At 39.9% G+C, this 72,089-nt stretch overlaps 1 protein-coding gene across 1 annotated transcript; it reads left to right on the plus strand.

The window, feature by feature from the left end:
* Nucleotides 1-30,786: 30,786 nt before the first annotated feature.
* Nucleotides 30,787-58,119, plus strand: wnt4 (wingless-type MMTV integration site family, member 4). The gene is given in 7 exon segments (XM_042494997.1): nt 30,787-31,218; nt 31,220-31,371; nt 53,127-53,208; nt 54,574-54,727; nt 55,228-55,359; nt 55,701-55,843; nt 57,202-58,119. Coding segments are annotated over 7 exon segments (1,194 nt in total). The 5' UTR covers nt 30,787-31,158; the 3' UTR covers nt 57,673-58,119.
* Nucleotides 58,120-72,089: the final 13,970 nt, after the last annotated feature.

A 72,089-nucleotide genomic window follows, 5' to 3' on the forward strand; every position in this document is an offset into this window, starting at 1 on the left:
ATTTCAAGTCAGTCCCGCACACCCTTAGGGAGGATCACTTGTGTATTAATCCACAGCTTCAAATAGTCCCCAACAAATGAATTTGTAACTTCAGTTTGACAAACATTTGTTAAACTCTACAGTGCCCAGCTGTTTTAGAGTTGTGTTGAATACACAGACAGACATACAGTGTCTTTATGTTAAATATGTGCATTCGCAGCTCATTCCAAACATCCTCCAACCTTCATTGTCTTGACTGTGCAGAAATGAAAGTTAGGAGACGAAAAGAGAGGAATTCTGTATGTGTAAATACATTTTTGTTCACACACACATTTCGCTCAGCAATTCCAGCCAAGACGTTTTTGTGCAGATGGGAAAAGCGGATGCATGAATTGGTGTAATGATTTTCCGAACGGCCAGAGATATAACTCGTTATGTGACACACAGGGGAAGGCTTAAGGTGGGTTTGCTGTTGAGCTGCATCCAAGCACACTTCCCTCTCTTATTGGACCCGCTAGAGTGTAGTATGTGCATGCTTGTGTGTGTGTGTGTGTGTGTGTGTGTGTGTGTGTGTGTGTGTGTGTGTGTGTGTGTGTCTGTGTGTCTGTGTGTGCGTGTGCGAAATGTCCAGTGGGGCTATTGTAGTTAATATGACCAGGGTCAGGGATATGGTGGGTGATGAAACTTAACTCTCCTCGTAAACCGACTCATTTCCACCATAGCATGTAAAGCACACAAGGAGAATGGTGGGAGCGAGTGAAAAGCGAGGGAGGAAATAAGGATGGATGGAAGGGAGGAAACAAGGTAGTTTAACCCTTTGAAAACTGAGCAAACTGGCTTGATTTCTTTCAAAAACAATGAGGAAGTTAACAAGAAATGACCCCAAAATTTGCGAGAAATTAGTACAAAGTTACAAGAAAATGAGCTGAAATAAGCAAAAGAAAAAAAGAAGAGTGAAAGAATAAAAAGCAAGAAATGACACAAAAAAGTGCTAAAATGAAATATTAAATATAAATATTTCCTTTTCACCTTTTATCATATTAATTGCATTTTGTGGGACATTTCATACCAAGTTGCTGACTGCCTTTTCCCTCATGTTTTCGTAAGAAATTCAACCAGATTTGTGCATGTTTCAAAAGTTTGCTTGTGAAAGACATCTGAATGAAGCACAAAAAATCTGACATTGATCCTGGTTTTAAAGGGTTAAGGGAGAATAGGAAAAGAAGGAGGGGGTTTTAGGCAAGAAGTAAAATAATAGAAATATTTAGCAGATGCTCAAGCAAGAAAGTGAGGAATAATAATAATAATAAGTAATAATAATAATAAGTAACTGGATGAAAAGAGGGAGCGTTGTGGATGTATTTGATGATTTTGGAATGAGAACGGGCTGGATAATGGCAGGAAAGGAATGGGAGCAAAGGAGGGAGGAAGGAGGAAAGGGCAGAGGGATTGCGAAGGGAATTAGGATGGGAAGGAAAGCAAATTAAGGAAATGAAGAAGTGATAACTGAATAAACGTCTTAAAACAATAAACAATAAACAATAAACAATTTATGGAACAAAATGACGAAATAAAGAGATAATAAAGGAGAGGGGAGAAATATAAGGAGGGAGGCAGTAAGGAAAGGACACAGAAAACAACAATGAATGAAGGAAGAGAAGACGAAGAAATGGGGAAACAACAAAAAAAAGACAAACGGTGGAAATTTGGACAGAAAAAAGAAAGGAGGAAAGGTAGGAAATGGGGTGAAAGAGGAGGAAGGAATCATATGTGAGGGATGGAGGGATGGATGGAGGAATGCCAGTGTTAATCCGTGTGTGAGAGCAGCGGCTCAGTGTCAGGTGTCTGCCTGTGAATGGGCCTGTGTCACTGCGGTATCGCAGCGACCTGGCCGGGACGCAAGGAGGTGGGGGAGAAAGAGCTGCAGCAAACCTGACAACAGGAATGTATTTATGAGTATGACGGAGCAGCGGCAGGCAAACACAAGTGAGAAACAGTGAAAACCGAGGACAGGAAGGCGTGGAGAAAGCAGCATCAAATGTCGGCCTCTCTACCTGTTGGCCCGTGAGGCTGAATGTCTGTCATCAGCGGGCTTCTGTGTCCTGAACGGGAGCCAATTTGTAGAGAATTTGTAACCCTCCATCCTCCTCTTTTTCCCGCTCTGATTCAGTCTGTCTGACATTTTTATGCCTGCAGATTGTTGTCACAATACCACAGTCCCACACACTAAAGCCCCCCCCCCCCCCCCCCCACACACACACAGAGCAGTAGTGGAAGGAGTCGTCTTACATAGAGTTCTTAAAACTTTACAAATCAACATTTTGCACCAACAATGGGTCAAATGATTATGTTGTGTGAGGGGGTTGATGATCCTATGCACAATAGTCAGTGCCACAGTCCTACTGAGACTTTTAGTGTCTTTCAGCTTATTGTTATAGTTTTCCGGCCTATAACTTTAATGTTTTGGTTCAGTCTCTCTGTTCTCATTCACCTTTTTTTTCCTGCACTTACTATTTGTCCAGGTCCTCATGGTCAACAAAGTAAGTGACTTGCTGGTGAACGTATTGGAACATTTAGCAGCTAATGAGCTAGATATTTCCCTCAGAAGTTAGAGAAGAGATCAAAAATAGAGCTATAAGCTATATATTGACGCAAATATTTTCTTACACATTAAAAATACCTCATAAGTAGATAATAAAATTGTGTTTACAACCTGTTTTTCTTTAAGGATGAAGTTCTTATAGATGGCGATGTCGTGAGTTTCTGCTTCAGTCTTGGCTAAAATATCTCAACAACTGATGAGTGGATTTCCTTGAAATTTCATGTGTGTCATCATGGAAAAATGTGGTCCTGGTGAAACCAAATGTAGCCATTTTGGGGGTTTTTTGCCAGATGTTTTCTATATTTGTCTGTGGACATTTTAATTCAGCATGGTAAGGTCACAACTGTGCAAGATAAAGTCAAAAAAATGTCACAGGTGTGTAGCTGCGATTGAAAAGTCTAGTTCAAAGATGTGTGTGATCTGAGCACTAGAGGTGGGGATGGGGTCATTTGCCCCCCACTTTACGCTCCTGGCTGACAATTGTTTTAAGCTTTAGCTGGAATTATCCTATCGCAAGACAGGGTTTAGTTTGAACAAGTTTTCGTACTGTCAGGTAGTTTAATCGACAACAGTATTATATTAAATAGAGGCTGGTCATGTATTTTATATTCAAAATCTTAATCTTCAAACTAACTAGCCTATCTATTGTTCAGTAAAAAGAAGATATTTTGCTCTGAAATGTGGAGCAGAAATGTAACGTAGCATGAAATGGTAATACTCTAAACCTGTACTCAAGAACATGACTTACATAACTGTACTAACATGCTGTCCCCAACTGCAAACTAAAGCATGAAAAACTTGGCAGCTTCATTGATTAGCACTCAAACTCATGAACACGCCAAACTGCCAAACATATGCACAACCCTCTCAGAACGTGTCCGTGTATGTCTGTGTGTGCGTGTGGTACTAATTACGCTCGCTCTGTCTACAAAACAGCTTCCTCATTTTTCACCTGCTCAACACACACATTCCGACTTGACACGCATATCCAACCCCTTCTCTCCCTCTTTCTCTCCCTTCTCTCGTTGTCTTGTCTCATCTGTTGCTTCCTGTTCTTCTCCCTGATAGGTGTTTGTGTGTGCACGTGTGTGAGTGTTTGTGTGAGACTTACTGACACTTTACTGATGGAGTGATGTCCATCTGATCCGCCTGCTGTCTCAGGTGTCCCTCAGCAACGCTCACAACACATCAGTCATCCTAAAGCTGCCCTGCAGCCCCAAAACACACACGCACGCGCACACACACACACACACACACACACACACACACACACCACACACACACACACACACCACCAGTCATACGCAACTGCACAGATAAAATCGCACATCTTAACACAGACACCGAAGACACATCACAACACTGACCCACCCGCACACACACCTGCACCAGTGCAATTTCACATCTGGATAGTGGAGGATCGGGGGGGTGAGGGGGGGTTAACAAAGAGATAGGGTGCTGTGACCAGGACCCTAAACATACAGAACGCACACACACACACACACACACACACACACACACACACACACACACACACATAGGCACAGTTGGCCTTAGGCAGATTCTTTAGACTAAAGTCTCCATCCTGGGTGGCAAGATTCACACACACACACACGCACACGCACGCACACACACACACACACACACACACACACACACACACACACACACACATACACACACACACACACACACACACACAGTATCGGGCCAGTGATGGGAGGTGAAGTGTCAGAATCGAGTGATAGATTGAACTCATACCAGAAGCAATGGAGTGGTAATCACACTGAACTGGAACCAGTAAAAATCCAGTCTCTGTGTGTTTATTCTTGTACCTGTATGTTTTGTGTGTGTGTGTGTGTGTGCGTGTGTGTGTGTGTGTGTGTGTGTGTGTGTGTGTGTGCGCCCGTTGCAGAGGGGTGGTAATTCCATCCGAGACCCTCAGAGTGACCCCAAAACACATACTGCCCCCCCACGCCTGAGGCCGCACACAAGCCAAAACACACACTCAGCCAAGCCACACACAGTCACAGACAGCAGCTCACCTCCCCAGCAGTAACAGCAGGTTACCTGTTACCATTAGCAACCACATCTCATTTTCAAAGAGATAAATGTGTATTTGAAACCCAGGAAGTAGTGAATAGCATATAATTCCTTGCATTTCCTTACTCTTTCCAGTGTCATTAGGCTAATTGTTAAGGACTCATAAAGACTTGCTGCTTACAGAACAAATTTAACGCATGTACACACACCTGCAGATTTGTCTGATATTTACTTAACAATGATGCCAACAGACACATTTCTGTCAAGTTGTGCCTAACAGTGAAGATGTCTAGGTCACAGGATTGTGTTTGCTTCCATTAGCTGAGTTTGACAAAGTTGCTCACACATCAGCCCAAAAAATATTGATGCAAAGACTAGACAGATTTTACACACTATGCTATGAAAGAGTAAGTATTGCTCTTATCCTAAATAACTGACCCCCCCCCCCCCAGTTCAGGACAACCTTAGGTTTCCTTTCTGCTATTGCCTTGCTCATTGGGGTTTGACGTTGGGGTTCTATACATTTAAGAGCCTGCAAACCTGCTCTATATGAAATGTGTCATATGACAACTTCTGCTGTGAATTGCCGCTGTATAAAAAAAATTAACTGACTTGATTTGACTAGACTTTTATTGGCTGCACATTTTATATGTATCAAACTCACAATACCACACATCTTTTTTTACACTGTGATGCTGTAATGGAAATTCAAGGCTGGTAAATGATGAGTGGATTATGCTAAATAAAACTTCCTAGTGTTAACTTGTTGACTCTTTTCTCCACCACCACTTCAGGACATTTGCCTACTGCTGCTGCTTAAGATAAATGTCATTACTTTTCAAGTATGAGGATGAGGAGGAGATGTCTCCTTAGTGATGCATCAGTTTTGTCAAGTATTACTCATCTGAAGGTATTATACCCTTAAAATAAGACGCAGGATCCAAAAATGGAGTGGGAAAGACCATTTCCTCTCTCTGTCTGAATTATGGAAAATGCTACTCAATTATAAAGTCAGTAGGTAGCCAGTTAGTAGAGATAGAGAGACCTTGGTTGAGAGCTCACTTTGGGGAGTGTCTGTGGTTATAGTGTTAAACCTCTGAGCTGGGCTGTTCCCCTCACACTGAGATTTTAATCACTCCTTGTTGATTCAAGCTATTGTATTTTTAATCCCTAACACTTAGGATGATACCTTTGGTAAACTGTGGTGCAGTGTCTGAGTGTGTGTGTTTAGACTGTTTATTTTGGCAGTGGGGTTGACTTAGTAAAGGAGAGGCAGAGTAAGTAGCAATTGTTGGCCACTGTTCTTAAACAGTATCGTTAGCGAGAGTGAAAACCAATGCCAGATTCACTCTTTGTTTGCTTGGCATTTTATCTTATTATATTTGCATTTTTTTTCTGCCCTGTGGCCTCAATTTTTGTATTTTCCTCTTGGATATGCACTGCATAAACATCGCTATGTTTCTATAATGTCCCAACCAACAGCCTGCTGCAGAAATGTTCTGAACTGTTGCAAAATAATAAGAAAACTAGAACTGCTACTTTGTAGTTGTATGCCACCGTGCGGCAGTCAAGTTGCAGATACAGTTTACAAAAACATGAATGCTTCACATCTTCTCCCGGCACCACAGAAGGTCTATACAATCAGCACAGTTTTGAGATTAGTGTCACCAACTCAGTATCTAACCTAATATCTCCTCTTTTGTTAGCAAGTTATGACGTTGCCTAAAAGCCAGAAAAGTGTTTTTGCAGAGCATAATGATGCCACAGTGAAGTTGTCATTTGTCCTTTGCAATATACAATAATATCATAACATCATTTTATCCTGTTTGACATTTTTGTGAAATTTTATTTCAATGAGAGAATGAATTCCTGAATTATGGCTAAAAACAGTGACAGTGACCTTAACCTTTGTGCTTCGACCACCAAATTCTAATCAGTTCATTCTTGACTGATGTGGATATTTGTGCCAAATTTAAAGAAATTACCTCAAAGTGTTCTGGAGATATTATGTTTACAAGAATAGGATGGATGCACAACCCGAAAACATAATGCTGGCAATAGCTATCACTGGCACAGAAGCAAAATAAGAAAATACATGCATACATACAGTAAATAAAAACACTTCTAATGGGTTATCAGTGACAACTGAGAGGGATTGCTTTTGTATGAGTCTACACGTTTTTGCGACAAACCTGCATAGTATGCATTTAACACAAGCTGGACTCCTGTGCATGGTACGATTTTAATGCTAGATTACATGTGTATGTCTTTCTGAAGGCTAATCTACAGCATGTTGCTAATTACAGTGCATGTTTCTTACACGGGCTGTGTTTGTGTGTATAAAATATGAAAAACACCAGTTACAAAACAAATCAGACAGATTCATTGCAAGTGGAAAGAAAGGTCCGGAGTCAGCTGCCATCAGATCTAATCCTCTGTGTATCATCAGATAGCATGCGGAGCCACCCAGAGATTCCTCACAAACCACATCTGCTCAGCACATGACCCTGCAGCCATGCCATACAGTATCATACTGCAGCCAGGCCAGCTCTCTAGAGACAGCGGGGCTCTACTCTGATGCGTTTTTACGGAGAAAAATGAGTCAGGATAAGGGGGAAACACAAGACATGAGGGATGAGACTGAGGCGATGGTATATGGAGGAGAAGACGAGAACTGACAGCACTGACGCGGTTATCGGTTATTGATTTGTGGTGAATTTGTCTTGTGAGTGCATTGTTTAAGCATGAACGTGTGCTCTATGATCTCTTCCAGATGACGATTTACATGACGATATCACACTGCCTGCCGATCATGTGACTTACAGGACGCTTCGTGGTGTTCTAACCAGAACTATAAAGCCACCCTGCACCCTCCGCGCTATCGTTCTTATGTCCTGGCTGCGTTTTCTCATATATCCTCTTACATCTAATCTCTGCTTACCCCAAGACCTCCAGGAACCCATCATTTTGACAGTGGAGGATGTTGGGGGTTTACCCTGTGCCTACATATGTGCACTAATGAAATCATGCATTAACAGCTCGAAGTGTGCATGAGCTGAACGCAACATGTTTTTCTGAATCTCTGTTAGAGCGGAAACAAGTCCCGCTCGCTGCCAGTAAAGTCCCATTAATCACCCTTGCAGCCACAAGGCAGGCCAGGCCAGCGGATGGGACCGTATGTCTGTAACTTTAAACCACAATGCCTCGCCGCTTATGAACATTGTCTGTCCTCCATCGATCACGCATCTGGATCCCATTGTCTCATGCCCCGACATCAGACAGTCATCTGGAGCCCATGGAAGAAGAGGGAGGGGAAAAGAGGGGAAGAAGGGCACTCCGATTACTGGTAGAGTGATTAATCATAACCATATTGGAAGTAGGACGAAGCAATGACAGAGTTGGACCACAGGGCAGAATGATAATGGCTGCTCCTCTGGGTTCAGGGTGTCGATAATGCTGTGAGATCGAGGGGCCGCGGCCAAAAGGCGAATGTGAATTCTGGATTAAAGGTTAAAGGGTAAGACATGAACTGTAACCTGATAAGTTAAGGAGAACTAGTGCTTTGCGTAAGCAGTAATAGCTCTGTTTGATGTTAGCATAAGAAAGCCATTGCTCTTTTAGAGCGATGGAGATCACCTGATCCCAAAGTCTCATGTCTGATTGTTGGTCTGTTTCAGAATTTTTCACTTTTAAACTTTTATGTCTAACTTTTCTTGATACGCAGTAGTTCTCTCCTCTGTCTTTGTGTCTGTTTTAGGTGAATAAGGTGAGATGGAACACACAAGTGGGTTGTTAGCCGTCAAATGAAGTCTAAAGTCAATTTTAGAGATATGTGGATGGTCAGCAAGCTTAACTGATGAAGGATGACCACAACTGTACAAGTCAAAGTGAAGCAGATTATCCAAAAAAGTCAAAGACAGAGTAAATGTATTTGCATAGCCAGAGGGTCAGCACAGCAAGACCTGTTTTAGTGTAGTTTTCCCACATGGTTGTTTTTTAGCAATTCACTGTGTATTCACCAGGGATATTGCCCTGAAAAGCAATTGTTTTTCACCAAAATATTGCTTCATGTCCTGCCATGATAGTGCCATGAAAAGTGGTTGTGTTTTTTGGAGACATTGCTGTGTTTCCAGCAGGGATTTTGCCACGAAGACTGGGTACTGCAAGCCAAAAACATGATGTCCGAACCATAACCAAGTGGTTTTTGTGCCTAAACTTAACCACATGTTAAACATAGCATTCTTAAAATGTAAAGTTTCAATGTGTCCACTATGTAATCATGTACAAATGTGATATATCCGTGGTTTGCAGGAACATACAATACAATCATTTTTTTCTGGTAAAAATTTTTGGTCTGTATGACAAACATTATTGTCATCCATGCATCATCTATGTACACACTGTCTGCACAAATTTCTGCAGTGCCAGAATGGAACTAACAGTACAAGATGTTTTGGTTAACCAATGACCAGTCAAAGTGGAATTTTGACCAAGAAACATAGTACCAAGTGAATAATAGCTTTGTGGAATGAAATTTTAACGATCCATTAAAAAGAGAAGGACTTTACATTCTGAGCATCATATGCAGGTTCACAAGTAAGGTGCCAGTAAAGGTACCTTGTCTATTTCATCTGACAAACTGTATTTGTCTTTACCCCAACATTCAGAAATTACATGATTTAGATAGACAATGTTATAATTAGTTTTACTGGTTCTCTTTTCCAAGATATATAACTGGCGCCCTGTGCAATTGCAACTGTGGAGCATTTCTCTTTACATTAAGTAAAGAAGAAGAAGACATACAGTAGGAATCAGGACTGCTGGTGTGACCAAACATAAAGATAAACCTATGGGAGATGAAAATTTGCAGGAGAAAGGTAGAGGGGGTGTGTAAAGCAGATGGGTTTTAGTTTTTTGACAGGTCGTGTGGAGGAAGTTAAGACTATAATGTATCAAGTGATGACTGGCTTGTTGTGGAGAAATGAAGGTAGCCAAGCACATAGTATTCCTCGTATACTGTATTGTGAAGCTATATTGGGCAGTCCACATGCCAAAGATTACATGGAATATTTCATACTCCCTAAAATAAACCTTCATAAACTGATGCAGGGGCCACAGGAATGAAAACAACTTTTTTTTTACCTGAGTTCACCTACATTCACATTAGAAACACCTGTACCTGCAGCGTGCTCTCTGTTCCTCCACTGAGTCCTTCATGATGAACTAAATGTGCAACTCCAATCATAGACAACTATATAACTCCAGCCAAATAACTCATATCACCCTCACCAAAATGTCCTTTGAGCTTTAATCTCTAAATTCCTCTTGAGTTCACTCCGTGACAATCCTCTCATAACGTGGCAGAGATGGAGAGGAGCTGTTGAAAGGCAAAATGTTTAAAAAAGAAAATCAATAAAAGTCTCTTGTGATTTGAGTAAGACTCTCCAGATGCTGGACACCAGACAAAACTCTATCTTCTTCTTCTTCTTTGCCTAAAGCCTCCACCTCTGCTCACAACAATACCGGCCCACGTTCAAAGGAATTCACTAAATGGATGGAGTGTGAGTTGCAACCGCTCTTCCAGAACCTCTCACCCTCTATCCCTGCTGTACCTTTAATAACAATCCACAGCAAGTATTTGTTTTCACTTTATTTCATTTAAAGAGGACTAAACTTTCCATGGACACAAAGACAATAACAGAGAATATACCGTACCTACATTTAAAAAAAAAAATCTGACAAGCACATTTTGTTTTTCTAGCTTGTCACCAGCTGCTAATATCTAAATACCTTTCATTCTGTCAGAATTTAAGAATTTAAGGTGTATTTAAGTAAAGTAAGATGTGAAAGGGCTCAATCACTAACAGCACACAGTTGGGAATTTGGGAGGCCTAGAAATACCTAGATATTTTAGTCACAAGTTTCTGATGTCCTTAAATGTCAAGTCCTAAAATGTGGTGGTTTTTTTGGGGGGGGGTTTGCTCTGTTTTTTGAGCTATCACTCAATTTTTTTTCACTTTTAAAATCAGATAAAGTAAAGATTAAGTAGAAGTAAGTAACTAAGTAGTAAGTAAAGAAAAGCTGCAGATCTTTACAAGATCTTTTTACCAATTTTCCAGAGAATTAGCTAATTAAAACATAAATTAACATGTGTTTCCATTCCAATACTGCAAATATTATCAGTTGGTTCATTGAGATAAACAGTTGATGGCACTAATTCTAAAGCACCAGTAAAAATACTCCAAAGCAAAAATGACACCATATATGCTACACATATTACTGGAATATTATTAGTGATGCATGTATTATGTCAAGGAAAATATTTTTTTAAATATTTTTTGTATACTGGTCATATATTTTGTAAAATCTTGGACCTATGAGATAGCTAGTAACTAAAGCAGCCAGATAAATGTTGTGGGGTTAAAGGTACAATATCTGCATCTGAAGTTATATAGGGGAAAATATAAATGCAGAAAATTTGAGTAAATGTATATTCTAGTTATATTCCACCAATCCACTCCTTAACTTCTTCTCACCAACTTTTAAACTTTATCCAAGGTTTTTTTTTTTGTTTTCGCTTGCTTGCTTGTTTGTTTAAATGCACTTCCATAATTTCACTTTTTGATTTATTGTATTCAAGGTTTGTGAAGTCACTCGTTGGTGTGGACTCCCATTTTGAAGCCTCGAGTTTGGCATTTTGGCCATCACTATCTTGTTTCGTTGGAGCCAGAAATGACCATATTTGGACAAGAGGGTGCAGCTGACTGAGAAATGGAGGACACAGCAGACACCCAGGTGAGTTACAGTTTATACTAATGCACCACCTGTACAGTTGTCGTGAATGTCAAGTTACTACAGACACCAAATCCGTTTTTGTACAAGGCTGTAAACATGTTTATTGCTGCTGTAAAGTTGGGCATTTTAACATGGGCGTCTATGGGACGACTTGCTTTGGAGCCAGCTTCAAGTGGCCATTCAAGGAACTGCAGAATTTGACACTTGCTTCCTGTCCCAATGTGATGTTTTTTTGCTACAGTTTTCCATGTGCCTTGTGTGCCTAATCCTATCCGTCCAAGCTAGTGTGTGCATTGGTTGCCATGTGCTTTTGTTGCCTAATACATGCAGCGTAATCCCACCATGTGCTTGTTTTGACATCATAGTAGCAGCATCCCGGAACACCAACAGCAAACGCAGAAGGATAATATATAGACGCCAAAGTCTGCTGCAAAGCAGCAATATATGGTTTGTTGGATCCTTGGCGCTCCTTATATTACATTACATTTCAACCCGACGTTGTCCAATGGCGTGTCATGCTGACACGATAGGTTCTGTCCAGCCACATTCTCAGCTGAGGGTGTCCAGTGTCGTATCATGTGGACACAAAAAGTGGCTTGAGAATGGGCTGAAATGACAGTAGACATCGCAACAGGGAGGCAAGCAGACTTTTGAACAAGTGAGAACATGTAATGTTTAGTTAGGGTATGTAAGACTACCTTGATTTTTGACATTACATACAAATGTTAATTTAATGAAATATTTATTATATAAGCATATGCCAGCCTCTTCTGTGAATCACTATGTGACAACAAATTCACTTAAGGCTGGTTGGCTAGGTCACTTAACTGTGTTGACTTTTGGACTTGCAGAGGTCAGAGAAACATTTTTAGGGGTCAATTAATGTCTTGCTGATAAAAATCTACTGTCACGCCGATTTGACTTACTTACTAATATCAAAGCGGAGATGTGAGCAGGTTCCAGAGAATATCAACAGTTGAACAGAACAGATGAACATCAAACATTTTGTGCTGTCTTTGATCTGCGGATTAAAGTAATTGATGCTGAGTTTTATGGGATGGAGTGTGCTCAGTGTATGGAATATGTTCTCCGGCTGTGTGAGGCTTTGCCTGTAAGAATCTGGATGACTCATTACATCCCCCACCCCCCATTAAACTCCAGCTCCGGTCAGACGCCCCCAATCCTGCTCTGGCACCTCTCCTTCTGCTCCGTTCAGGGCGATAAGCCCCAATTATGACTGCCCTCGTCCGGAGTTCACACACATACACACACACACACATGCAGACACTCAAACACACATGCTAAACTGTAAGTAAGCAAGCATATACACAAACACACACACACACACTCAGTGAGGGTTTTGATGGTCAGGTGCCCCAGACAGCATTCCCCTGTGTGATTAGGCTTAGTGAGCCATCTCCTCTCTCCAACCTGTCGCCAGTAGCTCTGCTTGGCCTTAACACCCAGCCAGCCGGCTACACAACACCACTGTCTGTGTGTCTGTGTGTGTGTGTGAGAGAGTCAGTGTGTGTAAGTATGTATCCGCAAATCCAGGCAGTGTGTGTGTCAAATTTCTCTTTCACACTGATCTACACTGTGTGTGTGTGTGTGTGTGTGTGTGTGTGTGTGTGTGTGTGTCTGCTGTCTGCAACCCCTAAAGCTGTGTGGATTAGTGACAGGACCCCACCAGAGCATGACAAGGCTTTTGTCTCTGGAGCCCAGTGGTTTTATGGCTGAGCACGCTCTTGTGTGTGTTATGCATGTATGTTTGTAAGTGTGTGTGTGTGTGTTTGTGTATGTGTATCCGTGCAGCTATGTGTGAGTGTATTTGAAGGCATGTACCCAAGAAGTTACTGTATTTGTTGTCTTTATTTCCTGGCCGTTATTTGTTAACCCTTTGAGACCTCGATCAATGTCACTTTCCTTATGTTACATTCAGACGCCTTTTGCTAGTTTGAACTCTGAGCAAATTGGTGCAATTTAATTTAAAAACATGGGAATAAAGGGAAACTGTTTTTGAAAAGATAAAGGAAAATGCTATAGGGACAAAGCCAGGGAAATCTGTATGTATAATTATCATACTATCATCAGTTTAAAATTATGTTACAAAATAATTTTAACTTATCAAGCACCATTTTCTGGTCTTTTTTTAATTTCATTTGATTTCTTTTTTTTTTTTTTTACTAATTTTCAAGAATTTTTACTTGTACATTTTATTAATTCCTTGCAAATTTGGGGGTCATTTCTTTTTTTGTTATTCATTGCATTCTTCCTAGGCTTTTGAAAGAAATTAAGCCAGTTTACTCAGGTTCCAAAAGGTTAATCATAGTGTGGAGATGGTTAATGGAGGGGGGAAAGGGGCTTGAGGTTTGAAGTCAGGCTTATAACTGTGTGTACGTGTGTATGCACTGCTCCACTGAGACTTGTAGCTCCACAGGCTGGAGGAAGCTGCTGTGTCATCAGCTGTCACTCACACATCCTCAGGCTGCTGTGTGTATTTAAAACTCATAACTGAATGAAAGTGATGGATTCTGCTTGGGGCATGATAAGTAATCAATTACAGTTCATCATGAAATTTATTAGGCTGGCTGCAATCCCTGAGGCAAAGCAGTTCCTTACATTTATCAACCTGTTGATCTTTACTCCCAGGTTTTTAGGTCATCAATAACATATTTATAAGGAAAAACATGCTTGTTGTAGACCCCTTTTATCACCAGCCTTTTTTTTTTCAAATCAAATAAGTAAATTTAACATATTATAAGAAATCTCTAGCTTTGGCAACCTCACTGAGCAATGCTCTGACATACCTAAATGACAGAGTAAGTTAGTTTCCACTGACTTCCAAACTAACATAAAGTATATGGCTATCCCCCAAATTACATATTAAACCTCCTAACAGTCGCAGTTTTTAGACACATTGTGAAAAAGTTGCAGTCAAGCTATTTGAGTTGAGGTTCAAACAACAAAACTCCCCTCTAAAACCCATGCACTCAATCCCCTTACACTCTATACTCAGAGATATACCTCTGAATTTATCCACTACAGGTCTACAGAGTGTGCATACCAGATCTAACTGAGCATTAACCCCGCTGTCCCTTTGTGACAGCACTTCATGTGGGTGTCTTTGTGTTCATGTGTCTTTGCGTGTGTCCTGGTAATTGGGGATCGTGGGGTTGACGCTGCGGTTTTTCCGTGGAACTGTGATTCCGACTGGAAATGCCAGAGCTTTGACCTCACACAGCAAAGATCCCGACCCTAAATCCCTGTCTGCCATCTGATAGTCCAACACAGACACACACTGAGGTGTGCAGAGGAAAACCACAGAGACCAGCTGTAAGTTGGGGATGAAGGGGCACAGCTGACCGGGGGGTGATGATTTGAGGAAGACAGTAAAATGTTCACAACATATTGTTTAAAATAGCAATACAAAAATAGTAATTTTTGTCTAAGTATGTTCTGCTGAAATTTCCTACATACTCTAGATTTTTACATTTGAATGTTATTTTTAGTCATTGTTTACTTTTTTTTTATACATAAAGTTTTATTGCCCTGTGTTTTGCCTCTCATGGCTGTGATTGCTGAAACTTGTTTGGCTTTGCAGACAACATAGAGCTGAAAAATTGACTTACTCTCCTCTGCATGTTAGAAAAAAAAGACCATTACATTTACGTTTGTATTTGGTTATTTTTATTTCTTTAATAAAAACACACTGCTAACTGAGCAATCAAAGCAAAGGCAGCAAAAGAATGTGTTTCTGAGACAAGTATTGATTTTTCTTGACTAAAATTAGTCATTCTAATGGCTCCATTTTTTTCTGTTATAATTACTTAACAGAATTTTTGAGTCTCACGTCACTGTTAGGGAAACAAAAGACCTTTTTTGGGTTGCTGCACACCTGGCTGTATGCAAAGTTTAAAAGAAAAAAAATACTGAGGTCCAACTGAGCTTGCTAGAACCTTTGGGGGTCCCTCCTGGGACAAAAAAATATGTCCCTTTTCTAAATATGTGCATTTTAAGATGTTTGGAGACCATGAATTGGATAACAATAGCTTCAAAACAGTGAGCAGAAGTACACATGATCTGTTAAGCAGAAGCCTGTTACATGAGAATCAAGTTAAATGTTGTACTGAATGATCCACTATACAACCTGGAAATACAGAAGTGGCTAAACTGATCACAAAACATTTGAAAACATTTTTATGTGTAATGCTTAATTTAAGCATTCAAGTAGAAAGCAGTTGACAGTGCTGCTTTCTCTCACCCTCTCTGTGTACTGCCTGTCTCTGTGCCTCACTTGTCTCTCCTGCCAAAGTGCGGTTAAAATGATTTAGTAAAATGACACACACCTTCTTTCTTTCATCTTTGTTTCTGGATTTGCATAAAATTCAAATTATTGTGTCTCACAGTGTATAAATGTTAGCATAATGTATGTTGTGCTATAATATATGTATACAGTAATGTTATATTGCATTGATAATTATGACGGACTCTTAAATTGGGTCTATAGGTTTCACTGTCATTGCCAAAGAACCTATTCACTATATCTCTGTAGTTATTACATTTTTCAATCGGATCAGGTCAGTTTTTTCTTCTTTTTTTTCTTCTTTTTTTAATGCAATAGCCAAGGCCTGAGGCATTGTGTTTTCCAGTTGTTCAGCCATACATACATCTGTCTGTCCAACACATTCTTGGCTTAAACATTCAAGAGGACTAAAGGATGAACTGAAAAGATTTTGGTGGTCAAAGGTCCAGGTCACGTTCACAGTGCCTTTGCATTGCATTGCATATCTCAATAATACCTTGAGGGAAATTCTTTAAATCTGACAAATTTCACAAATATATACTTGGACTAAATGATACGCTGACTAGAATTTGGTGTTCAGAGGTCATGGTCACTGTGACTTTGCATCTGTTTTTTGAACCCAGTATTTGAAGATGGCCTTGAGGGTGCTTCCTCAAATTTGGCACAAACATCCACTTGGACATAACAATAAACCTATTAGAATCTGGTGGTCAAAGGTCAAGGTCACAGTGACCTCATAAAACATAGTTTTGGTCATAACTCAAGAACCTTGGATGCCTACCTTGAAACAGTGTTGACTGTATAGATCTTCTGTGAGTAAAGCATCTATGCTGTGACAGACATGGATGTAAACTTTAAGAGCAACTTGACTGGTACTCGGGGGCATTCAACCACATGGCGGTAAATCTAGTTTTTGGTGTTTTGAACAGTTCAGTGACATAATGCTTATTCTATCTTGCTAACTCATCCTGTTATGTATCCCCTCCCTTCCCGAAGCTGAGCCTATACTGAAGAAATTGTTTAACTTTCATCTGTCCCAGTGAAGAAAGTAAACACAGGGTCACTTTCATTTAAATGTAACTGTTACCAGCCTCTGCTGGGATTACCTTGCAATTAAAGTAAAGATACTGTATACGGGGGCAAAAGTAAAAGTAAAACTTAGTAGCTAGCATCATAGATTGAGCATGAAGCAGAGCGACTGTGCAGAAGTTATTGGTCAGGTGATGTCTAGGGATGGTTGTATTGAACCACAAGTAGTCCACTATTAAAGTTCTCTAGTTACCTTTATCATGCTTTACATGGATTCAGCTGCCTGTCCAGTTTCCTCAAGTTTTTGACATGATCAGAGACCCACTGTGTTGTGTAAAGACTTTATCGCAATGACAAGATCATCATCCACTTCACTACACAACCACTGAGCCACCCACAGGCAATGGCAATGATTAGATGGGTGTGTCAGTAATCTTGGTGTTGTATAATATCTTTGCCGCACCAAAGTAGAGTTGTTCTTAGGGGAATATTTCACAACTTTTATTAGATACACCTCAGAGAAAATGATGAAATGCAGAACTCTTTGACCTCAGTGGTGGGTATGTTCAGGAGTGCAAGTTGTAGCCTGGGCAGCAAATCAGGACCACATTCGTGGTACTTCTGTGACGGCTGAATTGTTGTTAGATCAAGCGGTGACGTGGTTCAGCACCCTCAGAAAACAGAAGAATAATCCAAATTAAATTCTACTGAGACTGTGAGTGTTTATGTGTGGGCCAAAATGACACAGGGCTGAACGGAGAAGGGAAGCCTGTGGTGAGAGCGAAGCTCGGCAGGCTGGAGCTGTCAGCTGTTGTTGTTTTCACACTAGCACTGTGGTAATGCCTGGAATACTTAAACAAACCTTCACAGCTGAAGGCAACTGTCTAATTTCCTGTCCACTAGAGAAATGGCTCTGATAAGGTAGATGAACACACAGCAAGGACCTAGACCTCTCAACATGTTGAAGCAAACACTTACTCTGCAATATACTGCTTATCAGTTCAATGATGGTAAAGCGCACTCCTGACAACAGACACGTGGGATATTGGAACTTTCAGCGCTGACACACAGGCCTCCAGCACTTACAAAAATACCGTTAGGAAAGTGTTCTCTGCTGAGTGACGCTGAGGAATAAACACACACATAGTTGTGGCTTCTGTCACCAGAAACAGAGGAAGTCACAGCCAGTAAATGTGGGGAAAGAGTGGGCCAACCAATGCTGAAGCCAGCACCTATGCAGTCAACGGCTCGAGGGCCCACCCGCCTCCACCTCGACCTTCTCTCTCCCTCTTTTTCTCATTGTTGAATAACCAGGGTGTGACTCAGGGAGGATAAAAGCGAAGAGTACTCTAAAGCCATTTTGGACAATGTCCAGAGAATCAGATTTGCCCTTTCACACATGTTGCACACATCAGTAAATCGTCCATGTCAGACGCGTTATCGCCCACTGGAAATATTCTAGTTTAAGTGAGAGGTGGCGCCTGAGTGAAGTGTATAGGATGACATGGATTACGCCGTTGTCACGTAGCTGGTTTGTAATTTGGTCATAAACAACCTCTTGCTGTTTTATGAATTTGCCTGAGGATTTAGGTGATGGCCCTTACTGACAGAGGCTCCTGAATCTCTTTGTCTTCCAGGGAGACATTTTTGTTTGCATATTAGTGTTAATGACCCTTCTCTTTCATCCTGTGCTCTTCCGGTTTTGTGCAGGCCGAATGATGGAAACACCATCAACTTGCCCACTCGCTTGTTGTGAATTCTCCGGACAATGGTGCCAGGTAGCTGGCAAAGTCAAGTCTGTGTCATGCCCTGTCAGACTGCTTTGGAAATTTGCATTCTCACATACAGCTCATCCAGGAAATGTCTAGATAATTTTACCTTTGCAGTGCATCTGTGAAAAGGGCTTAAGTGGCCAGGCAAAAAAGTGTAAAGAGGTGTGGTAGGACCCAATTGCAGTACAACAGAGCAGGTGAGTAGTTGGTAATGACCTTTATTTAATCTTTTGGCAGGTTGAATGGAGCAAAGATGAGTATAATCAGGCTGCAGGTAAGCAGGGACAGTTATCAGTTCTGTGGTGGAGCAGAGCTCAAGGGTCAAGCAGAGTTTGTAAAGGGACTGGGGTGAGCTCACATTCGCAGGTGGTAGTTCACAGTTCGGGTGGGGAAATGGTGAACGTGGATCGGACTGGCAGGTGAATGTATCAGGTAAGTTGCAGGAAGACTTACAGCGGGGAGCTTGTGGGAAAAGCGGGGACTCCAGAGAGGGGCAGGTAGGGCTCATGGTTGAGGAGGAAGCAGAGTTGGCGTCAGGCTGGCAGGGAGCGGAGCAGACGAATCCAGTAGAAGCAGGGAGCGAGATTAATGAGGACATCGGGGAATTGATGTACCATCTAAACGAAAAACACCAGAGGCACTCACAGAGAAGAGATGTTTCGCTCAGAGGGAGGCTCTAAAGAAGGCAGGAAGAATGGCGATCTCTCTTGACGTGACATGGCTCCAGGAATGGTCATTTCAATAACTTGGCCAGTTAGTTGTTATGCCACTTTGGTCCAGACTGTGCCAACAACTATTGTATGGATTTCCATGACATTTAGTAGTGACATTCATGGTCCCCAGAGAAAGAATCACACTGACTTTGGTGATTCTCTCATTTTTTAATATATATTTTATTTTTACTTTTAGGGAAATTGCTCAACATCTACTTGATAAATTTGTGGTAAAATTAGGCAATGATATTAATGGTCCCAAGAGGATAATTTCCTTTCACTTTGGTGATCCTTCTCCATTTTCCTCTCGTGCCAACAACAGGGCAACGTTTTCACCTATCCAGTGGATTTTCTCAGCATCAAGTATGGATTAGTACAGAATTTTATATATTAATTTTTTTATATTCATGGCCCCCTCCAACTCCCACTCAATTTGGGGATCCTCTGACTTTTCCTTGAGCTATCAGTGGGTCAAAAGTTTCACCTATCCAATGAATTTCTCAACATCAAGATAGATTAGTACATTTTCATCAGATATTCATGGTCCCAAGGGGATAAATCATAATCACTGTAGTGATCCTTTGACTTTTCTTCTTGAGCCAATGAATGGTCAAAATGTCATGAAATCATGATTGATTATTACAGAAATTTTGTACAAATATGCATAGTGCTAAGATTGTAACTCCTAATCACTTTGGTGATTCTCTGATTTTTTCTTTCACCACCATGAGGTTGACATTTTTGCCTTTTAGTTCAGTATTTTCAGAACTTGTGGATGGATTGCTTGATCATCTGGTTCTTAGTCTTATCAAAGAGATAATAGACTGATACATCAAGAGAGATCTTTTTGATGGAATATTATCAAAATGAAATGGAAAAGATTGGAGTCTTTATTTTGTTAAACTGTAAATACAGGTTAGTGTTGTAGTGTAGGTACTGTTGGAAAGCTAAAAGGGCGTGTTGGAGAGTACTGTTTCATTACTTAGAGCCAGTAAAAAGGCTAAAGTTCTCGTTATATCACATTTTCTGACGAGATTGTCTCCAGACCTCCTTCATGCTTGTTAATCTCATAGAGACAAAGTCATTTTCAAGGTCTAATTATGATTTCATCAGATTCCACCCGACTACGCTGGACTGTGTTTTGATTATTTTTGTATCACATGTCTGAGCAGAGACATCATTCCACTGTGGTGTGGGAGAATTTTGCTCCAAAGTCTATAAAACCTGCAGGGAAACTTGCCTCGCCCTGTCTGCAATCATAACTTCGAAAATTTCACTAGTATGACTTTCAGAGGGGAGTTTAAGTGTCCCTTCATGGTCAAAACCTTGTTCCGGTGGCATTTCCACCCGGACAAGAGGAGCACTCTGTGGCAGCTGATTTTTCCAGCCTTTATGCCAGCTTCAGTGTGTGCACTTCGGTTGAAGTGTGTGGTCAGTGCTGGCTTTTTGCTGAAAGCCAAAGCTCTCCCAAAGCCACAGACAAAGCCACAGCAGGTGGATGGGTAGCAGGGTGGAGGAGAGGGGGGAGGTGGGAAGGGGGTTACAGAGGGCTCAATGCCTCTCCTCATCACGCTCCTTGACTCTGAAGAAAAGGCTGATTAATCTGAGCCTAATAGGATGGAGGGGCCACACTCATCCTTTTACTGCTGCTGGACAGGCCTGCAGGACACTGACTGACAGACAGAACAACAGACGAGAAAGAGAGGAGAAAAACTTCACAGGATTTAATGCTGTACATCAACAGGATGCATAACAAATTCTTCAGTCTTTTTTGTTTTCTTATGCCTTCTAAATATGAGACAGGCAATGATTTACTCCAACAGAACAATGATTATAATAAAATACAGTGGAACAAAATCAGACACAGTTTGGTTGCCTAAAAGGAAGGAAGAGAAACCTGACCTATCCAACAAGTCCTGAAAACTGAAATAGCATAGGTTGCCTGCCTTCTAAATTGACCTCTTATGAGCACTTTATGATTGGACCCCTCTGTGGTTGAAGTTAGACTGAAACTAATTTATTTAAGTAATATTTTATAGACCATTGTGGTTTAGTACAACCAAAAATGACATATTGCTGCCAGATTTGTTGGTGAATGTGTCAGCACATGGGACTCTAAAAACTTGCTTTTGCGCCTTGATGGGTGTGGTTTCGTAGGATGCAGCAATACATGCTTCAGCGAGCTCTGTGACTGTCTCAGCCTGTGTTCTGAGTGCATGTTCATATTTTGAATAACCTGCATGCATCAAGACTGTAGAATAAATCATCCTTAATTATATTTGGTTTGATGAAAATAAGAAGTTGGAAAAAATGTAAATGGCTAAGTATGGGTTAGTTTTATTTCTAAAGCTTGGAAAATTAGGCAAACTAGACAGAGTAATATGTGCAAACAATATGAAATCAGTTTATTCAATGCATGTCAAGTATGAAGGCATAGAGTATATATGGGTCATGTTTTCCTCTAATTTGTATATTTGGTCTCAACCTTCGTACATGGAAATTGATGATCTGCCTTGTAAGCCTACTTGGGCTGGGTATTTACTGATGCACTACTCTCCGAATCACAATACAGACCCCCATCTGAGTATATTTTTGTTGTCTGACATAATAAAGTCCATCTATGTCAATATATTTAAGCACTATGTAGTTGTATATTTTTTCAGTGTATCATTTGCATGACATTCAAAAAAGAATCTCTATGTTTGAAGTTAAAGTTAGGCATGGGCTGTCTTGTATATTAAAGATTGGTGTTACAGTAATGATCGGGTCAATAAACCACTTTTTTGGTTATAGTTTTGCTAGCTTATAAAAACATTTTAAAAAAATAAATAAAGCAACCCAATCCAAGCTGCCAAAATTCACATCAGGCTCATAACACATGATGTAAGGCACTGGGCCCAGGTGAAAAACTAAGTTTTTGCAGAGACCTTTTAGCAAACAGTTGCCTAATTGCACATCCAACAAAAATCTCAACAGAGATCTCAGCAGAGATATGTTTCAACCAACCTGATAAATGTAAGTCAAGTCCATTCACTGTCCTTTTAGCTATTGTCAGCCTTTACCAACTACTAACTTCTTTGGCTGCTAAATGATCTACCATGTTCTCCAGCTAGTCTTTAACTGTCTGTCTGCTGTTTGGTGCTGGACTATAGGTTTATCAGAATTTTTCACAAAAAACAAACAAACAGCTGACTGCTTTTTCTGCAAGAATAATGACAGAGGTTAGACGGAATCCAGACAGTCATGAGCTGCAAAACCAAAACAATGCGGCTAAAGATGTTAAAACACAGAGAATTGCCGCAAGTGATGTAACTTAAGTCAGTGTTGGTGAAAATAATTGAAGATGTAGAGTTAGAAAGAATTGAGCTTACCACACCACTGTAGACTCACAGGCTACAATAGCTACTATGAGCATAGGACACCTGAATTTCTGACTGAATAGTCAATGACAAAGACAACAAAGAGGGTGGAAATTTTGCTGCATTGATTTTAAACCTTTTTATTTTAAACTGTCCATCATGAGTCTGACAGCGTCATAGGAGTGCAATGCTAACTTGTCCGTCAACTCCTAACTAATCAGAAATTACAAACTTGTTGAGTAATTGGCTAAAGTCAATAATGGTCCCACATACACCATGACACTTAATATATCTACACTGCATTATTTGGAAACATTTGTTTTTGGTTAAGATATTTGCTGATGAATCATCACCTTCTGAAGCTGACTAAGGGTGCTAGTGACGGGGCCCATGGGTGACTGCTGTGGTCCTATGACGCCTGCCGGGCTTTGTAATGGACACCTCTGGGGTTCTTTCAACCAAGCTTAGTCTGGTCCCTGGACCCTCACAAGGCCTCTGGGAGCCCGCTGTTGACTCCCCATTGTCTGTGTAAGTGTGCGTGTGTGTGTGTGTGTGTGTGGTGTATGGGTGTATGTGTGTGTGTCCAAAGGGGTCTTTGAGGCCTCCTGGGGGCCGGTGACTCCTCTTTGTCTCCGGTTGGCCTGCTGTCAGAGTGTCTTTGTTATGACAGTTGAGCTGCTTTTATACAGACTAAATCACAGCTCTCAGCTGTTCATTTACTGGCCTAACCCCAGACAGCCCTCGTGACACCTAACACACACACAAACACTCACACACACACATCTCCAACATCATCTTCTTTTACTTCATTGCATCCCTCTCCTTCTTTTACCAGATAATATATCCACATCCACCTTGTGAAAATCTCTACGCTTTCTTCTCAGAAGATTGAGTAAAGAGGATAAAATGAAAAAAAAAAAGGATAAGGAGGAAAGGGAACAAAGCGAGGGAGGGAAGGCCAAAGGGCATTTGACCTCTGACCTTAGTGTTGTGGTGTGGGCACAGGGGGGGTCAGAGGACGCAACAACCCAGGGTAATCAGTAACTAAAGGCTAGATACAACTCATAAATACACAGAGAAGAAGCAAAACCAAATTCAGTCCAATTTAAATCAGATTATCTGTATGATGGGAAATGTTCCTGTATTGTCTCTGCAGTAAAGCAGCAATTATAGATATATTGTAAGCATAGCAATGAAACACACGCTAAACAGAGTCCCTCTGAGGCTGTTTAGTCCCTCCAGTGGTGAAAGTACAGTAATAATATGTTTTTTTAAAGCTGAGGAATTATTTAAAAATATAATAAAGCAGCAAATCACATTAAGAAAATAGAATCAGCACATCATCAGTCACTCAATCCCTGACTCTGCTTAGCTCTGAAACTAATTAAATTTAAACGATAACTTAGTCTGATTGTCAAACTGAGGTTACAAATAACCTAAAATGATCAACCCATTGGTACATTACTGTCACTTGTCTGGAGAAATATTATATTTTAATGTCTATCCTAAATGGCTGACAGAGTCAAAGTGCAGAGGAAAACAGAGCATAAAGTTAGCATCAAGGTCTACAATGACATTAAACAGCATTGATCCAATTTGTCTATAAAGAGGGATATACTATATATAGTATATATATATATATATATATATATATATATATATATAGAATACATATATATATATATATATATATATATAATCAGAATACAGAATTATATATATAAAACTGATAATTATACTATCTCTAAATAGTCTTAAAAAGTTTTTGGTATTTTTCCTTAGTTATTAATCCTTAGTTATCCTTAGTTATTCTTTTTTGGCTAATTTTTAATGTTATTTTCTTGTCACCTTTCCCCCTTTTTTTTTTTTTTTTGCAATTTGCAATTTGCAAGACATTTCATGCAAAGTTGTTTATTACCTTTTCCCCCCTTTTTTTGTAAGAAATCAAACCAATTTGCTCAATGTTTCAGAGGTTTTTATGTTGGGATAGGCACAAGAAAACTGATGACGATCCAGGTTTCAAAGGGTTAACAGTGACTTTCACTTTCTTTTTAGCTTGTCAACCATCATTACATCATTTATCACCATTGTCACGACACCTGCTGACCTTTTTCCTCCTCTTCCTCTTCTTCAAACATCTCTTCCCCTTTCCTACAGCAATATGTAAAAGGCTTATCTTGAGAGAAAGAGAGAGAGCGATATTAAGAAACAGTGGGAAACAGTGGGAGAGAGGAAGAGACTTGTCAGAACTGTCATAACTCATCCAGGGGTCACACGCTGTGTGTGTGTGTGTGTGTGTGTGTGTGTGTGTGTGTGTGCACGTGTGTGTGTGTTTGTGTGACAGTTCATTTCTATACCACCGTGTGTGTCGCCTGAGAGTAAATGTTAGAGGGTCGAGCAGCATTAGTGTTACCGGGGAGATGGCACAGGAGTGTAAAGCCAGGGGCAATATAAAACCTGTGCTTTCCCAGAATGCCTTTTTTGTCGGGCGTGTGTGCCAGCTCCCGTTGCTATGGGAATGAGAAGGGTGGGGGGTTCGTTATGGGGAACCTGTCCTGACTCAGACCTTTTCTCTCATGATCCTCCCCCCCTCCTTTGCTGTGTTTCATGTGTCCAGCAAGAACACACACTGTCCAAGCCTGTCCGTCTTTCTCGCACACAGTCTTGATCTGTCACACACAGTCGTGCGCGGATGTGTGTGTGTGTGTGTGTGTGTGTGTGGGCTGCCTGCATGCATGCTGTGTGTAGTGAGCCCAGATGTCTGGGGCTCCGTGGGGGATAATGGTTTCTTTCACAGGCAACGATCTGTGTGTGTGTGTGTGTGTGTGTGTGTGTGTGTGAGAGAGAGAGAGAGAGAGAGAGAGAGACAGAGAGAGACTTAGGAGTGTGTGAGCTTGTGTCTCCCTCAGCATTGGCACATGTTTGCAGCGATCTCACCTCAACAAAACTGAATGGGAGTTAGTTACAACACACACACACACACAACACACACACACACACACACACACACACACACACACACACTCAGTGTTGAAGGGGAAGCAGTGGGTTGAATCTGCTGAGTGTTGGCGCAAGTGATCGCATGCTTGTGTGTTTTGTGCAAATTAGATTTGAAGGTGATTGTGAGCAGCAGAGGATACTTCAGGACACAGCAGGAGTTCAGTTCACCGCTGAACACTGAGGACTCAGTCAGTAACTCTACATGTCTGCTGACAGCTTTGTGACTGCTCAGAACATTCTCTACATTAGAAAGTTCTTCACTAAAAAGAGAAAAACTCGTATCTTAAGTTTTTTCTTTCTTTTACCAATTGATATATTAATTTCAGCAATAAAATGTTTTATATGAAAATAATAAGAACAAAGAAGCAGCAAGTATCAAGTTGCACCTAAAAATGTCCTTATTTGTAGGACAAGAGCTTATGGCAGAGTACTGTTAAGCGCTCGTCAGAAAGTGGCTGGAAATTTTTGTAAACGTGTTGATAACGTAATTAATCGACAATTAATTGAAATTAAATAATTTAAAATAGTTTATAAGGGTCCTGTTGTTCTGAAAAGTTCAGCCCCCAGTAATTTTCATACAATCTCTCATTAAATGTAATGTTTTGTTGATCATCTGTGTTGGTATTATCATGGTGTACCTGACCAGTCAGTGGAATTCATCTCAGGTACAGACACAAAAAAATAAAATTAAAAATAAATAGAATAAAATAAAAGATACAGCTGGAATTAAAGTGTCACATTACCGGTCTTATCTCATTCAAATGAAAATTAAATGTGTCACTTGTGTCACAAATGTATCAATCCATGTCACGTAGCATATCTGCTCTTCTTTTAATACAAAGACGATTCAAGTTTCTATAAAAACAACTCCCAGTTATGGCTGCCAATAATGTGAATCACTATTCATGAACTAGGGTCAAACTGTCAAACTAGGCAGTGCTGATCAAATATGAATTTTGATTCTGTTGCTGCATTGCCTATTTCTTGCCTCAGATGTTTTCGGAAACATATTTTAGTGTACTGTTTACCTGTAAGATGAGAAAGACCGCCCACTGGCTGCAGCAAACTTTCTCATTTTACAGCTAAACAGTACACTGAAATAAATATTTTCCAGAAAACATTTGAGGTGAAAAAAAGGCAATGCACTAACAGAATCAAAATTCATATTTGATCAGCGCTGCCTAGTTTGACAGTTTGACCCTAGTTTACGAGCAGTTACATAATTGACAGCTACATTAGAGACTCCTCAGCTCTGATTGGTTTTCATTCATGTATAGCAATGCCATTAGAAGCACTATGAAGAAACACGTAGTGACAGTTTCAGCAAATATGTCAAGAAATTGCTTCTAAAAGCTACCAACCACAGCTTGAAATGCAAGAAGTGATCATAATACAATTGCATAATATATTATATAATCATGTAACACGACAACTCATTGCATGCAGGACCTTTGATTGTGTGGTCCAGCTACTTTTACTGGAGTAGAAGCTCTGAATACTTCTTCCACTAATCAAGTGTGAGCTGAACTGCCATACAAGCAACCGTATGATTTGAGAACGTTTTACACAGTGGGCACACTCTCTCTGTTGCACTTCATTTCACTTTGGTTTGGCTGCTGCCGTTTCATGTTGTGCACATGTTGTATCCATTAACAACCCATTTAGTTTGGTTTCGACATTGCAGCTTTCATAAGTGTCTCCGTTGCAACTCAATTTACTGTAGGAGTTTACTTTAATTGAGTTTTTATTCTGTTTTGGGTTTTTTTCTTTGCTAGGGAAGCTTGAATGTAGATGCCTTATGACATTAAATTACCTTTAAAAAAAGTATTTATGTAAGTATTTATATTGATAAAATCTGACGAACTTTTTGGGAATAAACCTTTAACCTATGCTTAATTTTCCTACACTTCCTACTCACAAACAACCTAGACAACCTTAGCTGTGTAAGATGGGGCTGTGATAACAAGGAAAGCTACATTTAGGAGCATTTGTTGATTTCCTGCTGATCATCTACAAGCTCCTTTGCTCACTTCCCCCCTCTGTTGGCCAATCAGCAGCAGAGCTGATGAAGGTGACCTCTGGGGAAACTCTCTGGATGCACTCAGGGATGTTGTCCACTTCACTTGGTTTCACCTCTGGACGCTGAAGCCTTCAGAGCAGCAGACTGGGCGGCGGCAGCTTTCAGGCTCTCTCTGTAATGCGCAGTGAGCTTTACACTCTCCCCTCAGCTCGGTGCAGGTGCCATCTGTCTCATTGTGAAGCTGAAATGGGTTCAGCGGGAGCAGAAGTTTGGAAGAAACTGTCGGCCCAGAATGTAGGTCAGCAGGTTCCCACACCAGCTCCACTCTGCTGTCCAGAAGCTTCGGCTCTGCAGCATTTTCTGAAGAACCTGCAGACTTTCTGCTCAGATGAGGAGAAAACTTTAGAGCCCCTTGTCAGATGCTGTTTTCAGTGTTTAGCTGATACTCTGTTTTTGGGCTCATATTCAACTTTTTTTCCATCGCTGAATTCATTTAGTTTGGCTGCTGCAGTGAAATCTCCCCACAGGGAAAAATACACATTTATCTTATCTTTAAGTATCCAGAATCAGACAGATGACTTGTCTTACTCAATGCTGCAGTGTGTGCATGTGTGTGTGTGTGTGTGTCTGGCAGCCAGGAGCCACACTGCACACAGCTGGTGGCGCGGCTGCAGCGTCTCGTCCCAGCAGGGTGTATTCTTAGCTCCCTAAAACCCAATAAGTGAAATGAGATTAGACGACACACACACACACAACCCCAAACCTCAACCACCACCACCACCACCACCCACACAAGAACACACACACATACACACACACACACACACACACGCACACACACACACACACACACACACACACACACACACACACACAAGCCGTGTGTGAAGAGCGGCTGCTACTGAAGTCTCCTGTCTGTTTTTTCTTCGTCTTTCCACATCTGCACGTTGGGACTGAAACAGCTCTGATGTCGCATGTTAACATACATGTTGTTTGTCTTTAATTACTTTACATCCAACGTTCCTGTTTTATTTTATGCGTTAGTGGCTCTAACATTGGAAATTTAGTCTTGTATGACATCTTCTGTATTATTTTATACATTTTCTCCAAAATTCAGCCCATAGTTGGTATAAGTGGTTAACTTCTCTCATCTAGTATTCACAAGAATTTAATATAAAGTTCTGCAGATTTGAACAAAACATGATTAGATACGACTCATTCACCACCAGCTGAGTAGGATTAACAGCAGTTGACAGGTTGGTTTTGTTTTGTTCTGCTCTGCTTTGCTTTTTTCCTCTTCTTTCATGACATTTAATTGCACCTTATTTATTTATTTGTAAGCTTTATTACACATTTATAATAATGTCTATAACTGGTGGCTGTGGCTCAGGAGGAAGGGTGGGTTGTCTACTAATTGGAAGATCAGTGGGATACGATCCTCAACCCTCCAGTCTGAATTTGCACGATACTGAAACTCAAATTGCTCCTAACCTGTGTGTGTGTGTGTGTGTGTGTGTGTGTGTGTGTGTGTGCGCATTAATGGTTGAGAGTCCAATTACCATTCCATCCATCAGTTATCAAGACAGCTGATTTTTAATGTCATCACACTGATTAGTGAATGCTGTATACATACCTAATATTTTGTTATTCTATTACATTTTGTAATCTATATTATATGATACAGTATTACATGTCATGCTATATAATTACTGTATATTATTGCTATACTAATGCATGATATAATATATAGATTCATAGAGATAAAAGACATGTACTGTATATGTATATGTACACACAATACATATATTTGTCTGCACTTAAAACATATATATGCACACTGGTTTAAGGTAAAATATAGCTGTCTTTTCTTATTTTTTAGTGAATTCTTTTTTTTTTTTTTTAACTGATTGGCATCTTCTTCCTGTTTTCCACTCTGGTCTTTTTGTGTTGTTGCAATACTAAATATTCCTCTTAGGATCAATTCAGTTTGACCTTGTCTTATCTTAAATATAGTTTCTCTATTTTTTTCACTGTGAATGTTGAGCATCTTGGGCACAAAAATTTACTATATCTTAAAATTCTGTCTCGTCTTAAATGAACCTCTCAGATTCTGATTTTTCCCGTCATAAGTCCCCTGATTAAAGTTACAAAACACACAAGTTAAAAGAGTATACTTCATCTCTCATCTTCATCATTCTGTTGCATTTACTGAATGAACATTCAAACTAAAGCCATATTTCACATGGCTGCAACATGTTAAACAGAAGCACATATTTGTGCATCTTTTTATATACCTTAACTCATAATTCAGTCTGACATTTTTGGTATATCTGGAAACTTTGGGATTCTCACTGGTGTTAAAAATAAAGTCCTGTGGCTCTAAAAAAAAAAAAGTCATCAGCAGTGATGAACCGAGGCAGCATTGATTCCTGTGCAACAAGTAAGCTACATATGTTTTTTTCCCGCCTGTATTTTTTGTTATGTAAATAAAATATCAGTTTGCAGTCCTCTACTTGCTCCTCTTCCTCTCCGCCAGGATCAGGTGAGTCATATAGAGAGCTCAGTGGTATTAGACTCCATGAGGCCAGTGGGGCTGCCTTACCTTATTATCCTCCTACAACGTTTTCATCAATCAATAGTGTGGAGCTGACATTTGTCATATTATTGGGGATTTGCTGGTTTCAAATGTAGACATTTTGCAGCCAAGCTTTAAATAGCCCGCTGACCGCAGAATATTTGGTTGAGAGTGTGACAGGGAAAGTGAGGTGCTGCCAAGAAGTGTGTGTGCGGTTTGTAGGAGTGTGTGTGTGTGTGTGTGTGTGTGTGTGTGTGTGTGTGTGTGTGAGTGGAAGACTGTTTATGTGTGTGTTGGAGAGGAGTGGGGGGTGACTGGGGAGGGCATTAGTGAATGGCTTTGCTATTGCATCCTCCCAGGAGACCTCTAAAACACACATTGTCCCCGTACGCACACACACACAGTACCTTAGCAGCGCACTAAACCCGCCTCCTTCATCCCCAAAAAACTCCCATCTCGCTGCCATACCTCTATATCCTCGCACCGCCCCTCAACTAAAGTCAGCACACACTCTCTGCTCTGCCAGACGCACCGAGAGACGGTGGTGTGTGCAGAGGGGCCGTGCGTATTTACGCTCAGAGTGCAGTGTGCATGTGTCGGGGGAGACTTGTAGAGACCGCGGCGCGCTGACAGGAGAGCCCCGCGTGTCCAAGAGCGGGACCCGGCATCGGATGATAAGCTTTAGGAAAGGAGGAAGATCTACCAGAGCTGTTCGTGCATTTTGGCTTTTATTGACTGCTTATCCACACGCTGTCCCGGTTGGCGTTAACGCGCAGCTGAGAGAGAAAGCAAACAAGTCGATTAAGAAGAAGAAGGGTCCGATTCAGCCCGAGCGGCTCCAGAGTTTTGATCGTATTTTTAGCATCCCTCTCTTTCCCCTCTCCCCGTCCCTTCTGAGTGCGGAGTGGCAGAGGGAGGGACGGGAGAACTGCGCGGACGGACCGTGAAGCTGCGCGCCTCCCCGGTGGATGAGCCACTGGATGCGGCGCGATGGATTAACAGATAGCTGCGGACCCTGCACCTTCCTCTGTTTTCACCGCCGACCCCCTGTCCACCTTGGGATTATTTCAGCTCTCACCAACCCTCCTCAACCTGCCTCTCGAGATGACCGAGGAATATGTTTTGCGGTGCGTCCTGATGCTCTGCTGCGCGCTCCTCTCGGCCAACGCGAGTAACTGGCTGTAAGTTGAACTTTTCTACTCTTGATTTAGACAGCATCTCTGACTCGTTTTCTCCTCCGCTGTTATCATTCACCTGACCTCCTCCTGCTCCTCCTCGTCTTCACATGTCCACTCTTCTTCTGCCCTTTTCCCCTGCAGCTCAGCGGCAGCTCAGGTTAATTGTTAACCATCACACACACACACACACGAGCGCACGCTCTCCCTCTCCCTCTCTGGCCTAGACTTAATAACTCACCAACACCGCTACATCCCCCCGCAGAGACCTAAAAAACGTCCCCCACAAGTGAAAAAGCACATGTTCCTTTTGGAAAGGTGCATGTGTCACAATAGATGAAATTTCATTTCTTTATTCATGTGAAAAATAAGTTTTATGTGTGAAACGAATATATTAAATGGCAGGTGGATGTGTTACATTAATTCGCGTAGCCTCTGGTGTCAGATGGGATTTTTAATAAAATATCCTCTGTATTCATACTCTTGCCCTGATAACCCTCAGCCCATAGGCGTACATTTTGATTGGAATGAAGGGGACATCTCTCCCCCTCAATGCTTAGAGCATGTCCTTCCCCTCAATAAATAAATAAATAAATAAATAGCAGTAAATAAATAGCAGAGAACTTTTATTTTGACCATATTAAACATTTCCACCATAAATTGATGCAAAGGGGCACAAATTAGTGCAGAAATATTCACCAGAAGGTAGAAAATGAAGTGTCTGATGCTCAAAATTTCCTGCCCCAAAGCCCCACTTTCATTTTTGTGCCCCCCAATGCTGATTAAAACTTACACTTTTTTAATTTGTTCATATGAACCCAATATCAAAATATTTTGGAAATGATGCTGCCAGGACTGAAGGAGTTAAGTTTGTTTTGTGAGTTCAGCCTGTAAAACTTAATGTGCTAATTTCCTTGTAAATGGCAAGAACAAATTGTGTAACTAAACAAATTTTCACTTTGTAGACCCTTTAAAAGAACCATGCGGAATTAAACCTCTGACCTGTATCTTTAAAAACATTTTTTTTTTTCATAGTCTCAATTTCATATTTTATCATCATCATTAGTAAAAGTCATTATCGGTTGAGACATAGATGGATGCTGATGCTGTTAATATTAGTAAGGTTGGCCTATTCAGCTGCATTTGGGCTTAAGAAACCATTTAAAAATGAGTATTATATAATAACATTAAAATACATAAATATCCCAGCGAACTATTGGTGCCTGAGTACCTCATGAATATAAAGTGATAATAAAAAATACCTAAAATGCCTAGGTAAAGTAGAATGAGACCACTATTAGTTTAACACTGAATTCTGCAATCAGACACCAAGTGTAAATATGAATGTAATAGTAAAAATATAACGACATCCCAGGATGAGGAAAAATTAAAAGTTCAACAAGGTCATAACACTCACAGACGAATGTCAGCCCATGTAGGAATATGTTATTATTTATTTGTTGTGGAAGGTGATAGCAGTCAGAGTGCAGTGGCTCTAACACACAGTGTGACTCTGTAGATGAAGTGTGCAGTGCCACCTCTTCCTGGGGCCGGTTGGTTGGGTCGCATGTGTGTGCCTGCTCTCCCGGCAGCCTGTGGGAGGTGGTTAGGTGGGTTTCTGCATTCCTCCGCAGGCTCCGCTCCATTTTCTGCTGCCATTCATTCCTCGTAGCTTCAGCAAATTTACAAGCAGAACTCATCATTTAGCGACGACCTTCTTGTTCTCTTCGAGAGAACAGAGGCTCGGTGGCAAGAATTATACCTGACATTGAGAGTAAGGAATTGTGTCATATAATAGTATCTATCAAAGTCCTCCAGTAGGGGGTTAAATTGTGGCTTCTGAGCTAAAAGTTACCGTATTTTGACTTTTGTATTTATCTTTTTATTACACTTCATTTCTCTGCATTAATACCTTTGCAAGCTTTATAATAAGATCACTAGAGTCTTGTGTGTTTACATCTGGCTGTTGCTGGAGACGACCTAACTGATATCATTGACCAATCCATCCGAATAAATCAAATTACAGCCTTGCCAAACTGCACTGTCTACCTTGAACTCTGTCACTGAGTGCAGGGTAATTGTGCTGTTTGGGGCTGAAGGCGTGGTGACAGCAGCAGGGAGCAGGCATGTACAGGCAGGCTGCTGAGCTGCCAGTCTGCTCACACTGTTGAAGAAAATGTGTGTGGGGCTGTGTGGACTGTATCTCAGTCCTCAACACCTCAACAAACCCACAAGCTTCAGTTTCACCTCCACACAGCAGCAGGTACACTCAGGGTCAAAGGATGGGGAGCAATTAGGAGAGAGATCAAAGGATCGTAAAACATACAACAAGCCTGCTGTGGATCCACAGCAGTTTACAGGACTGTTTATTGCAATTAGTCAAATGAACATCTATCTGTATCATTGCTAATTGTACTGCTTTATCTCTCTCATGTCAACCATTTAAACTGTGAAGAGACAACCATACACCATGGCTGCACAGCTCAGGGATCAACTGGTTATGTTGGCTAGTATTTTTACAGCAATATGATATAATAAGCAACAGTGTGGCCATTGAAAACGTGTATAGTATTTCTTTATCTAAAGGAGTCTGTGGGTACGCTGACATGCACTCTAATTTTCCACTATTTTTCCGACAGTACTCCAAATTTGATACGGGTCTTGTTAACAGCCGTTTGGATAATCTGAATTGGAACTTATTCCAAATACCACTTTCTGATAAAAGGTCCAGTGTGTAGATTTTAACGGGTATATACTGGCAGAAATGGAATATGATATTCATTACTGTATTTTCATCAGTGTATAATCAGCAGAATATAAGAATAGTTGTGTTTTCATAACCTTAGAATGAGCCGTTTATATCTACAGATGGAGCGGGTTCTCTTCCTTGCCGTTGTGTTTCTACATCAGGCCAGAACGGATAAACTAAATACTGGCTCTAGATCGGGTCATTCACATTTTCACAGTTGCTGTCATAGTTTTCCTACATATTTGGCACATGGGAAAAGTTTCACTTGGTTGCAGTCTACAACCTCACCATTAGATGTCACTAAATCCTACACACTTGAACTTTAAGACATGGGATATGCTGGTATTATTCGGGTTTTAATAGCATTCTTTGGACATGTTTAGGCTACAGCGCATGTGGAATATGTGTTTGAATTTAGTTTTTTAAGCGCAGTTTGCAACACATGGCATCCCACCTGCTACGGTCAGCTCTGTGTGTTGTCATGATTACATAAACCAACTATCCAACAGTTTGCTAGACTTTGGGATCGAGATGCTTGTCCAAAGAAAATGCCAAGTTTCTAGTCAGAAGTGAGGCACTTCAAGCCTACTTTAAAACATTACAAAACACTTGGATTCAACAGGATCACCAGGATTAACAGGATTTTGAATATGCACAAATATCTCAACACTGACCCGGACCAGGACTTTTGACTTGTTGTCTGTGTTTGGAGACAACACATTTCTTAGAAACTGAGCTTCAATTTAAAGAAAAAAAAATGTTTTTCCATTTCAAATAGCAAAAATGATATCGACCATTTTGTTTTCCAAACAGAATGTTCCAAAGTGCATATAACTTAAAAAGAAAAGAAAAAAAACACATAGCATAATATCACAGAATTGAAAATATATGAATGACTCAATTTTGACAAAAAATGTCAGAACCTTATAGTTAAAGGGTGACAATGTTTCACTGTAGCCAGCAATAGCACGTAGAAGCTAAAACAAATCAAAAAATGAAACAAATAAAAAAGGGGTAAGCTATAGATTTAATAATGATTGGTCAAAATGAAATTGAAGTAGCGGAGGCTCAGATAACCTGACTTTTACTGCAGAGTATGAGTGAAGCTTCAAAAACACAAGATCCTACATGTCATATAATGCAACTTGAAAGCATTTTTCATTCATTAATTTCTGCCTGCCTTGTCTTTGAAGTGGCTCACATCCAGTTTGTAATAAACCCTTTCAGTTATAAAACTGTGGTCTCAAAACAAAGTAGAGAGGATGACATCACTATGACATCATCTGGGTTATTTTCTGACCTGATAAAGCTCGTCCACAGACAATGAAGACATCATACAGCTGTTGTCACATGATGAGTAGCAATCCTTATGACTAGAAAACAAATCCTTGTATGTAAAAAATGGTGGAGTGCCCCTTTACTCAAGATTGACCACTTCAACTCAGGATGTTTGTCAGTTATGCATCCTGCAATTTAAGTGGCTTAGATATAACTTACCAGCAAAGTTGATTACATTTTGAACACACAGTTAATAGATTCATGATTGCATATTAAAAGTAGAAAGTGTACTCCGTTTGAGTGCAGTATTGGAATTAATCTGCAGATGCTAAGGTTCGACGAAGGACAAAATATGGCCTGCAACAGACAGTATGGCTTGTTGTTAGCCAATTTCTGAAAAACTTCAATCCCTACCGACTGATTAAGAGGAGTGAAGAGTCACATTCAGTGACAATATAAAACAGTCAAAAATAACTTTCTTTTTTTAACAATTGTAAAATAACAACCCCCAGAGGTCTTTCAGCATATAGTCATAAATGTGTACACAATATTTCGGTTGATTGGTCCAGTAGAGAGATGGATACACGCACTAACACACGTACACATAACCAAACACATGATCCCCTCCAGAGTTACACTTGGCCAAGAAAACAAGCATGGCTGAAGCTGAAAACATACCTTATGCTTTAAAAAAAGATTATGATTGTTTACATTAAACATTGTGGCAGTTGCAGTATTTTGTTATGTTTGCTCAGCGCTGTTACTGACAATTAATCACGCCAATGATCCACTTGCTCTTGCTTCTCAAATATGAATATTTCCTTCTTCTTTAAATGGAACATTTAGAGTTTTTGAACTGTAAGTCAGATATAGCAGGCAAACTGAATATTTCACCTTAGGCTCTGTGAAACTGTGACATTTTCTCTACTTTCTGTTATTTTCTATATCAAATATTTAATTTATTAAACATGAAAATATGCAGAAGATCAGTTGCTAATGAACATATTTGTTAGTTGCATCCCTCTGTTGGAGTAATATGACAGATGGTCACTGTTGCTCACATGAAACATTTCTGAAAATCAGCATTCACTGACTTTGCTTCAGAGCAGCTAACATGTCACTCTCAGCTGTTTGTACGTCACATTAAACCACAGTCTGTTTGTTTACCTCACCTGCAGCTCTGCCTGTGCCTGTCACCTTTAGCCCGTGAGCCAGGATGCGATCACTTTGCCAAATCTCTGTGGTTGCTGAGTCATGTTTAGTGTCCCGCTGCCGAATAGGGATTTGAATGCTACTTTTCATTAATTTGTCCGTCATCACCCTCCTCCTCCTCTTCCTCCCCTTGCCCAGCTCGGACTCGTTTTGCTGCACCTGCACACTGCTCCGGGACTGCTGCTGCTGCTGTGTGTGTGTGTGTGTGTGTGTGTGTGTGTGTGTGTGTGTGTGTGTGTGTGTGTGTGTGTGTGTTTATGATTATTTTTTTTAGCTTGTAAATTGGCATCTTACCCAACGGTGGCACACACTCAGTAATTACCCCACTGACCGCACAAGAATGGCAGTTACTTACAGTGCACCACGCACGATCCAACCCACACACAGACGCACTAACAGCTAAACACAATATTGCAGACAGATTGCGCACACGTGTGTGTTTGTGTGTGTGTATGTGTGTGTGTGTGTGTGTGTGTGTGTGTGTGTGTGTGTGTGTGTGTGTGTGGCTTTTGAAATCAAATCAAATAATCTAGGAATGTACTGGCGACTGAGAAATTAAATGAATGGGAGCTCGCTGAGAGCTTCACTTTAATCAAGAAGAAATTCAGTTGTTTTAACCATTTCAGTCACTTAAAGCATTTAAGGGGTTTTATAGTAGAGGTGTAAATGTAAGAGATTCTATTCTGTAGTGATGGACATAAACCCAGATACTGTAATAACACTATCAAATGTTGACATTAATATTTGTCTGTACTTATAGGTCCAGCAGAGCTTTCGGCAAAATGACAATGTTAGCATGCCAAAAGCTAACTATGACAATGCTAATGCATGTTTACCATTGTCATCATCTTTTTTAAGCATGTTAGCATGCTAACATTTGTGGACGATTCAAATGTCATCGCTTTTGCAAGTATAGGTTCATAAACTATAGTATTGAACAGATTAACATATCGGAAGCACCCCTGTGGCTTTGGAATTAAGAAGCCGACACTGCTTTGGTTAAGGTGGAGTTTTGGCACAAAAAGATAGGCTAGGGTTAAGGGAATACCATGGTTTGCACAGGCCAAATGGGCCTTGCCCTGGGGATTGTTGTGCTGGGAAGGATTGTGGTTTAGGTTAAAATGGTTAGTCTGCTTAATTAAATTAGTCAAACATAAAGGCTAATACTTTGTTATTTATGGTTAGGGAACTCAAAACATTTTTCAAAATTTTCTTGACCCATGCTTCCCGATCTCCTCCCTCTGCAGACTGTGTTTCTCTGTTATAATGTCACTTGACTCCCTCCATTGATCCAGACTGAAATGGCTCAGCAACTATTGAATTTATTGACATGAAATTCTTGTACAGCCATTAATTGCCCCCAGAGGACGAATTATTATTATTTTGGTAATTCCCTGACTTTTCCTGTGTTTTTGTGTTGCACTGGTACAGTAATATTTTTCACGTTTCATTGAATAATATTTGGCTGTTTTACATACAAAAACTATTGCGGACAGTCTGAGAAGTACACAGTTGCTGCTCAATCTTTATATTACAATGCAAACTTGGTAACAATCCACAATCATGTTACTCATCACAGCCACATGTCTACCTCTATTGTAATTAAAATGTGGAACTCTGAGCCAAACTTTGGCCACACACATAAGAAAAGGTGACACGTGCAGTTGTTTCTTCAGTTACCTGTTTTCAAGGAGACACTAATGGATAGCTGGAATGAACAGTCCTGAGGGAGTTATTAGCAAGGAAAAAGTTTTAATTGATCGATGATCTAACATGCCACCTGATTTACAATACAGTAGAAACTGTAGGATGATGAATTATAATGACACATGTAATATGCATATGACCACAGAGTTTTCTGTGGTTACTCTGCAACACTTTGTGCTGGTTGCAGAATATGGAACGAGTGGATCTGCTGTGCATAGTTGTAGACTGCAGATGGAACAGATACCTGCTGCATTCAGATTACTATAAAGAGTCACCAGAGTAAAGACATGGTCTTTAGTATTGGCTGCCTATTAACTGTTGTTTATTACAGAGCTGGTGACATTCATTAAACTTGATTCTGCCCCAATGGCAATAATGCTATGGTTGGAATAAAACAATTTGTGATCACAACAGCTGGTTAGAAATCAAGCATAAGTAGAAGTTCATCAAGGGTCCTTCACCGAATCAAGTGATAGATTATCAACACTCTTTTTGGCACCAACATTTCAGTGCACTACTGGACTGACATATCCACACCGAGGTACCCCAGTGGCGCAATCAAGGAAATAACCTCAGTGCACCATAGTTGACACCAACAGTGAGCTTTTTACCAAATTACTCAATCAAATGTTTCCTTGTCTCTGAAAACGCCGTCCAGACCTGTCGCAGAAGCGTAGCACCCGCCCTCTGGTTTCCCTCCATGTTAACAGTGTTAGCTCTGTCAACACTTTTACCTTTGTTAGCACTGTTTATTAAGTTAGCACTGTTGCTAGCTGCCAGTTCAGCCATCTCCATGTTGAGAGCATTGTGCAGACAATTCTGCCCCAGACTCTGAATTATTATAGATATGCTGTGAATGTTGCTTACAACTCCTACAAAAAGTTAAAAAAAAAAAAAAAAAAAAAACTTAAACACTGATGTAAGAGAAAGTAATCATAGTGGTAGTGAATAATTACTTTCACCACTGCTGTGGCAAAAGAAGAATTACATCTGGCCTCTGGCCTTGCTCACTTTCCATTATTTGTTTAGTTAAACTGTCATGAATCAGCTCTGGATAAAGGATTAGAATCCTCATTTATTTGCTCAGGAGAGGACATCCCCTTTAAAACCTAGAAAGAGTTGAGTGTTTGCTTTTGAAACACTTCATTTTCAGCAGGGAACAGAAGGTTCAAGTTTGGATGCCGTTTGCTACCGTCAACATGAAGCAAAAGATTCAGCAGCAAAGAAACCAGAATATAAAAATGAATGTGGATGGAAGTTCATAGTGTCACTAAATGTTGTGGTTTAGGCAGAATATGATTTTCCCTGTAAATTACCAAATACACTGTACATTTACTCAACATCTCCAGCGGCATCATGGTTTTACCAATATCAATGATAACTTAATAACAGCACGTCACAGATATCTCATAATACACTATAGGATTAGAAGCACTGTGTCTCCTTCTCAGTGTCTCTTTGTCTCTCTGCTTCTTTGTGTGTGTTAAGTATGTGATCATACATGCATATGTGCTGGACATCCATGGTGAGGTGCTAAAGAGATGGCAGCTGATGAGTAACCAGAGAAAGCAGAGACCTTGGCATTGCGGTACAAACTGGCGCCTCACACTTCTTTCAAACACACACACACACACGCATATGTGGTAAAGCTGCGGCATGTTATTTCGAGCCCTCTTGTCACCAGAGTGTGTACAATTATCATGACACACTTGGAGCCACCAAGAATCGCTCACGATGACCAGATTACAGGCAGGACAGCTTGGGTTGATGAGGAAACACCACGGTCGCTGAAAGATAAGAGACAGCTCTGGCAGATCCACTGAGAGATGCAAAGGGCTTTTAGGAGCTATAACATACCCTCTGGCTGCCATGTGCTCCTGGGCAACAATGGCTGTGAACAGCTGATTGCATTTCTGAATGTATACCCCATCTTTTGTTAGATGTATGCAAAAGTTTTCATTGTGAGACCTGGAGAGAGATGTAAGTGAGAGAGACAGTTGCATACAGGTGTTCTTGAAACAACTGGAAGGTATTTGCCTGCTCACCAACACAGCCAGCAGCTTCAGTAGCAGCAGTGACATTGACATACAGCTCATTGAGGTAATTTAAGGTCCAGAGTGTGGGATTATGGAGTAAGCAGTAAGCAGTTTTATTTTTTGGGAGGGGGGGGGGGGGGTGTTTACATGAAAAATGCATCCCCCTTGTTAACTGCCTGTTTTGTGCTCCAAATCTTAAGCGAAATATGTCACTTGACTGTGACAGAGCCCAGATTTTGAAAAAATGTGAAAGAGTGAAAACTCCACAGGAAAGCTGGGGGTCACTTTTACTTTTTGCCAACAAGGTAACTAAAACAAGCATACCCAGCAACATGGCAAAGAAAAATAAGAAAATATTCAACTGCTGTCTCTTTGACGAACAAAGTGATGCTCGTTTTGACACCGTTTTGATTCTTTTGATTGGTGGACCATTAAGGACTAAAGGAATATAAGGAATGAACTAGCCCATTCTCATTCTGAAGTCGTCAAGCACTGCTGCTTTCACATCTGCATGATGTGCAGCTGGTCAGTGTCAGCTGACAACGTGGCCTGACAGGACTGTTCGCAGTGTTATTATACTCTGCCAGATGGCACCTACCACAGAAGCATGATATGTGGACGGGAAGCATCTGTTTGAGAACACGGCTAGATGGAAAGTGTCGGGTCCATATTCCGCCGAACTGGGTCAAGTTGAAACGCTCACGGTAATGATGCAATATAAGGAGCACGAAGGTCCTTATAGGGATGGGCGAGAGGGGCAGTGGATGGATCCAACAAACCCCGGACATTTAAGTGGGAGTCGGGTGTTTGCTTCCTGCCTGAATGTGATGGGTTTATTTTTCTACACCTTACCTTGTGCCTCTTTTGCGTGAACCTAATCATCTGTGCCAGCATCGCGTTGGCAGTGCAATCCCACCATGTGCTTTTATTGACATCCCGGCATTGGTAGCGGAATACCAGAATGTCAATAGCAGATGGTGGAGGATACCTAGAGCATAATATGTAGAAGCGGATGTCCACTGCAAATAAGATGTGACTACTTTGGATGAGAACCTGTTGAATGAACACATATTCAGACTTTAGTGCCACTTCAAGGGTTGGGAGTCAGCACCTTTTATAACCAAAACTTTGGTGATTTAAAACCAAACAAAAGCCCCAAATCACCCAAAATCAAGATGCTGAAAGAAATCCATGTTTATCTGGAAGTGGGTTGACAAACGCTTTTTAAATCAAGTCCGTGTTCAGGGCTAAAACCCCTTGATTTTTACTGGAGGGGAGCTTGGAACTTGACTTTGGTTACAAACAAATTTGTCTTTTTACCTTTAGAAATTAGTAATTCATTTTTCTTTGCCTTAAAATTTGTTTTAAACATGTAAAAGTAAGGGATTCTGTTCTGTTCAGTTTAGCAATGATGACTAGGTACCAGATAGGTGAGAACCATGCTGAAAATTTCTAACCTCATACACAGAGAGTTCTTTATCCATACGAAGTTGTGTACAACTCACAGTTTATACATGTGTGTTAACTGTGTAAATAGTTGGCAGGAGTGTAAATGGTGCATGTCTAAACCTGCTCGCTGCACATGAATAATTTCACTTTAACAAGCTTATCTCCTTATCTATCAGAACTGAGTGTGAAAATAAAAACAACCATAAATTCATCTTTGACACTGTGGAAAAACACATCAATTATGCAATCACATTCTTTCCAGCTCATCCACGATATTGGCAACATAAGAGATCAAACCATTAGTCTAAGCTGCTGTAAAGCCATCTTGCTCCTCTTTAATTTAAACCTGACAAATGTCAAATCATCCAAAATTAAAATTGCATATGGGACCCTATTGCTCAAAATGTCCAACCTTTACCGATTCTGTCCCCATCACAAACTGTAAAAGCTATAATTAAAATTAATCCACCAAATATATATCTTCTACTTCATGCATTGTTATTGCATCCACACATAGGCTTTTTGGTTGATTCTACTATTCTCATCAATATAAAATCATCATCTATGTAAAAACATGGCTGGGTGTTTCCAGCAAGAGCTCAGACAAGCTGACTGTACCAGAGCTAACCAAGTGACTAATGAAGAAAGTCAAAATTCTTGCAAGCTTGGATATTATTCTCGGGAGTTGGAGACCAAAACATATAAGCTAAAAGAGCTTAGATTTGTCAGGTGTTCAAAGTCAAATGGGATGATATTATTGCTCTTTGTTCACCATGTAAGTAGGAAGTTGCTGTAAGGGGGTCATCATCAGCCCAATAACCAGAATAAATGGTAGCCTCGTGCATTTCTGCAAATCATGGATACATTACATTTGCACATTATAAAACAGAAGATACAACAACGCTGTGATAAATGTGTGGCTATTATTAGTGGCACAATTCCACCTGAAAACACAATGATTACTTGGTACAAAACATACACTTTCTGTGGCACTATCGCTGGTGGAAACACAGCAATGGCTCACTAAAAAACACCCATGTTTAGTGGCTTAAAAAGTTTTGTTGTTTGTTGGTCTCAAACAGTCGTCTGCAACTTTGCACCCTCGGCTTTATACCACCCCCTTCACCTCCTGATGACGTAATCAGCTCATAAACTATTTGTCTTTAGAGATGTTAATGTGATTCCTATGAAATGTACAAATGCAATGTATCCATGGTTTTCAGAAACTTACAATACCAACATTTTCCTCTTGCAACAGGGCTACAATAATCTGACAAGAGGTACACCAACTCAGCTTTTAGACCCTTCTAAGTTATCTGGCTAAGACTTGTGGAAGGCGATCACTTTCCCTGTAATAGCATGGATGTGACTTACATATTAATGCTCAATGAAATGACAAGATACCTAAATATTACTATCAAATACATTACAAGTAGATTCTCATTTAACAGAAAAAGACAGAATAAACATGTTTGAGGTTTTTTGAAAGTCATGAGAAAAACCAAATGAGAAAATACAGTGACAATTAGAAGCTGTAACTCTGCAAACATGTGATGTTTTACATCCTGAAATTTGCTTAATCAAAAGCTGATTTGATCATGCATGGTTATTGTCTTTGTCCAACTAAGATACATCTTTTGCCAGCTTAACCATAGACCAGACCAGCATTGCATTATTGTCAAGGTTGAGCCCCGACGCTGTTCAGGCTGTTCTCATGCACTGTTTGTATGTATACCTACGAAAATTAATGCATCACAATTGGTATAGAACCCTCATAATCAAGAAGTAGTAAAAAGACCAAGAGGCTGTATCAGGAAGCAGGTCGGGGTGGTGGATTGGTCAAGCAAACACAGGACTTTCCTCTTAGAGACCAGTAAATGGGACCATGTAAAACTCTGAGGTATTTTAAGGTATGTCATCACCATGTTTCTGTCCTAAACCTAACCTACATAACTGATTACCTTATCCTATGAAAAATTTCCTGAAAATTAGAAAAAAAAACAAAGCAAAAAAATTGATTAAAATAACAACAAACAAAGAAACAAGAAAATGACCTTTAAAAAAGTGCTTAAAAATAATGAGAATCTGTAAAATAATTCAAAAATACATATGACAATTACAATATCAGCGTTTTTGGACATTTTCCCTGAGCTATTTTTTAAAATAATTTTCCAAATCTACTAATTTCCTTCTTGCCTTTTTTTTTGTATGTTTTCAAGAGAAAGCAAACCCCTTTGCCTGACGTTCGAAAGTTTTTAATACTTGTGAATGCATCAGAATGCAGCACAAGAAAAGTTAGGTCAGTCCAGATTTCAAAGGGTTAATACACTTGTTATTTACAGACAACACTTAGTGTAAAAATACCTGGTGATTCAATCAAATGTGTAGCTGTCCAGGTAAGAAATATCAGGCAAACATCTTCAGTCACTGATCCACTTAGATAAAGGGACATGACAGCGATCAACAGTAATTCATGTTAATTCAAGTTATCAAGAATGCTCGAGGTCAGGTGAGGTTGGAAAACAATTGTTTAACATGCACATAAAAATGAAAAATAAATGTGGTGGAGAAATCATAAACACAGATCAAGTTGCACTGACACCTTTAGATCTTGGTTTCTCTGTCCTCAAAATGTGATCCGCGTTTTGAGGAGTAGCCATATGTTCCAGTCTGGACAATCTGATTAGCTAGTTAATTAGCTTATTTACACAAAACCTGGTCCCAGGTACACAGCACAGGATCCAGCTACAGTCAAGTCCTGCATTTAGAAACAATCAGCTGTTCACAGCTATTGTTTCTGTGAGTGCTACAGACCTCCAACATGCCGGCCAGAAGGTTTGTTACATCACCTGAAAGACGTTATGTAGTTATAGACAGAAACAAGACAATAAAAAAAAACACCACACAGAATCACTAGACAGTAAAACAGGCTGAAGACTATGGTTGGATGAGGCTGGTATGCATGAATATTAAACACACACACCCACACACACACACACTAATTGATTCCTAGCCTTTAGGGGCCACGGCACTAACACCAGGCAGGAGGTTAATTTCATGGCTTTTATTGCCACTTTTCCCAAATATGTGTGAAAGTAAGTGTGTGTGTGTGTGTGTGTGTGTGTGTGTGTGAGTGAGGGTTGTGGTGTTGGCAGAGCATGTTATTTTTAGGGGGAAATGAGCTCTAGTGGAGCCAGCAGCATATAAATACACCCAGACACACGTGTGGACACACACACACAAACACACACACACAAGCCTCTGGTTGCTCAGTGACTACGCTGACTTTCTCTTCTTATCACCTTACTGTTTCACTGTGCTCCAATTTTTCATTCCTTGCTTAAGTATTTCCTTTGACATTTTTGTCTGTCTCCTCACATCTTTTTTACCTTTAACTTTTTTCTTTGAAGATTTATATCCTACTTTTATTTTCTTTTTGTCAATGAATACATAAGAGCATGGCCACCCTCCTGGACAATCTACTGCATGTAAGCAGTGCTTTCTTTGGACTTTATTGCCATATTTTTATTAATCAGCCATGTGATATTCTGGCAAATTGTTCAGGGATAGGTCAACCATTCGGTCCATATTTCTGAAGAACCATGGTCAAAGTTATGATAAGAAAAAGGGAATCCTCAGATGACACAAGATGCAGCCACAGGTGTTTAAGGCATGTGCATCCAGACCAAGAGCATTATTTTACCTTCATAAAGGTTATATTGTTCTAAAGGTTTTACCAGCATTTTATCCACCACATTTCTATCAGTGAGACTCTCTATATTATGCAATCCAGCCACAAACTACTTGCATACAAATTACCATCATATTGAATAATTACCTCTCTGAAACACACTGAACATGACAACATTTCACAATGCTAATCACTTGTTTAAAACAGCAACCGTCAGCATCTGCACTGTTGCTGGTACAATCCAATGGTAATTGTTGTTCTGGGAGTCAAATGATCTATTCTGTAGTATGAGTATGTGTTGTATCTTCTAGATGTTGGATCATTTTTGGAGAGAAAATCTTAAAAAATGTGAAATTCATGTGTGTAATGATTCAGAAGCTGGTCAGAGGGCATCTTTAGCACACACTAAGTCTGCTCTTCATGGACAGGTGCTCACTGACATGGGATCCATAATTCATAAAGGGTCCAGAGGTCAATATGAGGCTACAATTGGTCAGAATTAGAAAGCTTTCTTCTGTGAAACTTTTTTTCTTCCTTTGAAAATAACTAAGGTCTGGTAGCTTTTCTAGGATGTTCATTCATTTATTGTCCGTAACCGCTTGTCCTTGGTCCCGGGGGGGCTGGAGTCTATCCCACCTGTCACTGGGCGAGAGGCGGGGGGCACCCTGGACAGGTCGGCAGGCTAACACATATTTTCTAGGATGTGTAAATCAATAATCCCTAACTCCCTAACTGAGGTGGCATATTAAGGCATTTTATGAATTAGCCGACCTTAATCAGATATTTCGCATAATTCATGGTTTCTAGAAATGCAGATATTTTGTTTCAAGATCATTACTCTAGATTCAGACTTAGATGTCAGTTAAATGTCTCTGTCATTATGGAATAATCTATACAAAATTGGTCTAATGCTATAGATGCAAACGTCCAAAGAATTCCCTAGAGTTGCTGGAGACTACAGGTTTAGAGGCTTTTTCCATCCTTATGAGTTTCGGGCACCTACCCAGTGTATTATGCAATCAACGGGTGTTTTTTTTAAAGAAAAATATGAGGAGACACATGATATTGGCTGTTCAGAGCAGTCTGATCATCTGAAGCCGTCAGGGGAGTCACAAAAGGTTCAGCAGGTTGGAGGGCAAGCAGAGTACCGTATTGTAGTTTAGACAGTGGCTGGAGGTAAACTGAGAAGATAGTGCCCTCTACAGGTCACTGTGTGTTTTACATACTGTAGGTGTCCACTGCAGAGGGGACAGGGAGGGTTAGCTCAGGTCACACCACAGTCACACTTGCCTTTATGTGCCGGTTAAGTCTCTGCTGCCTCTGTATTTGCACTACTGAATGTATGATGTCTTGTAAGAAAAATATTGCTGATGCAGCTAGTGAAAAACTCGTTGCAGCACTGGTTGCAGGTCTGTTAACTCTTCTACAAGCTGTGCACATTTCCTTCTTCCTCAGTAGGAAAAAAAAAAACGTTTCTTAGACTCTTTCTTGCAGCTCTCCTCCTTGCATTTCCCATCCATGCTATATTTACCTGTCACTGTGTACCTCTGCTGTGTGCTCAGTGCTGGAAAAGCAAACACGAGGATATTTTCATATAAATACACATTAGAGGTGATGGAGGCACAGAGGGTGTGCTACAGTTTGTGAGCATTTGTGTCATTTCGTGTGCGAGAGTGTGCATAGGCTACATGTGAGTGTGTGTATGTGTGTGTAGGAGTGCTGAGAAGTTTGCTGAAGCCCACGACTGTCATGCAGATGTGTCCAGCCTCTATATCCCCTCCCTCCCCTGCATTTCTCTCGTCTTTACTGTCACATTTTTTTCATCATTTAGCACTCAGTTTAGATGACTTTTTATTTGATAAAATAACTTGTTTAACTAAGATATTCAATGTTGAGTGAAAATAGTGACAGAAAGCGTGAAACTGATTGGTGGACAAATACATTTCAGACAGGAAAGTGCAGCACAATGGGAGGCAGCAATAAAGATCGTTCAAGAGGGGATTTTTTTTTAAAGCCTCTTTTTAAAAGGGAATAAAAGTTTTGTCTAAATGTAACAGGTCAGTGCACTTTTGCCATTTTCATTTAAATAATCCTCCAGCTGACTGTAAAAGGTAACTACTCTCTGTAAAGGAATACTTCACAGCAAACATATTGATTTATTGATTGATTGGGACCACATTAAAAATAACAGAACTATATCAACCATCTGTCTACAATTCTCACGCAACTTGTGCAGTATAAGTCTCATTTATCCAGTCGTATGCTCAGTGCTTTCCTAACACATGCATTTTCACTAAATATTGGAGTCTGGCTTGAAGAAAAATAGATAAGTTTTACTTTCAGTTTGGTATTAAATTTTAGGTTGTTTTTTTTTAGATTACAAATATCAGAAAATCATGAAAACAAGCTGTTCAAAAGTTGCTGAAACACAAGTCTACAAACCAAATTCCATTCAAAATCACATAAAATAATGTAAAAAAAAAAATGCACAAACTCTTTTGAGGGGCCAAAACCAACAATATTCTGGCATATTGAGAAATGTTAATAGATTTTTTTGATTTTTTTAATAGAACATTTTTTGGTAATAACAAACACACAAACAAAATATGTTTCTTGTTTTCTCACTAAAAGGTTAGATGAGAAGACTAATACCTCTGAATCCAATGAGAGTGGCCTAGAAATAGTGCAAAGCATATTATGCAACTTGTTATGAAATCCAACCTGTTTTTACACTGTTGTTGTGTAAAAAAAATATACTGTGTTAATCAATGAGCTTCAGAAGGACTTTGCAAGTGAATTTTGTTACCTTTAGACAGAGCCAGGTAAGGAGCTTCTCCCTGTTTCTAGCCTTTATGCTAAGCCAAGCTATTCACCATACACACATAAGAGATGTTTCAGTTAGTGAGGGACTTTAGTCAAATAATCGACTCAAATCAAACTTAAGTTGCAAATTTAAGGACTTTAAATGTGCATGACAAACACGAATAAAAAAACTCTTGTATTCATGACTGAAGACTTGACTTAGACTTCAGAAAGATGACTCAAAAGGACTTGACTTTGTTTCATTCGTTATTTGCATTTTTCAGGATATTGACATATTGAAAAATATGATTGGATGATTTCTGGGGCAGTGCACACAAAACTGGCAACCGGCTGCAGGCCAACAGAGTCAACACGCAAGGCAGCCATCATGGAGGAGGCTGATCCAAAAAAATAATATTTTGATTCAAGGATTATGTTGATGATGGTAATGAGAATAGAACAGCAGTGCGCAAAGTCTAAAGCTCAAAAATCACAAATCTACAGCATCCAACTTCATCTGTCACTTCAAATCCCACAAAGAAAAGTTAATGTAAGCTGGCTAACGTTTTAGCTGGTCAAACATAAGCTAGAAAGTGTTTGACCAGATCATCAGAATTTCTTATGACTTGTGACTTCCTTGACTTTACAGCATGGACCTGACTTGACTTGCTTGATTCTCACCACATTAATTTGGGATTTGACCCAGACTTGAAAGTTAAGACTTGAGATTTGCTTGTGATTTGCACTCGATGTGCGACTCCTACGTCTGTTATCAATCTTCTCTTCTAACTCTCTGCAAGGAGGCAATTAATGTAAATTAACGTAGACCTGGACCTTTAGAAACACTTTATGCCACAAAAAATGTAAGCTCAAAGGACAGTTTACCAGCTTTCAGAGTTTTCATTCAGAATGAAGATCTGGTGGTCAGTATAAGGACCTTTACACTAGATCTTTTGTTACCACTTAACTGATGATTATTATCAGAATTGTTCATTAATTTGATGTCGATCGACTCATACATGTCTGATCTTTTCTGCACTACAGTAAAGGTATTCCCTGAAAAACCGCAAGTTTTTTTTCATTGAATTGTAGTAATTCATATTTAGAAAGCATAAAAGTGGTTCAAAAGGGGATTTCTGTGTGGTATTCACCATTTTTATGTTAGCCTTTATTTCCTGTCTCCAGATAACAACCTGCGTCATAAATGTCTTCTCTGTTTAGAATGATCTCTTATTCTCAGTTTCGGCCTCCCATGAGGCCGCGGGGGGCTCTGGGTGGGAGGTATGGAGCATTCCACCTGGACTGTGGTGCATTCGCGTGTTTGTGTTGCATTACACATCGCAGCCTTCACAACACCACTGGCTCCACTGGGCTTAGGCCCCTGGGATTTAAGCACGCAACCACCAGAGGCCAGAGAGACAGAGAGGAAAGAGGGAGTGGAATGAGGATGAGATGTGGGATGATGGTGTGTGTGTGTGTGTGTGTGTGTGTGTGTGTGTGTGTGTGTGTGTGTGTGTGTGTGTGTGTGTGTGTGTGTTGCTCTGTCCTTCTATGGGTCTGTCTCCTTGTTGAGTCGTTTTGTTAACCTTGTCTCTGGGAAGCGACGGGTACGCAAAGGAGAATGAACAGATAAAGTGAAACAGGGCTGAATACACTCACACACATTCGCCCAAGGCCTGTGCTGAACATTTCCCACGCATGCACACAAATACATATCCATAAAATCACCTGAATAACAGCTTATCCAATGTTTATGAAATGTTTCCAGGGTCAGCAGGACGCCATGCAGCTGTCTGTGTCATTGTGAGTGTGGTGCTGCCCGTCAGACAGGCAGGGCTCTGTTGTTGTCTTGTGTTTTCTCCGTGGGTTGTTTTTATCGCTGTCTGATGGTCTCCCAGCTGGATGCCTGAGCCCAAACGTAGCCGCCCAAGGCTCCGCTAAACAACAAAGAGGGATCAAACGCCGCACATGGCTTTGATGAAAAACTCGCTTCTGCAACGGAGCAAATCAGAGCAGCAGAGCTGAGTTGGACTGGATCCACAGTGGGGAGGGGGGAGGGGGGGGGGGGGGGGGGGGGGGGGGGGGGTGCAGATCTGGAAAGACAAATAAACTGACAGACAGTGGGGTTTAGCAAAGGTTTAGATTTACTGCAACTCAGTTTAGAAATGCTGAAATTATCAGGTTTTCTTATCACTGTTATCACATTTTCATTTTCATATCATTGTTCTTTATGATGAAAATACTTTCAGTTACTTTAAAAAAATGCTTAATTGAAGCACATCTAGGACCACAGCGTTAGGTATAACTTTTACAAAGAGGAAATAACAGAAATCTCTCAAGTGCAGGACTCTCTGCATGTATGAGCAGTGCTTGACAGCATTGTTGCTGTGGCCCGGCCGCTTGCTGCTACAGCTACTGTATTTCCACAAGTAAAGGCCAGTACTTGACTAATTTATAGATGCAGACCACGGTATTGTCAACAACACAATCTTGCAAATATTTCACAATAAAAAGCATTGTGTTGAAAACTGAAGGAATTCCGTCCACAAAAATATCATGAGCGGGCTTTTATTTTGAAACCGTGTATTTCTTGTATTTCTTCCTGTCTGCGACAGGAATATATATTGAAATGTATATGGTATAATGTCAATATGATTCTTAAATGACCATTTTTAGGGGGAAGCAGTGGTGCTTGCTGCTGGAGCCCTGTTGTTTTTGCTCAGATTTTTCTTCTTCTTTATTGCTTCTTATTATTATTTTTCTCCGCTTTAAGTGTTCATGCAGAAACTGAATACTCTTATGCCTTAAAAATGTCAAATTTTGCAACATTTTCTTAATTTTCTCCAACTACTGTCTATTTTTGCTGATAAACCCGAGCAATAATCTTTTCTACTTCTAACAGTGCTGTCACCACAAAAAGGAGGAATCTTAGAACTACTACAAAGTTTGTTCAGTCTAATAACACCTATATAATCCATTGTTATCATAGACTTATTGAGTAGTGCAGCTTTAAATAAAGTGTTGTTGGTTCATGACGTAAACAACTTTAGACACAGTCTGATGAAGGTTGGGGGGGCTTGGTGGAGCTCCTGAGAAAGAGTCAACCTCATGAGAGAGTGAGGTCACCCCTGAAGGCGGATGTGAGCGGATGTGGCTGAGATGTGGCGGAGTAGCAGAGATCGAGGTTATCACAGCGATGAGTGCTAAATACTGACACTGTCTGAAGCGGAGGAGAAAAGGAAGGCCATCAAAGAGAAGGAGTGAGAGAGAGAAAGAGAGATTATCTGAACTGTTGAGAGGAAAAGATGAGAGGGTGAATGAAGTGAAGGAGTTGTTTGACTTCTGGAAGGATTTAATTAATTATACTACCACGTTTACACATAGTCACATAATGCACAAATTCCAAACTTTTTCTACCTTTATTTCCACCTCAGGAGGAGTTGAGATGTAGCTAACAACTGATGTGTAGGCTATGTCTATGATTACAATGCCATAAAGCCTTTGATGCACTCAGTTGGTGTAAAACATTGGTGGCATGGCTTCATGTTGTGCATTATAGCTTTGTCAATAATCGGACAGCAGAATTCTCTGCAATCTGGATCTGTGCCACAGCCTGATTGAGACGGGCTAACAGGGCTTTACAGAGGTATGTGTGGTCTTGGGAACTCATAACCCGAGACTCATAAAACAAGCTTGAGAAACCTTAAGGAAAAACATGTCTGCTTGTACAGAATGATAGACTAAAAGTTAATTTTGTTGGAATTTGACTTTATTAAGGGCCATGTGATATCTAAACTCTTTCTAGCGTAGGACAAGCCTACGAACACTAAATTCATTCTTTTACAGTAAAATAGTTAGATTATCACTTTCATTCCATTTGTCCCTGTCCTTTCACGAAATTTTAAACAGTGGTGCTAAATTTTGCAATGCCAAGTTCTTTTGTTTGTTGTTTTTCACTTGAAAAGTGGTCTGCAGTGGTGTTACAGTGAGGCAGGCATCACTGCCAACTTGACAAAGTTAGCTTAAATATTTGATCATTTCAGAAACGTTGATGTGTAAATGTAATGTATCCAACATATATTGCAACGATTTCCTGATGGTGACTGAACTACATTTTTTTTAACACTATAAATAAACATACGGCAAAAGTTTCTTTGAATCTTTTAATCCAGAGTTATGTCATGTCATCTATGAAACTTTCCATTGTTTTAAAGTATGTTTTTTAGACTCAATATTTGTTTAAATGAGTACACAATGAGGAGTGTAGACACTACATAATAATGGGTTGCTTCTTCTGTGGGAGACTCACTGCCAGCTTATGCGAAAGCCTATTTCTGTCAGGTGCAGCTGGGTCTGGAGATATGAGACTGGAGTGAGGTGAGGTGGATGTGTCAGGGTCAGTGCACCCAGACTGATGCCATTTTCTCCCACATCTAAGATTGTGTGTTTGTTTGTGTGCAGTATATCTCCCTGACCTGTCTGGCCTGGAGGTGGTGTGTATGATAAACCACTTTCCCTCCTCTCAGTGTCCTCCAAAGCAGACATCTGTCCAAAACATTCCCACAACGTCATGGGAACCAAATCGTTGTACACAAGCCCTGCTTTCTCTGAATAGTGTCGTCAAATTCAGTCGTTCCAGGTTTCAAGAGGAAATATTACCTGTAACAATAATTGTACCAAAAAGACACTATGGTGTAGGTAATTTGCAGTCTTCATGTTGCTTTTGTCTCACCTTGTACCATCAGAATGATAGGCCTACTTTTAAGTTCTACTATCCAGGTACTTTCAGGTCCACCAAAGTAATCTACAATAATATACACTGTTTTTTTTCTGTCAGGTACCTGGCCAAGCTGTCATCAGTGGGAAGCATCAGGGATGAGGAGACATGCGAGAGGTTACGAGGCCTCATCCAGAGACAGGTACATACTTTTTCAGGCTGTTCTCATGCACTCTTTGTATGCATACCTACAAAAGTAATGCACCAGAATTTGTATATAACCCACGTAATCATGAAGGCAGTGATAACATCAAGAATGTGCTGATGGGAGTAAAGAAGGAAGAGTGAAAATCATTACAAGTTTGCAGGTTGGGGTGGTGTACAGATCAAGCAAACACAGGACTTTACCTCAGAAGAGCCAGGTTCATGTCCCCAGCTTGAGTAATTTTAAGGGACACTAACTTACTTAAACCTAACTCACGCAACTTTACTTTCGTAAATCTAACCCACATAAAATTACTTTTCCAAAGCTTAAACAATGCAACTTTACTGTCCTAAACATAACCTGAACAACTTTACATTAAATATGTAACGAGACGCCCAACTCATATTCATAAGATTCGCAAACCATTCTTTGCTTATGATTGCAAGATATACGAACCATGGTATGAGGATACATTGGCTTTTTTGCAATACTGGTGAATCTTTTTCATCCAGGGCAAAGTATTGTTAAAATTAGAAAGCCACTTGGTGAGCACAAACCTCTGCCAATGCCAACAGTCTTGTCTTCTAGGATAGGCAAATACGTAAAAGCAACCACTATACATATTTGGATATATTTCTAAAATCCTTAGAGTTATGTCAAAATATGAATGTGCTTGGCTTAAGTCTCATCATCTTGGCTGTGCATTTACGATGTACGAAGGACTGATTTGTTCCCCCCATTATCTCTGTTGAAGTTGATGCAGACTATTTGGATTAAAGAAGGAATATAGTTAGTTGCATGATATGTGTATTCACGTTTCCATCACTACACCTTAGTTTGGAGAAAAAAAAGGATTGGACCATTTCTCTCATGACACCACTGTCCCTGAGTCCTCCATAATGACTACTTTCTGTATAAAAATTACATGTGTAGGCTACCCCTGAGGGCTTCTGGTACCTGTGTATGTGGATTGTGATATGGAGTCATCTTATTTCTATAATTGTCTGTTTTGTCTCTATTGATCTTTACTACCATCTACTGGATTATAAAATGTGTGACTCTAAATCTGCCAAGACCAAATGCCTTATCTTGCAACGTTAACAAAAGTGATGAATAATTTGTGTATCCCCTCCATAATTTGCATCCACTCTAAAATTTAATTGGTTCTTCCTTGGCCCATGCTACACCCTTCCATCAAGTTCCATAAAAATTGGAGCCTCTGCTTTTTCTGTAGTCCTACTGACAAACAAAGAAATCAAACTGGAAACATGACCTTCTTGGCGGTTATGCAAAACTGCAGTATTTTGTGGTTTTGTGTTCTGTGTTTCTGGCTGATGTAGCTCCTGTGTGTCTCCCCTCCAGGTTCAGATCTGTAAGCGCAGCGTGGAGGTGATGGATGCAGTACGTCGTGGAGCACAGCTAGCTATAGACGAGTGTCAGTTCCAGTTTCGCAACCGTCGATGGAACTGCTCAACTCTGGAGACCATGCCTGTGTTTGGCAAAGTGGTCACCCAGGGTAAGATTAGGCACTGCAGCCATTTCTGTAACAAACACTCTGTAAGCAACTGGACACAAAAGAAACACTGATGACAGACAGCATTCCAACTGACAAACACTGTCACAAGATTTCTACCTGTGTGCATGTCATAACCCAAAACTAAATATCCTAGATATCACTTAAAACTGATTACACGTGGATTATTCCATTTTACTCTAAAATATTGTGACACTTTTTAGCTGTTTTCCATGTGTGTTGGCTCAACCAGCTCCTGCATGTTAATGTCTTGGCTCCCTCTGTGTGACTTAAATTCACTCTTTATCTGTATATGTTGTTCTGCCATTTAGAATGACAAGCTCTTTTCAGTTGCATAATGAAACAATATGACTGTGTGTGTATGTGTGTGGGTCTGTGTTTGTGCGTGTGTGTGTGTGTGTGTGTGCGTGTGCGTGCGTGCGTGTGCGTGTGCGTGCGTGTGCGTGCGTGCGTGTGTGTGTGTGTGTGTGTGTGTGTGTTAGGCACCCGTGAGGCAGCCTTTGTGTATGCCATCTCAGCAGCCAGTGTGGCGTTTGCGGTCACAAGGGCCTGCAGCAGCGGAGAGCTGGAAAAATGTGGCTGCGACCACAATGTGCATGGAGTCAGTCCAGAGGGTAGGTCTCTGTCTCTTTTACACAAACACACACTCAAACACACACACACACAAATGCAAAGGAAACAGAGGACCAACTGATCCAGTACATTTTAATGTAATTATTTTAAAAGACTAAATTATGTGACATTTTAAATGCTTATTTTATGTTGAAAAGGTCAAGACAGATATCATGGTTGCATATTAATTGTGCCAACTTATCAATATCATGCATCACAGTGAACCAACAACACAAAAGTACTGGCTGCAGAATAGAAAAGTGTTTCTATGAGATGTTTAAAGAGTGATGACAGAGCCATTCAGATAACCACTTCCTGTCTCTATCCTGATATCTTGTCACAGGGTTCCAGTGGTCGGGCTGCAGTGATAACATTGCATATGGAGTGGCCTTTTCCCAGTCATTTGTGGATGTGAGAGAGAGGAGTAAAGGCCAGTCTTCCAGTCGGGCTCTCATGAACCTGCACAACAATGAGGCTGGCAGGAAGGTAACTCACTGATGTGAAATGTGAATATGCCTTTTTATAGAACACTGCAATTCTTTCAGTATGCAACACCCAAAATGCCACAGTGGAATTTTTTGGAAAATACATTTTGCATTCCCTTTCAATTCTATTTGGATAACACTGTAAGGGCTCTGTATTTTTGTAGCTGAGGAAGATGTTTTCCGTGGGTAAAAAAGTTTCTGGACATTAGTTTAGTTTATTAGGAATAATAATTACATAGGTAGCTATGTGCTAATACACACCTGGCTCCTTAAAACAGCAGCTACACAGAGAAGAATGAAAACTAGGAAAGAGTCTAAAACAGAAAGCTCAAGACAGTCTCAAGTCATATGAGTCTGATTTTGAGTTATTTGAGAAGAGTGCAAGTCAAGTCTCAAGTCAGTCAAGATGCAAGTCAAGTCTCAAGTTTTTCCAGGATAAATTCAAGTCAAGTCTCATGTCATTCAAGACAAGTCAGACATAATTCCACATCAAGTTTTAAGTCATTCAAGACAAGCTGCTGGCAAGTCTTTCCTAATTAAAGAAAGGTTTCAAGTCAGTCAATAGAAATGCAAGTACATTTTTATATAATTGAAGACAAGTAAAAGTTAAGTGTCAAGTACATGTCAAGTTACAGGTAATTTAAGAAAAGTCTACAACATTGGACATCTCATCTCAAGTGATTTGAGATAAGTCCAAGTCAAGTCTTATGTTATTCCAGACAAGTCCAAGTCAGGTTTCAAGTCAATTAAGACAAGTCCAAGTCATTTTTTAAGTCAGCTGAGGCAAGTTCATGTCAGGTCTCAAGTTATCAAGACAAGTCAAGTTTCAAGTCAGTCGGGGAAGTTACAGTTCCAATTCTGTTCTATTAAATTTCCATTCGAGTCTTGCTATGTAAGACAAGTCCAAGTCAAGTCCTACATCATATGAGACAAGTCCAAGTCAGGTTTTGAGTCAATCAAGACAATTGCAGGTCAGTTTTTTAAGTTACCGGAAACAAGTCCGTGACAAGACTCAGGTAAATTGAGGCAAGTCCAAGTCAAATTTCAACTAATTTCAGACAAGTCCAAACCAAGTCTCAAGTCATTCAAATAAGTCTAGGTCAAGTTCCAGTCTGTTTCAAATGACTTTTCAAAGTAGTTTGTCTATTCTCACAGCCGTCAAGTCTAAATCAAATCCAACCATTTATTTTTGGGACTCAAATAATACTCAAGTCTCAAGTCTCTTATTCTTAGCACAAACAGTTAGCAACTGAGAGATGGTGCCATCCCCTGCAGCTATTTATTTTTAAATACCGTGCATTGTCATCATATTATTTCATGTTCTTTCTGCAAACTAAAGGTTTTTTGACATCTCTGCAGGCCATCCTGTCCCACATGCGCGTGGAGTGCAAATGTCACGGTGTTTCAGGCTCCTGTGAGGTAAAGACCTGCTGGAAAGCTATGCCACCCTTCCGGAAAGTGGGGAATGTCATCAAGGAGAAGTTTGACGGGGCCACTGAGGTAGAGCAGCGCAAGGTTGGCTCCACCAAAGTCCTGGTGCCTCGAAACTCCCAGTTCAAACCTCACACAGACGAAGATCTGGTCTACCTAGACCCCAGTCCAGATTTCTGCGACTATGACCCGCGCACGCCAGGTATGCTGGGCACAGTGGGCCGCCAGTGTAACAGAACCTCAAAGGCCATCGATGGCTGTGAGCTGATGTGCTGTGGCCGCGGCTTCCAGACGCAGGAAGTGGAGGTGGTGGACAGGTGCAGTTGTAAGTTCCACTGGTGCTGTTATGTAAAATGCAAACAATGCCGCAAAATGGTGGAGATGCACACATGCCGGTGACGGGAGTAAGGGGAACAGAGGGCACTGCTGATGGACAAAACAAGCACCCCACACTCCTGCTCAATTGCCATGGCCAGAGGGAGCAAAAAGGACTTTTGAATCTCCCTCCTCCCCTGCTTGAAACCACCCCACTCTCCAACTACTGGTCAACAGAAACAAACTCAGTGGCTGAGAGGCCAAATGTCATTCAGTTCATTTAATGCCACCTTAATGGATATCAGTAGATTATGCATGGGATTCCCAACAAAGCAGAGGCAGTTTGTTTCTTTTCAAATAGAGAGCATCTTTCACTTTCTGTCTCCCTCCCCCATTCTCATATTTGCTTTGTCATTGATCCTTCTTATTTTTGTAATGTTTAACTTATTTGTTGAGACTGAGGTGATTGACAGGGGATGGACCTAGAAGGAGGGAACAGACGAATGGAGATAATAAGGGACAAACTGGACCCATGGGTGGGAAGGGCTAAAGGGTTGGGGTGGGGTCGAGGAGGGCTGTTTGCCCTCTATCCTTGCTGCTGCTGCTGCTGCTTCGGGGACTAACTTGGAGTGCTGGATGTCAAAAAGGGAGACGCCGAGTCTGTCAGAGGACAGACTTGAAAAAAACAAGGAGGAACGTGTTGCAGAGAGACTTTCTGTGACTTGCTTCCTGAGTATACATGGCTGTGCTGCGCTGAGGTTCAGTTGCTGTTGAGTCATTTATTTTGCCCCTTGCAATGCCCTGATGCTGCTCCAAACACACACACACACACACACACACGCACACACACACACACACACACGCACGCGCACACACACTGTCTTTCTGTCAGAGGGAGGTTGGTGACAGACAGGTGAAAGCCACTGTCAGCTCCTTCCTGTCTTTTCTGTAAGCCTATAGCACTGGCAGGTGATGGGCATGAAACGAGCAAAACACACACAGCAAACACTGCTCCAAATCTACACCTGTATTCATCAACAGCTGCTACTTGCAACAAGAAACCAGACTTTCCAGATCAGATTTAAAAGAAAAACTGGTTAGTATTTCAAAACAACATATTGTGAAAATCTTGCGTGCTCATTTGGTTTGATGTTGATCTTGGCCTCCTCTTGCGCCATCTGCCAAACGCTAGTTGGCTTAATGCAAACACGAGTAAACACACAGAGACGTGCATGCACCAGCAAACACACATAATGTAAACACACACACACACAAAGGGGTCTGCCAGAGGGTTGCCGAGCATGTTCACCATGCATGATGACTGAAGCACTTTCTCTCCAAGCGCACATAGAGCCCTCGCCCCACAACATCTGACCACATATTCAATTTTCCCTGTTCCTCACACACACACACACACACACACACACACACACACACACACACGGTTTCCCATGCCACTGTCAGGACTCTATTGTTGTCTTGTACCACCACAAAGCCAAGCTTTCCTATAATAACGTGCTATCATTATAGAGACATACTGTAGATCTGTAAAGACTTATACACTGAAGAAGACTATACTGCCTATGAATGTATGTTAATACGGAATATATGCTGTGTCAAAAATGGCTGTTGTCCCTTCTTTCAAAAGATACTATGTGCTCTATATGTGTGTGTGTGTTTGTGCAGGCTGTCCTCATGCACCATTGGTACATTTTCGTACGAAAAATGGACCAACATTCGAACATATCCCACATAACCAGTGCATAACCCCCTATTTTGGAAGGCTGTGATCAAGTGACCATTATGCTGATTGGAGTCAAAAAGGTCACGAAACATAGGAGTTTCCCACGGGACTTCCCCAGGAGACAGTTGTTCAGAACTGTGTGAAATACTAAAACTCACTTCTGTAACTTTACATTTATTATGTAACTTTAGGTTAAGTACCTAACACCATGCATAATATCAGGGCTTTTCCTCCACACTTTTCCCAGGACACATGGTAGACTTTAATTAGGTGACTTCTAATCACTCAGGAGATGTTTAGTATAATGACATTGTAACGTGAAATCATGCACAACGTAATGTCATACGCAACGTAATGTCATATGAAATGTAACATCAGGACTATCCCCTGGGACGTTCCCCAGGAGAACAGTGTTCAGAACTTGTGAGCTCGGAGTTATTTTAAGGGAGGCTGTCACCATATTTCTTTTCCTAAACCTAGCCTCCATAGCTTCGCGCTAATTACATAATGTTATGACAAGTTCATAATGTCAGTCATAACGTCAGCACTTTCCCTCGGAACTTTCCCAAAGAGACCAGTGTTTGAGACCATGTAAATTCTGGGACATTTTAAGGGCATGGTCACCATTTTTCTTTCCCTAAACCTAACCTTTACCTAAAGTCTGTAATATCATTGTAACGTAACGTCATCTTGATGTAACATCATTGTAACATAATGTCACACATAATGTCAGGACTTTACCCAGGAGACCAGTAAGATGTTAGGTCTGTAACATCTACTCTCTCAGAAAACGTTACGTACATAACATCATCGTAACATAAGATAACATGTGGCGTTTACCCCAAACTTTCCCCTGGAGGCCAGTGTTCAGAACCGTTTGAACTCTGAGTCATTTTATGGGACATTGTTTCTATTCCTAAACCTAACCTCCATAACTCTACGTGAGGCACCTGACATCATCCATGGTCTGCTAATTCGTAGAATATTATACAAGTAATTCTATGAAGATACATTGGTGTGTGTTTATGTGTGAGTGTCTGTGTGCACGAAAGAGAGAGCGAGAGAGAATGAATGCCACCAAAACAATGTTAGCCAGAGGGAAAGAAAGAACACGAGAGGATAAAAAGATGGAAAGTGAGAGAGAGCAGATCCTTTTCCACCACCGAGCCCTGAGACACACGCACACACACGGCCCTGCTGACAGACATACACATATTTCAATAAAATCGTCCATTTCCCGTGTCTTTCAGCTGCATTATTATGTGGCCACAGAGTGCAGCGTGCAGCATTTTGTGTGTGTGTGCTGTTTGTGTGAGGTACATTACACCCCGAGGTCCTTTCCTGCACCCCTGACAACCATAAACACAATTTATGCACCATATATCAACCCATACAGTATATTAACTAGAGATAAATGGATGTGTTTCCTGCAGCGCTGGGACCCTGGTAGTCTGGTTTTGGGAAGAACTAGAGCAGCCGCTCAGGTTTCAGCAACTGCCTGATTGGGTTCGGACTGAAGAGGGAACAGAGGCAGGAACACCAGGCTAGAACAGGGATTAGAGTGAAATGCAGACCACATGGCACAAGCTTTTTCCCTCCTTCTGTCTCTATCAATATCATACTGCCCCCCTTACTCCAGCCTTTTTGCTCTTTCTCCTGCAATATTTTTGACTAACGCTGGTCCCAGTCTGCTCCCCCTCTGCGGAAAGTGTAACCCTAACCACTCTGGGTCTGTACTGGTGGGGATCTGTCCTTCATTAAGCCACCATGATGGCCTAGATGAGGTGGGTGGTGGTGGCCACACTGATTGGGAATGTCTGTTAACTTGTGTGTGTTTGTGTGTGTGTGTGTGTGTGTGTGTGTGTGTGTGTGTGTGTGTGTGTGTGTGTGTGTGTGCTTGTGTGTCTGTGTGTGTGTGTGTGTGTGTGTGTGTGTGTGTGTGTGTGTGTGTGTGTGTGTGCTTCATCTGTCAGACAGCCAGATGTACAGTCAGTCAGTCAGAGAAGTCTAATGCCTTTTGTGGTTTGCTGCGGTTGTGGCGGAGACAAGAGGCTGACAGTAAGGTTTTACCACTTGGTGTGTGTATGGTGGGGCGAGTGTGTCGAAATTAAGATGTAACAAATATGGGCTTTATGAAGGATAGTATAAATATTTGTGGAATGAAACTACTCATACTTAGTATTTTGTGTCAATACCTATTTTCAGGACAAAAATACCCCAAAGATGATACTTGAATACACACACCTTTGACATAAATCGGAAACAGTATTTAGTCCACTGAAACTAGCTGCTTCATCAGCATCATGTCTTTCTAATGTTACTCATTTTAAGAGTTAAGTCTTTAAGGTAAGGTCAGGTAATTTTATTCATACCCGTGGGTAGATTTAGTTTGCACTGAGTGAGTCGGCCTTATTTTTACACACATGATCATCACAGGACAGGGATTGACATGATAAAGTGACAACAGTAAGACAAGAAAAGTAAAAGCAAAATGAAAATAAGAGTATACCATGAGTCAGTAAAAACATAGTAAGTAAAAGCAAGATAAAAATAGGAATATAACACCAATCAATAAAAACATGGTAGGTAAAAACAAAACAGAAATAGAAATGTGCCATCAGTTAAGACAAGATTTCAATGGGCAAAGATAAATAAATTGTAAATGATACTGAATTTGCTCCCACATCATCAGAGCTGTGTTGCTATGACTTACTGATCGCACTGATGACTGCTGGGACAAAGTTATATCTACCTACATCCAGACGGGAGAAGCTGAAATGCACTAAAGTTTTTTAATGATACAAAATGTTTTCAAAAGAAAATGAATACTGTCACCTTATTTTGCATTTCTATATTTGTGCTTGTAAACAGTGACAGAGGTTTTGCTGCCACAGCTTTAGCGGCATAATCTGGCAGTTTATGGTGGATAATATTGGCTAGTGTTAGCAAAATTTAGGTAAATTCGGTTGTGTATTTGACATTATTGGGTAATGATTTTTTTTTTGAATAGCAGCTTCGTGAATATGTCAATACAAAATAATTTTAACGTGTCCTTTTTTACTTTTCAAAGGAACTACAACAAGCTTGGTCTCATTCCCAGAGTCAGAATACGCCCTTTAAGTGTCTCTGCCAGCAAAATAATGATGCTAGGTACCCACGACATACTCCTCTGTGACTTTTTTTTTTTTTTTTTTACCATTTTTGTTGTTTTGTTTTGTTTGGTCTGTTTTTTTTGTAATTTTTTAGTGAAGCAAAACAGTACATGTGAAGGCAGACAAGGTAGAGCTTAATACATTAGATGACACATGACAGGTTTGTAAACAGACATATAGACAAACAAGAGCAACATAGGAGACGGACGGAAAGACAAAAAAAACAAGGACTCGTGGTGTCGGGTACGTGTAATAGGGAGGTCAGTCAGTTGTGTAGGGTTGTAGTGGGTGTTTGTATATCTGTGGGTGCATATGAATGCACGACGGGTGGGGGAGGTCCAAAAGGCAGGAAACGAAAAAGCAGACGAGTGAGCAAAGGTATGGGCGGAGGCCCTGGCTTAGCTCGTTAATGGAGTCCAATGTTTTAACCATAAATTGGAATTTAGGGTAATCCCTATGTTTGTTTTCTTTCTCTCTTTCTCTTACCCCCAAACTTTGTATTGTTCATGCTGCATGAGGCAGTGGTGCCCTCCTTTAACCGCTCCCAGGCCCTGAGGAGGGAGCTGGCTGTCGGGGGTATACCATTTCCATCACTTGAACTTTGACCTGCTCTCAGAGCCATCTGAAGGAAGTATACTCATATGCAGAGGGACAATTTGATATCATTTTTTTATTTGTATTCATGAGTTTGCTGTATTAGAGCATAAGACCACCCTAGGAAGACACACCATAGCAAAGGATGTTGCAAAGACATACAAAAAACACCATTAAATGGCATGTTCAAAAATCCACCAAAAATGCAGGGCTATACTATGGCAAAAATGTCAAAAAATGACATTTCCAAAAAACTGCTTGAATCCATTTTAAACCACATAAAATATCTTGCAGAGACAGGCCATATTGAAGGCTGTTGCAAACCAGCCAATAACACTGTTAAAAAGCATAAAGAAAATTCCAACAAAAATGCATGGCGAAAAATGTCAAAAAATGCCATTACCAAAAAACTGCTGAAAACCACTTTAAACCACGTGAAACAGTGAGCCGAAACACGCCATAGCAAAGGATGTTGCAAAAACATCCCAAAACACTACTAAATGGCATGTTCAAAAATCCACCAAAAGAGCAAGGCTATAGTAAGGCAAAAATGTCATAAAAATGACATCCTTGAAAAAGTGCTTGAAACCATTTCAAACCAGATAAAAAACCTTGGTGAGACACACCATAGGAAAGGATGTTGCAAAAAAGTACCAAAACACTATTATATAGCATGTTCAAAAATCCAACAAAAATGCAAGGCTATAGTATGGCAAAAATGTCAAAAAATGCCATTCCCAAAAAACTGCTTAAAACCATTTTAAACCACATAAAATATCATGCAGAGACAGGCCATAACGAAGGGTGTTGCAAAAACAGCCAAAAACACTGTTAAAAAGCATAAAGAAATTCCAACAAAACTCTAAGGCTATAGTATACGAAAAATGTCAAAAAATGCCATTCCCAAAAAACTGCTGAAAACCACTTTAAATCACTTGAAACAGCGTGCCGAGACACGCCATAGTGAAGGATACCGCAAAAACATCCCAAAACACTATTAAATACCAGGTTCAATAATCAGACAAAAATGCAAGGCTATAGTATGGCAAAAATGTCAAAAAATGCCATTCCCAAAAAACTGCTGAAAACCATTTTAAACGACATAAAACATCATGCCGAGACAGGCCATAGCAAAGAGTGTTGCAAAATAAGCCAATACCACCCTTAAAGAGCATCAAGAAAATTTCACCAAAAATGCAAGGCTATAGTATGGCAAAAATGTCAAAAAATGCCATTCCGAAAAAACTGCTGAAAACCACTTTAAACCACATGAAACAGCGTGCCGAGACACGCCATAGTAAAGGATGCTGCAAAAACATCCCAAAACACACTTAAATAGCAGGTTAAAAATCAGACAAAAATGCAAGGCTATAGTATGGCAAAAATGTCAAAAAATGCCATTCCGAAAAAAACTGCTGAAAACCACTTTAAAACCACATGAAACAGCGTGCCGAGTCACACCATAGTAAAGGATGCTGCAAAAATATCCAAAAACATTAAAAAAAGCATGTTCAAAAATCAGACAAAAATGCAAGGCTATAGTATGGCAAAAATGTCAAAAAATGACATTCCCAAAAAACTGCTGAAAACCACTTTAAACCACGTCAAACAGCGTGCCGAGACACGCCATAGGAAAGGATGCTGCAAAAACATCCCAAAACACTATTAAATAGCATGTTCAAAAATTCACCAAAAATGCAAGGCTATAGTATGCAAAAATGTCAAAAACATGCCATTCCCAAAAAACTGCTGAAAACCACTTTAAACCACGTCAAAACAGCGTGCCGAGACACGCCATAGGAAAGGATGCTGCAAAAACATCCCAAAACACTATTAAATAGCATGTTCAAAATTTCACCAAAAATGCAAGGCTATAGTATGGCAAAAATGTCAAAAAATGCCATTCACAAAAAAACTGCTGAAAACCACATTAAACCACGTCAAACAGCGTGCCGAGACACGCCACAGTAAAGGATGCTGCAAAAACATCCCAAAACACTATTAAATAGCATGTTCAAAAATCAGACAAAAATGCAAGCCTATAGTATGGCAAAAATGTCAAAAAATGCCATTTCCAAAAAAATGCTTAAAACATTTTAAACCACATAAAACATCATGACGAAACACGGCCAAAGCAAAGAGTGTTTGCAAAAACAGCCAATAACACCCTTAAAAGGCATAAAGAAAATTTCACCAAAATGCAAGGGCTATAATATGGCAAAAATGTCAAAAAATGCCATTCCCAAAAAACTGCTGAAAACCACTTTAAACCACGTCAAACAGCGTGCCGAGACACGCCACAGTAAAGGATGCTGCAAAAACATCCCAAAACACTATTAAATAGCATGTTCAAAAAAATCCAAAAAAGATGGCAAGTATGCAAAAATGTCAAAAAATGCCATTCCCAAAAAAAACTGCTGAAAAAACCACTTTAAATCACTTGAAACAGCGTGCAGAGACACGCCATAGCAAAGGATGTTGCAAAACCATACCAAAACACTATTAAATAGCATGTTCAAAAATCCAAAGAAATGCAAGGCTATAGTATGGCAAAAATGTCAAAAAATGCCATTCCCAAAAAACTGCTTAAGACCATTTTAAACCACGTCAAACAGCGTGCCGAGACACGCCACAGTAAAGGATGCTGCAAAAACATCCCAAAACACTATTAAATAGCATGTTCAAAAATCAGACAAAAAATGCAAGGCTATAGTATGGCAAAAATGTCAAAAAATGCCATTCCCAAAAAAACTGCTGAAAACCACTTTAAACACTTGAAACAGCGTGCAGAGACACGCCATAGCAAAGGATGTTGCAAAAACCGTACCAAAACACTATTAAATAGCATGTTCAAAAATCCAACAGAAATGCAAGGCTATAGTATGGCAAAAATGTCAAAAAATGCCATTCCCAAAAAATTGCTTAAAACCATTTTAAACCACATAAAATATCATGCAGAGACAGGCCATAACGAAGGGTGTTGCAAAAACAGCCAAAAACACTGTTAAAAAGCATAAAGAAATTCCAACAAAAATGCAAGGCTATAGTATGCAAAAATGTCAAAAAATGCCATTCCCAAAAAATGCTGAAAACCACTTTAAACCACGTCAAACAGCGTGCCGAGACACGCCATAGGAAAGGATGCTGCAAAAACATCCCAAAACACTCTTAAATAGCATGTTCAAAAATTCACCAAAAATGCAAGGCTATAGTATGCAAAAATGTCAAAAAATGCCATTTCCAAAAACAATGCTTAAAAACATTTTAAACCACATAAAACATCATGACGAAACAGGCCAAAGCAAAGAGTGTTGCAAAAACAGCCAAAACACCCTTAAAAGGCATAAAGAAAAATTTCACCAAAAATGCAAGGCTATAGTATGGCAAAAATGTCAAAAAATGACATTCCCAAAAAAACTGCTGAAAACACTTTAAACCACGTGAAACAGCATCCCGAGACACGCCATAGCAAAGGATGTTGCAAAAACCGTACCAAAACACTATTAAAAATAGCATGTTCAAAAATACAACAAAAAATGCAAGGCTATAGTATGGCAAAAATGTCAAAAAATGCCATTCCCAAAAAAAAATTGCTTAAAACCATTTTAAACCACATAAAATATCATGCAGAGACAGGCCATAACGAAGGGTGTTGCAAAAACAGCCAAAAACACTGTTAAAAAGCATAAAGAAAAATCCAACAAAAATGCAAGGCTATAGTATGCAAAAATGTCAAAAACTGTCATTCCCAAACAAATGCTAAAAAAAAACTTTAAACCATGTGAAAAATCATGCCAAAACACGCCATAGCAAAGGATGCTGCAAAAACATCCCAAAAACACTATTAAATAGCATGTTCAAAAATACAACAAAAAAATGCAAGGCTATAGTATGGCAAAAATGTCAAAAAATGCCATTTCCCAAAAAACTGCTGAAAACCACTTTAAACCACATGAAAAACAGCGTGCCAAGACACGCCATAGTAAAGGATGCTGCAAAAACATCCCAAAACACTATTAAATAGCATGTTCAAAAATCAGACAAAAATGCAAGGCTATAGTATGGCAAAAATGTCAAAAATGCCATTCCCAAAAAACTGCTGAAAACCACTTTAAAAATCACATGAAAAATAGCATGCCGAGACACGCCATAGTAAAGGATGCTGCAAAAACATCCCAAAAACACTATTAAATAGCATGTTCAAAAATTCAGACAAAAATGCAAGGCTATAGTATGGCAAAAATGTCAAAAAATGCCATTCCCAAAAAACTGCTGAAAAAACTTTTAAATCACTTGAAAACAGCGTGCCGAGACACGCCATAGTAAAGGATGCTGCAAAAACATCCCAAAAACACTATTAAATAGCATGTTCAAAAATCCACCAAAAATGCAAGGCTATAGTATGCAAAAATGTCAAAAAATGCCATTTCCAAAACACTGCTTAAAAACCATTTTAAACCACATAAAACATCATGCCGAAACACGCCATAGCAAAAGAGTGTTGCAAAAACAGCCAAAACACTATTAAAAAGCATGTTCCAAAAAATTCCACCAAAAATGCAAGGCTATAGTATGCAAAAATGTCAAAAAATGCGTTTTCAAAAAAACTGCTGCTGAAAAAAACACTTTAAACCATGTGAAAAATCAGCCGCAAAAACACGCCATAGCAAAGATGCTGCAAAAACACCCAAAACACTATTAAATAGCATGTTCAAAAATCAGACAAAAATGCAAGGCTATAGTATGGCAAAAATGTCAAAAAATGCCATTCCCAAAAAACTGCTGAAAACCACTTTAAATCACTTGAAAAATAGCGTGCCGAGACACAGCCATAGCAAAGGATGTTGCAAAAACAGTACCAAAACACACTATTAAATAGCATGTTCAAAAATCCAACAGAAATGCAAGGCTATATAGTATGGCAAAAATGTCAAAAAATGCCATTCCCAAAAAATGCTTAAAACCATTTTAAACCACATAAAATATCATGCAGAGACAGGCCATAACAAAGGGTGTTGCAAAAACAGCCAAAAACACTAAAAAAAATGCATAAAGAAATTCCAACAAAAATGCAAGGCTATAGTATGGCAAAAATGTCAAAAAATGCATTCCCAAAAAAAAAATGCTAAAAAAAACACTTTTAAACCATGTGAAAAATCATGCCGAAACACGCCATAGCAAAGGATGCTGCAAAAACAGCCCAAAAACACTATTAAATAGCATGTTCAAAAATCCAACAAAAGATGCAAGGCTATAGTATGGCAAAAATGTCAAAAAATGCCATTTTCAAAAAACTGCTGAAAACCACTTTAAATCACTTGAAAATAGCGTGCCGAGACACGCCATAGCAAAGGATGTTGCAAAAATGTATCAAAACACAATTAAATAGCATGTTCAAAAATCCAACAAAAAATGCAAGGCTATAGTATGCAAAAATGTCAAAAAATGCCATTCCCAAAAAACTGCTGAAAACCACTTTAAACCACGTCAAACAGCATGCCGAGACACGCCATAGCAAAGGATGCTGCAAAAACATCCAAAAACACTATTAAATAGCATGTTCAAAAATTCACCAAAAATGCAAGGCTATAGTATGGCAAAAATGTCAAAAAAATGCCATTTCCAAAAAATGCTTAAAAACATTTTAAACCACATAAAACATCATGCCGAGACAGGCCATAGCAAAGAGTGTTGCAAAAAACAGCCAAAAACACCCTTAAAAGGCATGTCCAAAAATTTCACCAAAAATGCAAGGCTATAGTATGGCAAAAATGTCAAAAAATGCCATTCCCAAAAAAACTGCTGAAAACCACTTTAAACTACGTCAAACAGCGTGCCGAGACACGCCATAGCAAAGGATGCTGCAAAAACATCCCAAAAACACTATTAAATAGCATGTTCAAAAATCAGACAAAAATGCAAGGCTATAGTATGGCAAAAATGTCAAAAAATGCCATTCCCAAAAAACTGCTGAAAACCACTTTAAATCACTTGAAACAGCGTGCCGAGACACGCCATAGCAAAGGGATGTTGCAAAAATGTATCAAAAACACAATTAAATAGCATGTTCAAAAATCCACCAAAAAAGCAAGGCTATAGTATGCAAAAATGTCAAAAAATGCCATTCCCAAAAAAATGCTTAAAAACATTTAAACCACATAAAACATCATGACGAAACACGCCATAGCAAAGATGTTGCAAAAACAGCCAAAAACACCCTTAAAAGGCATGTTCAAAAAATTTCACCAAAAAAGCAAGGCTATAGTATGGCAAAAATGTCAAAAAATGCCATTTTCAAAAAAACTGCTGAAAACCACTTTAAACCACGTCAAAACAGCGTGCCGAGACACGCCATAGCAAGGATGCTGCAAAAACATCCCAAAAACACTATTAAATAGCATGTTCAAAAATCCAACAAAAATGCAAGGCTATAGTATGGCAAAAATGTCAAAAAATGCCATTTTCCAAAAAACTGCTGAAAACCACTTTAAAACACTTGAAAAATAGCGTGCCGAGACACGCCATAGCAAAGGATGTTGCAAAAAACATCAAAACACAATTAAATAGCATGTTCAAAAATCCAACAAAAATGCAAGGCTATAGTATGCAAAAATGTCAAAAAATGCCATTTCCAAAAAAACTGCTGAAAACCACTTTAAACCACGTCAAACAGCATGCCGAGACACGCCATAGGAAAGGATGCTGCAAAAACATCCCAAAACACTATTAAATAGCATGTTCAAAAATTCACCAAAAATGCAAGGCTATAGTATGGCAAAAATGTCAAAAAAATGCCATTTCAAAAAATGCTGGAAACCACTTTTAAACCACATAAAACAGCATGACGAAAACACGCCATAGCAAAGGATGTTGCAAAAACAGCCAAAAACACCCTTAAATAGGCATGTCCAAAAATCACCAAAAAAAATGCAAGGCTATAGTATGGCAAAAATGTCAAAAAATGCCATTCCCAAAAAACTGCTGAAAACCACTTTAAACCACGTCAAACAGCGTGCCGAGACACGCCATAGCAAAGGATGCTGCAAAAACATCCCAAAACACTATTAAATAGCATGTTAAAAAATCAGACAAAAAATGCAAGGCTATAGTATGGCAAAAATGTCAAAAAATGCCATTCCCAAAAAACTGCTGAAAAACCACTTTAACCACTTGAAAATAGCGTGCCAGACACGCCATAGCAAAGGATGTTGCAAAAAACATCAAAAACACAATTAAATAGCATGTTCAAAAAAATCCACCAAAAATGCAAGGCTATAGTATGGCAAAAATGTCAAAAAAATGCCATTTTCAAAAAACTGCTTAAAACCACATTTTAAACCACATAAAAACAGCATGCCGAAACACGCCAAAAGCAAAGATGTTGCAAAAAACAGCCCAAAACACCCTTAAATAGCATGTCCAAAAATTTCACCAAAAATGCAAGGGCTATAGTATGGCAAAAATGTCAAAAAATGCCATTCCCAAAAAACTGCTGAAAACCACTTTAAACCACATCAAACAGCGTGCCGAGACACGCCATAGCAAAAAGATGCTGCAAAAACATCCCAAAACACTATTAAATAGCATGTTCAAAAATTCACCAAAAATGCAAGGCTATAGTATGGCAAAAATGTCAAAAATGCCATTCCCAAAAAACTGCTGAAAACCACTTTTAACCACGTGAAACAGCATGCCGAGACACGCCATAGCAAAAAGGATGTTGCAAAAACGTACCAAAACACTATTAAATAGCATGTTCAAAAATCCACCAAAAATGCAAGGCTATAGTATGGCAAAAATGTCAAAAAAATGCCATTCCCAAAAAACTGCTGAAAACCACTTTAAACCACATAAACAGCGTGCCGAGACACGCCATAGTAAAAGGATGCTGCAAAAACATCCCAAAACACTCTTAAAGCATGTTGTTCAAAAATCAGACAAAAATGCAAGGCTATAGTATGGCAAAAATGTCAAAAAATGCCATTTCCAAAAAAATGCTTAAAAACATTTTAAACCACATAAAACAGCGTGCGAAACAGGCCATAGCAAAGAGTGTTGCAAAAACAGCTAATAACACCCTTAAAAGGCATAAAGAAAAATCCACCAAAAATGCAAGGCTATAGTATGGCAAAAATGTCAAAAAATGCCATTCCCAAAAAAACTGCTGAAAACCACTTTAAACCACGTGAAACAGCATGCCGAGACACGCCATAGCAAAGGATGTTGCAAAAACCGTACCAAAACACTATTAAATAGCATGTTCAAAAATACACAAAAATGCAAGGCTATAGTATGGCAAAAATGTCAAAAAATGCCATTCCCAAAAAACTGCTGAAAAACCACTTTAAACCACATCAAACAGCGTGCCGAGACACACCATAGCAAAGGATGCTGCAAAAACATCCCAAAACACTATTAAATAGCATGTTCAAAAATTCACCAAAAATGCAAGGCTATAGTATGGCAAAAATGTCAAAAAAATGCCATTCCCAAAAAAACTGCTGAAAACCACTTTAAACCACGTGAAACAGCGTGCCGAGACACGCCATAGCAAAGGATGCTGCAAAAATCATCCCAAAACACTATTAAATAGCATGTTCAAAAATCCACAAAAATGCAAGGCTATAGTATGGCAAAAATGTCAAAAAATGCCATTCCCAAAAAACTGCTGAAAACCACTTTAAACCACTTGAAACAGCGTGCAGAGACACGCCATAGCAAAGGATGTTGCAAAACAACAGCCAAAAACACTATTAAATAGCATGTTCAAAAATCCAACAAAAATGCAAGGCTATAGTATGCAAAAATGTCAAAAAATGCCATTTTCAAAAAAATGCTGAAAACCACTTTAAACCACGTCAAACAGCGTGCCGAGACACGCCATAGCAAAGGATGCTGCAAAAACATCCCAAAACACTATTAAATAGCATGTTCAAAAATTCACCAAAAATGCAAGGCTATAGTATGCAAAAATGTCAAAAAATGCCATTTCCAAAAAACTGCTTAAAAAC

Source organism: Plectropomus leopardus, chromosome 2 (genome assembly GCF_008729295.1).
Source record: "Plectropomus leopardus isolate mb chromosome 2, YSFRI_Pleo_2.0, whole genome shotgun sequence".
NCBI classification, from domain to species: Eukaryota; Metazoa; Chordata; class Actinopteri; order Perciformes; family Serranidae; genus Plectropomus; species Plectropomus leopardus.